Genomic DNA, 60,948 nt, shown 5'->3' on the forward strand with positions numbered 1-60,948 from the left:
GAATCAGCGCCTCCACAGAGACAAGCCTGCTCATTAACCTATTTGCCACAGTGAGAAATCCTAACCCAATTTTTAAAATGGGCAAATGAGGAGTTCCCATTGTGGTTCAGCTTAAGAACCCAACATACTGTCTGTGAGGATGTGGGTTCGATCCCTGGCCTCACTAAGTGGGTCAAGGATCCAGTGTTGCTGCAAGCTGCAGCATGGGTCGCAGATGCAGCTCAGATCCAGCATTGCTGTGACTGTGGTGAAGACCGGCATCTGCAGCTCTGATTCCATCCCCAGCCCAGTAACTTCCATATGCTGCAGGTGTATCCATTTAAAAAAAAAAAATTATAAAATGGGCAAACGAGCTGGAGTCCCTGTCATGGCCCAGCAGTAACGAACCTGACTAGTATCCATGAGGACGAGGGTTCAATCCCTGGCCTCGTTCAGTGGGTTAAGGATCTGGCATTGCCGTGAGCTGTGGTGTAGGTCACAGACCCGGCTTGGATCCCACGTTGCTGTGGCTGTGGATGTTGCTGTGGCTGTGGGTAGCCTGCGGCTACAGCTCCGATTCAACCCCTAGCCTGGGAACTTTCATATGTATGGGGTGCAGCCCTAAAAAGACAAAAAGAATAAAATATATTTTGCCATGAGTAATCACATCTTCCAAATACCTAATTTTAAAACTAAAAGTGCAGATTCTACTTAACAGGCATAGGAATGCCTCTTCTCGTGGTTGGATTCCAGGAAATGACAGATGCTTAAGGATAAAACTTAAAAGAATCCAGTCATGTTTTAAAAAAGCTACTGTATTTGTCAACCCTGACTCTAATTCTAAACCATATATAATTTGACAGACATAAACGAGGATTGGCGTACCAGCAGGCAAAGTAACCCGAAAATTTCAATACTGTGTGCGGCGGCATTTCAGGGGCATGTATCTATTAAAATTCACCAGGCTTTAACGTAGTACTTTCCACAGGCATTCAAAAACAAAAGACATTCTGCATTCGTCAAAAAGGTATGTCTCACCCGTCTTTTGTGTCAGTATTTGTTCAATCCCCAGTTGACAGGACTCTGACTCACCACAAAACACTCCCCTCAGCGCCCATTCAGCTCACCAAAGCCAAGGTGCCTGAGGCATCTGGAAGGTCCTGGCTTCTTACAGCGACAGCGCTTACCTCAGCCTTCTCGGTGCTGAGGGCGCGGACCTAGGAGTGAGAGAAATGCGACCACGCCCCATTCTTAGGCCCCGCCCCCAAAGCCCTGTCCAACCAGGACTCCTGGCTGGGACGAACCCCGCCCCCATCCTGGAGAGAAGCTCAGTTCCTACGCCGCCACGACCCGCGCCATCTTGTACCCTTTCTAGTCACGCAGAGGGTTGCCGGTGTGCCAAGGGCGAAAATGGGGCCCAAGAAGGGCCCTAGCACTCTTTCCCCAGCCATCCTTTCCCATTTATTTTGAACATTAAGCATTATATATGCCGGACAGTGTGCTCAGTGCTTTAGTTGCATAATCACTGGGAATCCCCTCAACAATCATGGAACCTGAAAGGTGAGTCAATAGGTCCTTTGGATGCATTAACAAATAATAATGTGAAATAAGAGACTAAAAGCCTGTGGAGTAAGCTGAGTAGGCAGGACGCCTAATTGAGTGATAGAAGTGGACAAAGCTTGGAGAATATTAAAATTAATTCTACCTTCATAAATCTGGAGTCTCACTGCAACGGAGGTACTTTTTTCTGGAAAATAGGGGGCGGAAAAGTTTCAAATGATACTGCTGCGTATGAGATACCTCATTTTTTTATAATTAATCTTTTAAATTTGGAGGTCAGTGTCAGTGCACATGCAATTGTGAGAAATAATGCAGATAGATCCCATGGATCCTTGACCCAGTTTCCCTAATGGTGACATCTTGCAAAACTGTAGTATAGAGTCACAACTTGGGTATTGACATTAATACTGTCGAGATACAGAATCGATACATCATCACAAGAGTCCCTTATATCCCTTTTATTCCCACACCCCCTTCTCCATGCAGCCTCTCCTTAACCTCAGGATTCCACTGCTTTTTCCTCCATCTCCATGGTTTCAAAAATGTTGTCTAAATACACCTTTTGGTCCTTTTGAGATGGGCTTTTTTCACTCAATAATTTTCTGAAGATTTATTGAGATGTTGGGTATATAAATAGTCTGTTTCTTTTTATGGCTAGCCTACTGTTCCATAGAATGGATGTTCTACTGTTAAAACATTCACCCACTGAAAGACATCTGGGGTTCTGGTTTTTAGCTATCATGAATAAAGCTGCTGTAAACATCCATGTACAGGTTTTCTGTGTAAGCATAAGTCTTCACGTCTCTTGGAAAAAAGAGCAGATGTGCAATTGCTGGGGCATGTTTAGTTTACCAGTAAGAAATTGCCAAAATATTTCTGAGAGTGGCTGTATTACATTCTAATAGTAACCTATGAATGACCCAGGTCCTCTCCAATATTACCACAATATGGTGTTGTCACTGTTTTTTAATTTTGCCATTCTGATAAATGTATAGCGGAATTTCATTGTGCTTTGCATCCCTGATGCCTAGTAATTTTGACATTCTGATAAATGTATAGCGGAATTTCATTGTGCTTTGCATCCCTGATGCCTAGTAATTTTGAACACTTTGCATGTGCTTATTTTTTCTCTATAAATTTCTCTTTGGTGAAATAACCCTTCTTGCCTTTTGCCAGTTTTTAAATTGGATTGTTTGGTTTTTATTGTCGATTTTTGAGAGTTCTTTTATTTTATACTCAAATGATGTGTTTGTATGATATTAAGTCTTTGAAATCTACTGAGATTCTATGACTTAAAACATTGTCAGATTTTTTAAATTATAAACATCAGTGCTTTAGAAAAAACTGTATTTGTCCGTTCTTCAGTGTAATGTTTTATGTGTCAAGGGAGTTCTTTACATATTCTGGACAATACTGCTTTGTTGAATGAGTGGTTTGCAAATATTTTCTCTCAAACTTTGTTATTTCCTCCTCCTAACAAGATCATTCACAGAGCAGAATATTTTAATTTTGATTAAGTTCAGTTTATCAATTTTTCTTTTAAGGATTGTGCTTTCGATGTGTCAGTTCTAAGCTTCTACCTAGCCTCTGATGTTGAAGATTTTCTTCCAAAAATTTTATAACTTTACATTTATGTCTGTGATTGTTTTTGATTAGTTTTTGTATAATATGTGAAATTTAGGTCATAGTTGTTTTTTTTGTTTGTTTTTTGTCTATGTATGTCCAATTGCTCCAGTATCATTTCTGGAAAATGATATCTTTCATCTATTAATTTCTTTTATCCCCTTGTCAAAAATCAGTTGGGAATATTTGTATAAGTCTATTTCTGGCTTCTCTATTATTTTCTTTTGATCTGTGTATCTATTCTTTTGTCGATACTGAATACTCTTAATTACTATACCTATAAGTTGTGAAACGAGGTGACTGATTCCTATTTTCTTCTTTAAAAAAAGTTTTAGCTCTTCCAATATCTTTGCTTTTCCATATAATTGTTATAATTTCATCCACTGTAAAAATCTTGCTGGGATTTTGAATTACATTAATCCTGTAAATCAACTTAGGCAGTTGATATGTTTGCTAGGTTGACCCTTTCAATTCATGAACACAGTATGCCATTTCATTTGTTTATGCCACTTTGATCTCTTTCACAGTGTTATATGGTTTTCAGCATATAAGTCCCGTGTATGTTTTATTACTAATACACCTAAGAATTTTTCTTCTTTTCAGCTTTTGTGAATGCTCTTGTATTTTTAATTTTGCCCCTATGTTCATTTCTGGTGTTAAAATTAAATACAGAATGGAAACCAGACTTGAAAGTTCTCTTGAGTAGACAAAACCTGTTAAACCACATAAGTAAAGTTTAAATTAGTTTATCCTGCAGTGTAGCAAAACTCATCTTGGGTTATTTCTTGTAAATGCTTCTGAAAATCATAAATAAAACAGTTTTCCAAAATTGGAATAAGATAAACACTTTTAATCAATCACCTATCATTAGGGAAAACCCCAATACTACAACCAGTCTTTATAAAGAATAAATAGCTTCTGCATTTTCACTACATAAGCACTTCTATAACAGTGTAACTCTGAGCTTCATTCCACTGTGGGTCTGAATACTTCCAGCTCACAGACTGTTCTATGTGCAGAATAAACTGATTACCTTTTCCTAATTACCATTCTATTGATAGTGGTTTTATTTTTGTTATTTCTGAATTTTTTACAGTAGTATGTTGAGATGAAATTGATTTTTGTAGCTTTGTTTCATATCCTGCAGCTTGCTGAAATCATTTATTCTGGAGTTTTGTTGTTTTCTGGGGTCTTTTTTTTTTTCTTCATAGATTCCTTAGGATTTTCTCTGTGGACAGTCAAGTTGCCTGTGAATAAAGTACTTTTATTCTTCCTTTCATTCATCTGAGAATGTTTTTATTTCCCATCTATTCATTCTGAAGTGATATTTTCACTGAATCTAGGATTTTTTTTCCCATGCCTGTGTCATGCCAATGTTCCCAGGCCTGGAATTGAACCCAAGCCATAGCAATAACAACACCAAATCCCTAACCACTAGGCCACCAGGGAACTCCCCAGATCTAGGATTCTGAGTTGACATTTCTCATCTTGTAGTACTTAAGAAATGGTGAGCCAAAAGAAAAGAAAGAAAGAAAGAAAGAAGGAAATGGTGAGCCACTGTCTTCTGGCGCCCATGATTTTTGATGCAAAATTTACTACCACTCAGATTGTCTTTCCACCAGAATAAATGGTGTATCATTTCTCCACTGTTTTCCATACTGTTTTCTCTGTCATTAGTTCTCAGATATCTGACTATGGTATGTCTTGGTGTGCATTTCTTTGGGCTTGTTCAGCTTGAAATTCACTCAGTTTCCTGAATCTATAGGTTTGTGTCTTTTGTAAAATTAGAGAACTTTTCAACCATTATTCTTTCCAAGTACTTTTTCACCCTTTCTTTCTCTTCTCCTTCCAGAACTCTGATGAAGTTAATATTAACAGGTTCCTGAGGCTCTGTTCATTTTTGTTCAAGTCTGCTGTCTTTCTGTTTGGATGGGGTAATTTCTGGGGGTATAGCTCATTGGTAGAGCATTCAACTGCAGACAGGTAATTTCTGTTGCTCTCCAAGTTCACTGATATTTCCCTGTGTCTCCTTTATGCTAATCTTAAACCTATCCACTAATTTCTTTTCATTTTTCATTATTTTATTTTTCAGTTCTAAAATTGCATTTGATTCTTCACTGTATCTTTCTTTGTTGCGACTTTCTAATTTTTTTTTCATTGATTTAAAGCATTTTCTTAATTACTCATTTGATCGTTTATATGATTGGCTGCTCCAAAATCCTTGGTCAGATAATTTAACACCTCTGGGAGTTCCCATTTTGGCACAGCAGAAATGAATCTAACTAGCATCCATGAGAATGCAGGTTCAATCCCTGGCCTCGCTCAGGTGGGTCGGAGATCTGGCATTGTCGTGAGCTGTGGTGTAGGTCACAGAAGTGGCTTGGATCTGGTGTTGCTGTGGCTGTGGCATAGGCTGGCAGTTGTAGCTCTGATTTGACCCCTAGCCTGGGAACTTCCACATGCTGCAGGTGTGTCCCTAAAAAGCAAAAAAAAAAAAAAAAAAAAAAAATTTCAACATCTCTGTTACACCAGGGTTGGCATCTATTGATTGTCTTTGTTCAATTCATTTGATCTTCCTGGTTCTTGGTGTGATGAGTAATTGTCTGTTGAAACCTGGACATTTCAAATATTATTATGAGAATTTGGATCTTATTTAAACATTGTGTCATAGCTGGATTTTTTGACCCCCACTCAAGGAAGAGAAGGTCTTACCTCATTGCTGCCAGATGAGTGTGGAATCTAGGTCTCTCACTTGCCCTTCATTAACCCTGAGGGCTAAGCTTCTCCTTATGGCTGGCAGGGGTGAAAGAGGAGGGTGAAGATCCAGCTCTTCACTAGGGCTTCAGTGATACTTCCATGGGAGGGAGGGATGTGAGTACCTCATTGGTACACCCCATGTGACCTCACTGTCACCAAGAGTAGGGCGAGTGGCCCTGATAATACTGGGTAGTGGTGAAAGCCTCCTCTGACATCACCCCAGCAGGGGAGATGGAGACCACCTCTTTACTGCTGGGGGTTGTGAGTGGAAGTCCAGGCTTTCTCCAAACTCTCCTAACCCTGGAGATTGGAGGGCTTCCTCATCATCTGGCGGGAATGAAAGTCCTGACTCCCTACTTAGCCTTCTCTGACATCAGCACTCTGCCCTGCCCCACCAGAAGGGGGTTGAGATACCTTATTGCTGCCTGGAGAGAGTGGAAAATGAGGTTATTCACTTGATCTTTGCAAGTTGGGTGGGCGACATGTTTAAACTAATTATCTCTGTTTCCTGCTTTGTGCCTGGATCAACTGCCCTTGTCCCTGGGGCATAGATGAGAAGCAAACCAGTCATCTGGCTTCTTTAAAATGAAACCATTCTCTATGAGAACAGTGAGGGGAAGTAGGAATGGAAAAAACAGGAATTGCAATGCCGATTGAGGCCTCTTTTAATCCTTATTAATGATGGAACTGAATAACATGCTCTGGCAAACCTGCAAAGGATGGCAGCATTGAACATAGGCTTTGGAGTCAGACAGCCCTGGGTGCAAATTCCAGCTCTTCCACTAATTAGCTGTGTAAGCCTGGTTAAGTTATCCAACTTCTTCGAACCTCATCTATAAAATGAGAATTGTTAGGAGTTCCCGTCGTGGTGCAGTGGTTAACAAATCCGACTAGGAACCATGAGGTTGCGGATTCGGTCCCTGCCTTTGCTTAGTGGGTTAAGGATCTGGCATTGCCATGGGCTATGGTGTAGGTCACAGACATGGCTCGGATCCTGCGTTGCTGTGGCTCTGGCGTAGGCCAGTGGCTACAGCTCCGATTTGACCCCTAGCCTGGCAACCTCCATATGCCGCAGGAGCGGCCCAAGAAATAGCAAAAAAAGACCAAAAAAAAAAAGAATTGTTAATGTAACACATTTTGATTTATTACTATGAAAAAATAATTGCTGTTATTTTTATTGTTACTTAGGACTTCATCACTACACTTTGGTATTGTTTATTATACAGCTATAGATAACTGATACAAAGATCTTATCTTCCCATTTTACAGACTGAGGAAAGTGAGGTTTGCTTGAAACCATGGAGCCAACATTCAATCTCTTTCTACTATATTATACAGGGTAAGGCCTGTTCTGACATCCCCAGCCTCATGAAGTGGGGCCAGTTATTGGTAAGATGGGGATGGGGGAGTCCAGGCTCCATTTCTGCAACTCTCGTCTACTTACTTATGACACTCAGTTTTCACATCAATAAAATGAGGTCATAGCACCTCCCAGGAGGGTTACTATGAGAATGTTTTCAGGTAGGGGATTCTGCTTTCTTCCTTTGAGGCTTTGGAGAGGCCTTCCTCCCTTGGGGAGTCAGAGGCTGAGACATTTCCCTGTCTCTTGGGGGGTGCACTGGAGACAGTGCACCTGGAGGCCATCAGGCACATAGATACATAACCAGGACCCTTCTCCTAGAGGCTGGAGGGCTACAGGAGGCTCAGGGAGGTGGTAGGTTCCAGGCCCGGAGGAGACTACATACACAGTGGGACCAGATGCCAAGGCTCCAGGTCCATGGTTGGAGCTGGAACAGTCCTGGGGAGAAAAATTGATGGGCCTTTGGATGTTGCCTAGTTGCAGAGAGCAGAGGGTGGTTGGGCGGGTGCCATGTGGGCGTGGCCCAGAAGATCTAAACGCAGCCCTGCTACTGCTATTGCTCCTTGGGACTAAGCATCTGCAGGGGAGCCTTCTGCCAACTAAAGGTGGGCTTGGGGCAGTGGGGTGAGGTTAGGGCTGTCCTCTTTTGGAGCTCTGAGAGCTTCTAAAGAGCCAGAAGCTCAGAAGATGTGGGCATTATAGCCCCTTACCATTTCAGGGTTGGGGGAGGCAGGCAAAACTCCCTAAAACCACAGAACTGTATGTCCCTAGATTATCCACTCTCTTCCTTTTATTTAATAAACATATCTGTGGCAGGAGTCAAGACCCTTCTTCCCACACTGTGCGCTTTGAGCAAGTGACTTCACCTCTCTGAGCCTCAGTTTCCTCATCTGTAAAATGGGGATGACAGTAATACTGCTTTCATAGCTTTTTCAAGATTTAATGAGAAAACAAGGTGCTCAGCAAGGGAGATTGTTACTGTTGATGCTCTCCTTCCCCATCCCATTTCCTCAGCCCAGAGAGGCCCTGCCTGCTCTACCCAGAGGCCCAGTCCTGCTGGTTATATGGGGTTTTGCAGGAAGACTGGCTAAGGCCAGAGCTGGAACCAGCAAGATATAGGTTCTTTGACCTTGGATAAGATACTGGCCCTCTCTGGGCCTCAGTTTCCCCCTTGTGGAAGACAGGATCTATAAAAACTGGGAGACAGCAGTGCCTGGTGCATTTATGGAGTGCCTGTATGTATTCAACACTAAGTTGAATCAGCTCAAATCATAATTCAAGGCCGAAGACAAAGAATCAAGAGAGCAACAAGAGTGAAGTGACTAATCATGCTTAAAGGCTCCTCACTAAGTTTAATGGCTGATTTTCATTAAAAAGCATGGAGACCAGAAGGTAGTGGGATGGCATAGTAAAAGTGCTGAAAGATAATAACTGTCAACCAAGAATTTTCTCACAGAGATGCCCTTCAGTAGTGGAGACATTAAGACATTCCCAGATAAATAAAATCTGAAATAATCCATTGCTATCACCACCCTTCAAGAAATACGGAGTCATTTAGGCTGAAATAAAAAGGCAACAGGGCAATTTAAATCTACAAGAAGAAATAGTTAACATATGTGAATGTAAAAGAAGGTATAAATATATATATAACATATATAAACAATATACTATTTTCTTTTATCTGGTTAAAAAGGATACTACATGGATATTGTAAATCTATGAGCACATAATGTATAACATATATAATTTGTATAGTAATAATAGCATACAGGATCTGTCTGTACCTGGGACAGATCCACACATGAGCAAAGTCCCTGTAAGTCACGGAAATTAATTTGGTATTCATCCAAATTGGGTTATAAATTAAAATATTATAGTGCCAAGGGAAACCACTAAGATAACCCAGAATCTATAGTAAAAGAAACAACATAGTAATTCAGTTGGTGCACTAGAAAATAACTGACATAAAAGCAGTAATAGAGGACTATTAGAACAAAAAGCTATAACTCAAGTAGAAAACAATGGCAAAATGACAGGTTTCAGTACTGTCTGATTAGAGATTAAATGTATTACATACTTGAGTTAATAGGCAGGTATTGGGAGAATGGATAAAAAGATATGATCTAGGTATATGCTATCTATAAAGACCACACTTTAAATTTAAGACATAAAAAGGTTAAAAGTAAAAGGAAGGGAAAACATCTATAAAGTAAATATAACCAAAAGAGAATGCCTGGCATCGTTAATATAAGACAAACTTTATTAACATTTTTTTTCTAGATATAAATAAAGACATTATAGAGTGACAGAGTCCATTCTCCAAAGAGTTAACAGTTATATTGCTCTTAAAAAAGATAGCTGAAAAATGCATGAAGCAGATTAATTTCAGCATAATTGAAAGAGAATTATATAGTCCTTCATAATAGTCCTTCCAGTAGTGGAGAGAATTTTTTATTTTATTTTATTTTATTATTTATTTATTTATTTTGTCTTTTTGTCTTTTTTTGTTGTTGTTGTTGTTGCTATTTCTTGGGCTGCTCCCGCGGCATATGGAGGTTCCCAGGCTAGGGGTTGAATCGGAGCTGTAGCCACCGGCCTACGCCAGAGCCACAGCAACGCGAGATCCGAGCCACGTCTGCAACCTACACCACAGCTCACGGCAACGCCGGATCGTTAACCCACTGAGCAAGGGCAGGGACCGAACCCTCAACCTCATGGTTCCTAGTCGGATTCGTTAACCACTGCGCCATGACGGGAACTCCGAATTTTTTATTTTTTAAGTTGTTCACATCAGCACTGTGGACTTGACAGAGTAGCGGCTATAACCCATGTTTTATGGTGCAGGGCACTGAAATTTAGGAATTTAAGTTGCCAAGAGTCACAACACTGATGAGTGATGGATCTGAGGCAAGGGACAGAGGTGGTTCCCTGGGGATAGAGGTTCCTGAACTCCTGGACATGGATCATGCCCTGGACACCCCAACCCAAGAGCTCTGCTCACTCCCTTTCCCACGTTCTTCCACTCCGATGTGCTGTGGGGAGACAGCTGGTACCCAGAGGAGGTGCCTGGCCCAAGAGAATGGCTCAGATCTCAACCCAATTCCTGGCTCTACGTTTCAGTCTCTGACCCCAAATATATTGCTTTTCCCCCAAAGAAGACCCCCTGATGGACTAGGGTGATGCAAACATGTGTCCTACTCCCCCTCCCTTGCCCCTCAGCACTTGATTCTATCAGCTGCTTTTCAGTGAGACTTCCTGGGGGTCAGGTGACCACCCTGGATGACCGGTAGTTTGCTTGAGTCCCTAACTGGCTCAGAACCCAGGACATTCCAAACCAACTGCCCACATGACAGGTGTACAGAGAATCAGCAGCATCTTCAACTGACCAAACCTGGACGATGAGCCGTTGATATTCATCAGCTGGGAAAGGGGTCAGCTGGGCCCGTGCTTTGGTGGCTTAACAAATGAAGTCCACAGGCTCCAGTGCCTCCCTGACTGAAACCTGACCAGTCCCTGGAGCAGCCTGGACAAGAACCTGGCTGAGAGCAGGCATCTTCCCTGTCCAGTCCTTCCTCAACCGTGTCTGGTCTCTGCTGCACAAACTACAGCCATTACTCTCAAATCGACTCACTGGTGTTCTCTCATCAGTTAGCACTTCAGTGGAGTGGTTAGTGGGGGTGATTCATGTGCCCCTATCCTGTTGCTGGGCCAGATGTTGACTCTCATGTGTCTGAACCCCTGCTGGGGACAGCCAGCAGGGTTTCTTGATTGCAGATGACTTTCTTGTGCATCTTGTGTTTGATTCCCTTTTCTTCTTTTTTACCTGAGCCATGATCCTGGAAACCACAATAAAAATTGAGAGGCCAGCTGACTAGTTGCTGGGAGAAGACCAGGGGGACTATCAGTTTGTTCCCAGGTGCTGCTTCTGCTGTCTCTATTGGCCAGGTGCCTGGGAGGGGGGTCAGCCGAATCCAGGCTGGGCTTGGGAAGGGGGAATGTGCAATGCGGCATGCACTTCTGGTGCTCAGAATGTCCGGCAGGCTGTGTGTGAGGGCAGGACTTGACTCAGAGGAGATACTGTAGAAAGGGAGCAGAGCACCGTGACGGAGAGCATGGGAGCTGGTGCCTGATGGTCTGGGTTCAGATCCCACTTGGAAGCACAGGAACCTGGGAACATTACTTAACCCGGGGTCCTCAGTTCCCTGTTCTGTGACGTGAAAATTCTATTAGGTTCTACCTATTGCTATCATGAGGCTATAAGTGAATACGGATAAAGTCTGAAGAAAAGTGATCAGTACTTTGTAAGTGCTACATAAGTATTCAGATATTAATAGTTTGAAAGTATAAGTGAGAAATATGGCAGTGGTTCCTCCAGAGAGGAATGGGTACGAGTCAGGGAAGATGGATAGTAACTTTTCAGCCTTTACACGAGTCAGATGGTTTAGAGCTCATGGAGAATATTAACTCCTGTGAACTGCACATCAGCACTGTGGTGTGGACAGAGAAGGGTTTGGGAATGCCAGGGCACTGAAATTTAGAGGGGATAAGTGACTTGCCATAACACTGATGAGTGATGAATCTGAGACAGAAATGTCCTTGGCCACCTGGGCACAAAGTTCCCTGAACACCTTAGACCTCTAGATCATGCACTGAACTACTCATCCAAGAGCTCCCCTTACTCCCTTTCCCACATTTCCTGAGGCTGCTCCGAGATTGCTGCAGAGAGACAGCTGGTACCCAGAGGAGGTGCCCGAACCAAGACAAGGTTATATGCCAGACCTAGCCACCTGCCACTACATTTAAATCTGTGACCCCAAATGACACCTTTTCTTCCAGGCAAAGACCCTCTGAATGCTCAGGGATGTTCAGTCTGTTTATCTCTTCGCTCACCATCTTCATCCTATGAGCATTTCCGTGGTGTTTCAGCGAACGCTCTGAATGGCCAGTGGTCTGCATGACTCCATAACTGACTTCGAAGCCAGGATGTTCCAAACCATCCGTCCGTAAAACATATTGGCAAAGAATCAGCTTCACCTTATCTGACATCCTTGATGGGCAGTTGATATTCATCAGGGATAGGGGTCTCCTGGGCCAGTGCCTTGGTGGCTTAACAAATGAGTCCATTGGCTGAATGGCCTCCTTAACTAACACCTGACTGGTCACATGAGCAGCCTGGATGAGAGTCCTCAGTTCCCTGTTCTGAGATGTGGAAATGTTCATAGGGCCCCTTGTTAGTATTAGCAGTAGATGGAGGCTAATGTAAAAAAATCAGATAGACGCTGAAGCAAAAGGAGGGGTATTTCCTAAGTGCTACCTGAGTGTTCAAATACTAAAGTTCTGGAAGAAGAAGCAAGAAATGTGGTAGTGCTGTCCCCCGGGTGTGGGGTTGGGGGGGGAATGGGGCATGGGAGCTGGATGGCCCCAGGGCAGGGCCGGGGGGAAGGTTACAATGTTATGCTTTACAGCTTGTGAAGAATATCTGTTATCATCTCCTGTGAGCCCCAGGTCAGGCCCTTGGGAAGCTCAGGGCAGGTGCTGTGACCCATATTTGATGGTTCGTGGCACTGAAATGTTGAGATTTTAAATGCCTTTCCCAGAGTCACAAAGCTGATGACAGATGGATGTGGGACAGGAATGTCTTTGGTTCCCTGAGGACAGAGTTCCCTGAACCCCCTGCATCCCCTAGATGGTGCCCTGGACTCTTGGACTCCCTCCCTCGCCCGAGTCCTCCTGCCCCACAGTCGCTTCAAGGACAGGAGGTGTCTGAGCCGACAGACAGGAGGGCGCATGCCTGACCCAGCTGCTCCCCATCCGTGCTGATCCCTGACCCCAAAGGTGTCACGTTTCCCTGAAAGAAAGTCCTTGAAGGACCAAGGGTTCCACCTGTGTCCCTCCTCCCTTCACCCTTCAGCTGCCTCCTGGTGGTGTGACCAGTGCCTTGTCTCCACGTGGCTCAGAGCCCTGGCCTCTCCAGGCTAACCGGTTGCCCACATGGCATCTCTCTAACGAGTTAGCTTGGCCCTCAGGGACCAGGCCTGGATGCACAGTCAGTGCTGATTCATGAGGAGAGTGGCGTGCTGGGCTGTGCTTTGGTGGCTTAATGGGTGAAGCTGGCGTGCCCCCTGCCTCCTGACTGCGGAAGTGAGCAACTGGCTGGGGAGGGGCTGCGGCTTCCCTGCTGCTCCTCCTTCATCACACGCCTGCCTCCATCCCTAGACCCTGCAGTGGCAGAGGACAGAGGCCCGTGTCCTCCTAGAGGGACCCCTCCAGAGCCACAGCCTGGAGACCCCCCACCCCAGGACTCTCCCCGAGGATGAGCCAGGCCCTCCAAATGTTCATTCCACTAACCCGATGGCATTGTCCCTCCTCTCCACTCACCCGGGCGGAACCCTAACCCCCAGTGATCCTGTCCACATCAGCCATCGGCGATGGGAATCCTGCCGTGAAATCCCAGTGTCCTTCCTTGCTCAAGCCTCTCGATTTAGACTGCTAATACTGGGTTTGGGGTTTTGATGTCAGCATTCAGGAGAGTTTGGCCTGTGTTTCCCCTTTCCTGTAAGGTCTGTTGCTAGGATGACGCCAGTATTCTCCTGGTCCAATGAAAGCAGGGTGGCTGTGTCCCCTCTGTCTGTTCTCTGGGAGAGTGGTTAGGAGGCGGCATCATTTCTGTCTTAGATGTTTGGCAGAGGTCACAGGAACCCACCTGGGCTTGAGCTTTGCTTTGTTGAAAAATGGATGTTTTACATTTCTTTCCAATTGAAGCTTACTTGGCGTATTGTACAGGGCGCACACAGATCTTAAGTGTCGCTTGAGGTCTTTTTGTAAATGTGAGCACATCTGGTATCAACACCCAGTTCAATATCCAGGACGTTCCCAGCACCCTGGCAGCCTCCTGCAGAAGAAGAGGAGAAGAATCGCTAGTTTATCATGTTATGAGAATGAACCCAGTTACTCCATGTATGTGCCGAGCCCAGTGATTTCCACACAGTTAGCTTGAAATTAGCGTGACAGCACTCTTGGGGAGTAGTGGAGGGAGCTGGGGGGCTCAGAGAATCCAGTCCCTTTGGGGTTTGTGGTCTGGAGGTCTGGGGTCAGGGTAAGGAAGCTGAGAGGGGCTTCTCAGAAGCATCTGGGCTTTTACAGAAGGAAAAAGCCCTGCTGCCCAGAGGGGAGCACCCGTGCTCATTCACTCAGCCCTCTCTGCTTTGGGTTTTTCCTTAACCAAACACAGAAAGGTGTCTTGAAAACAGAACTAGTAGGAGATGAATTTTGCTTGATGTGAAAGCTTCCAGTGTTAAATATGAAACACATGTCTGAAACTAATACCAAGTCTGTATGGTTCAGATGGAGAATAACCAGCAGGAAATAGCTGACCCGGAGGAGGAGCAGGGAGCTGCCCTCCTTCCCTGGCCTTGGGTCTTCATTTGAGCTTCCACACACTGGACAAGCTGCATCCCCTCTGAGTCTCAGGCTGAGGGCTCCAGGCCAAGGTCTTCACGGGTGTCAGACCAGAACCTGCCACACATACACAGGAGCCGGAGTCAGTGGGGAGGTGGGCTCCCTGTGGTTGGCATGCAAGGTCCAGGGGGCTGTTCAGACCTTGGAAGTGACCTCGTGCCCTGACGTCCCCAAGGCACTGGGGCCTGCTGGCTGCTCTTTGCCAAGGGTGTGGTCTGTGAGCAGAGGGTGTCTATAACCATCCTTCAGGGGTGATTTAACCTAGGCATTTGTCCAGGCAGTGTTCCAAGTGGGACTGGTCCCCTGAAGTGTGGAAGCGATGCAGAGCAAAGGTCTGGGACTCCAAGATGAAAAGTCCAAGTCGCTGCCATTTCCCATCTGGGGTCTGTTCGGAGCAGGAGGTCTGATGACACAGGTGAGAGTGGTGACCCTGTCCCTCCTGCCCACAGGAACACAACCCATGCGACCTGCACAATGGAAATGTTCAGAGACCGGCAATGTTCTGTTTCCTCCTGGTAATCCCTTTTCTTTCTTTTACACCCCAGCCATACGTGCCTGTGCATTTTAATTTGAAATAATGCTAATGCTGTGGTAGAATCATACATTTTACAACTTTTTACTCTATCCTACCATGAAAAGTTTCCAGAATACACTGCTTTTCAGAGTGTTATCAAACCAAATACGTTTGTTATTTAATGATAATATTGGAACAATAAGGTCATAAATAATTTGGAATCCTGGCTCTTTAACTCATCCTTAAATTAGCATTGCTTTGAACTGCCTTCAGTTTTTATGGGTGTTGGATTTAATTTTTGTACATCCATAAAAAATCTATAGAGCCTCAGGTTTAGAAATGGTGCCACGAGGTGACCCAGGCCCTCCATGGGGCTCCACAGAGGCTGAGGGGTCCCCAGGGGTTGGGCAGGTATCAGCCAAGTGTGGATCCTGCAGTGTCCCCTCTTTGATCCCAGGGCTGTCATGTGTCTCCAGGGATGCAGCAGCGCTGAGCCAGGTGAGCTGTCCTGCTTGCATGAGAAGGAGCCCTAGCGCCTCTGTCCTCCTCACCCCTTTCCCAGGAGGCCTGAACTGGGGGTACCAGGCCACCCCTGATATCTCACCACACCTAGCGATTAACGGGGGATGCTGCCTGTTGACCTTAGTGGGTTGGGAGGGTAGGGCTGGGTCCTGCAGAGGGAGATGTTGAACCACTCTGGTGGCGCTCTTTCACAGAACACGATGTAAACATCACCTCCATGTGTCATGCAGGTGGTAGCCAGACAGGTGCCTCTGGCTGCTGCCCCCTGCCCCAAATGTAAGAGCCTGGTAACCTCAGGGTTCTCTGGAATGGGGACCATTCCCTGGAGGGATGCACTCCGGGCCTCCTTCAGTTGCCTGTGTGGATAATTGTCACTTCCTGTCTCTTTTTTAGCTCACGTGCAATGGTAGCCACCTCTGTGCTTTTCTCTGGTGTTTGGCTTTCCTGAAGCATCAACCCCTCCCACCCCCCCAAAAAAGTGAGGCATGCCTGGGTGCACACATGCACTTATTTGCCTTCTGCTCTTCCTCCTGCCCTCTCCATGTTCACATTTCCTCTTCTTGTTCTTCCTCATTTCCTTTTACTTCATCCCTTCTCTTGAATCCAGGACGAGAGCATTTCTTGACCACTGGAGGGAAAAGAACTATCGTGTGTCTTCAGAACCACTCAGGGCAGGATGACACCCACTGGTGGTGTTGGGGGTGATGGGAGGGCAGGGCAGGGCCAGACATCCTAGAGCCCCTACAAGCAGGGTGGGCCCAGCCCTTCTGACTCCCAGCCCTTTCTCCTGCCCGGGGGCCACTCAGGATTGCTCCACACAATTCAGTGGAGCAGACAGGGATGGGGGTGGGCTGGGGTCTGGAACCAGGATGAGGCTAAGAAAGTAGGGGAGGAGGGCTGGAGAGAAGTTGTACAGATTTTCTAGAAGATCCTAGATCTCAAGTGCTTGGATGAGACCAGGTCCCTCAGGATAAGAATCAAAAAAGAAGGAAGGAGGGAATGGGGAAGAGCTACAAAGAAGAGCTTCTGAATAAGAAAAAGAGAATTTTTAAAAGACAGAGGAATAAATCATATTAGAGCATTACATCAAGTAATGCTCTGCATGGATAATTACAGAAATGGGGGTGGGGTGGCCTTGGGAAAGGAAGGGGGGAGGATCAGGGTCAAGGTGAGAACTCAGGGTCCTGATGCTCCTGGCAGGATAAAGCCTGACCTTTGGATCGTTCCTGTCTCCATCTCTATAGTCCTCCCCTAGAGCCTCCTGTCACTACTGCAAGGAGGGGATGGGTCTCTGATCACCTGCATGGTTTCCTAGCCCTCAAACTCTATAACTGTGGCTAGGAATAAATGGTTGTGTCATCCTGTGCCTCCAAGAAGGCAGTCACTGTCTCCACAGTCACTGTGCGTAAGTTCCCTTCTGTCCCTTCCGGTCCCTTCATGGCTGACTTCCCTATCTCTTGAATAACATTCCCTATCTCCTTGTCACCCTGCATCCATCACTGTTCTCCAGCATGGGCATGTGGAAGGAATAATCGTGGGTATTTCACCACCCACTCCTACCCTGAGGACCCTGCCATGACTCTCTGGCTATGCTGAGTTCCATGGGAGAGAGTGACTATCCTGTGCCTGGGGTGTCCTTAGGTCTTTGGGAGACATTTGAAACTCACAGCGACCCCATGCACGTTCAAAAGATGAACACAAGCTTAGAGGTGAAGAAACTTGTCCAAATTCCCTTAGTCTGCCAATGATGCAACAGGGGTCCTCCAGCAGGTGTTGGTCACACAAGTACGCAGTATTTGCCAGGTTTTCCCAGAGCTTTGGGAGGACTGGGGGAGGGGAGGGGAGGTGGGCCAGCCTGGGGCAAGGTCACAGGGTAGGCAGGGGGCATGGCTGGGGCATGGGAGAGCCAGGACAGGGCAGTCTGGCTGGAGCAGTGGGGTCTGAGAAGAGCAGTAACCCTCTAGTGCTGCTACCTGGAGGCTCCGTCCTGGGGCCAGTTAACCCCAAGAGACCCGTCAGTGGGGCTGTGAGGGCAAGTGTGTGGTCCCAGCCTGACAGCCCTTTGCAGAGTCCTCATGACTTCCTGCTGACGTGGAGGGGCTCGAGGGGCATCTGGACAGGGGCCTTATTCCTGGTCCCAGGATTTGGGATGTGGGTGAGGAGTGGGGATGAGACACGGGCTCCAGGAGGGATCCGGGAGCTCGCTCAGGGAGTGGGGAGGATGCCATCTCCAACTCCCCCACCCCTGGGAACACCTTTAAACCAGGAGTGGACAGAGGACAGGACAGGAAGGTGCCGCCACAAGACCTGAAAGCGGGAGAGCGTCTGCGTCTCATGCACCTCCTGGCTCACACAGGAAGGACTGTGTCTCCAGGTTCAGGTGTTCCTGAGGGAGCTGGGTCCCACCAGATGGCCTCCAGTCACAGCTCCACCTCAAACCCAACCCAGTGACGCTGCGCTTCGTTCCCAAGGGATGCCAAGCAAACGCGCGCAGAGGCTTTACTCTGGCAGTGGCAAAGGCAGGAGAGAGCCATTGTTACGGGAAAGAGCATCTTCAATCGCAAAGCACAGCACTGGAAGCCCAGAGGCTTAGTATCTCCCACTGTTAGGTCATTAATAGCTGAAAAGAGCAAAACAAGCCCTCACACGTATTTCCTTCTTCTTTCTTATTTCATATCCCTCTTCCTCGATCTCCAGAATTGCTCTGGGGACCCCTCTCCCCTTGGACTCTACCTGAGGAGTCTCCATCCTCACTGCCCGAGGCTTAGATTCCCTCCACAAGCCATTCTTTAGAGGCACAAACATGAGCAATCAAGTTATTAGAGAGCGTGGCTCAGCCTCTCCTCCTCCTCCAGCTGGGGCCCCACCGGTTCACACAGCAACACCCACCCCCGCCCCCTGCTGCCGCCCCCGGCTCTTCCCTCTGGGTTCTCAGACCTTCCCTGGGCTCCTGGAGCCAGAGCCCTTCACCAAGTCAGTGATCACAGTGGCAAACCGGCAAATGAGAAAATGAGAGAGGGGATCCCCCTTCAACTTCTGGCTTCCCTGCTCCCGCCAGGCCCTTCTAGCCCTAGCCTCCACTCTTACTGGCCTGCAAGTCCCAACTGTGCAGCACCTGCTTTGGGTTGAATGCCCTTAAGGAACCGAGCCCATGGCAGGCACAGAGCAGCTGCCCAAGAGAATGTTCTGTGAGGATGGAAATGTTCTCTGTTAAATGGGGCCTTGAAATGGGGCCAGTGCGATGGGGGACTGAATGTTTCCTTTGGTTTGGTTTAATTAACTTAAACATGAGCAGGCACTTCGGAGGCGTGGCTGCCACCAGACAGTGCAGTCCTAGAGGGGAGGAGATGCGTAAGACGTAGTGTCCCCTCCCCTGGCTGTCCCTTGCAAGAGTAGTTTGCTGGTCTGATCTGACCATTCATCTGTAGGTTCTTCCCGCTTGTGCACACGTGCCAGGCACTACAGGAGGCCCTGCGGCCTCAGACAGTAAGGTCAACACCCAGGTCCCAGCGGGATCCCCAGCGGGGGACGGGGGGGGGGCACCTGTCAGCGCAGCTGAGGAGTATGGGCTGGCACACCTGTCAATCAGAGTAGCAGGGTCGGGGATGGAGGTGGGGGGGAGAGAGTGCTTCAGGAGCCCACCCTTCTCTCCCCTGATCTGGATTAGAGCCTGGGCAGGGGCCTAGCTGGGTGCGGGCCCAGTGGGGGTGGATAGGCTGAGGAGGGAAACTTCCCACCCTTGAACTAGAGCCCAGCCCAGGGGGTGTACCTGAGACAGGTCGTCCAGGGCTGAGCACTGGGGTGAGAAGGAATGAGGAAGACACAGCTGTGCTCTCACAGTGATCACCTTGTCCAGAGTTCCTGTGCCCAGAGTGGGAGGACACAGCGGTTGGGCCTGAGAATTCCAAGACCATTTCAGAGAAGCTCTCAGATTGATGCCTCTCAGTCAGAGAGATGAGTAACAAAGACTACTTCACCTCTGGCATCAGCCCCTAACTCTTTGCTGAGCTCCCCCTGCCTTGATGTCTGTGCCCTTCAACACCTCCTCTGCAGCTAGAATGTTCTATGGCTACCTGGCCACATGGTATGATACGTCTTCAGTTTAAATGCTTCTCTGGGCATGACAATTCTTCGTTAATACTGTCTAGACAAGGAGTAGCTCTCAGGCAACCTCTGGAAGTTGATGAAAAGTAAAAACTGATCCCTGTCCTGGCATAAGAAAGAAGAGGTAGTCATTTCTGGCCAGACCCTGTGATTCGTTCCTGCTGACCCTTGTCAGATCAGACTCCTATTCTCTGCCTCTCAACAACTGCCATGATGAAAAGTACTTAGTCCGACCCAGGTGATAGAGAAGACAAAGGGATAGGAGAAGACATGGAGGAAGATGCCCAAGCCATTCTCACCTCAGCATTGGGCTTGCAACCTCCCTCTTTCCCACTTGGAAGGAGCACAGAGGTAGAGATAGCTGCGGCTGGACACAGGTGACAATGCTGTACTGATTCGCTCCATCTCAAGACTTTGGAATCCATCACCCCTTTTCCTTCCCATGGCCTGGGTACTCTTTGTGTCTTCCTTCTGCCTTTTTCATAACTTTTCCCTCTTAAGGTCCTCTCCAAGGCTTTGGACCCTGATGTCTGCTTGGCACCCACTGGGCAGTTCTCTCTGGATAACTAGAGCCCTTGCTCTTGGTATCTCTCATAACATTTAATTATACTTGGCCAGGGTCATACCCCCCAGCCCAAGCACACTTGGGAATCTTAGACCTAGAGATGGATTTTTCGGACTGTCTTGTTAAGAGGAGTTTGCTTCTGGTGGGGGAAAGGGTGATCTTTGTAATCAAGCAGTCTCCTCTTACTTTGTGGGGAAAAATAGCAACATCCCTGCAGGGCAATCAAATTCTCTCAAAGCACCATGCATTTCACACAGGAGCCATGAAACAAAAGAATCCTGAAGTCATACTTTGCCCCATTTTATATTTGTATTGACTTGTTACTTGCAAAGTCTTTAGAAGAAGCCCAGACCCTATTTCCTCTGGCATGTTCAACAAGAGTTTGAGTGGTGATGTTCGTGTCCCATTTTTGCATTCTCCTTTCCCCACTCTGCAACGTACAACCTCCCTCTTTATCTTCCTAGGAAGGAGTCCAGTGCCCACCCTGACACCCAGTCCCTGAAGAAGATCTCTTGTTCCTTGTGTCATTGTGTATAATGTGGCTTACCCAGCACACAGAAACCAGGGCTGGCCTAGGGATGATTCTGATTTTCCACATGAAAATGGTGTTTCCTATTCTTGGCAACGTTTTTAGATGCAAAATATGAGACCTTCGTAGGTGACAGTTGGAATGAATATCCCCCATCTATTCCTGGAGACTCCTCTTTTCTCAGATTCTTTCAGAACTGGGTGCAACATATGGGTTCCCGTGGGGCTCCTGCAAAAGGAAGGAACCCTGCCCCAGCATCCTAGTTGAGATGGGGGAGGATTAATTCTGCAGCATCCTATAATTTAAAAAAAAATTTGGAAGTGTGAAGAGAGGAAGAAAGCATCCTTTGAGAAAGCACCCTTTTAATGCTAAAGTATCTGAGGGAGCAAGGGTTGGGGTTACTATAGTCTCAGGCCATGTAAGTGTCCCCCACACGAGGAAAATTAGGAACAAGGAGTAGAGTCATAATTGATGATACCAGACTCAAAAGTTTAGAATCTGTCCCCAGAAGCAGAGGCATGAGACAAGGTCCATAGGATTTGGAATGGAAGGGTTAATCTATAGGTCTTGGTTCCCTATTTGCTGTTTGTACAACTTGGCAGAATTCTCCTGCATTCTCAAGCCTCCCTTTTCTTGTAAGTTAAATACAGTTTGTAGATTCTTTTCTTGTATGTGATCAACCGAAATGCCATAAGGGGAATGTAAAGGCCAAATCAGAGTGGAAATAGATTATTAAACGGAGTGCTTATTGTCCCAGTAATGGGAATTGTGAAAGACAGTTTTGTCTATTTAGAACTCTGAATATTTTCCTGGATGGCAAAAGTATTTTTTCCTGATTTATTGAGGTGTGCTTAGCATATAGTGTACTGCGCATACTGAAGGTTTACAATTTGAGAAATTTTGACAGACATCCTATAGAATAATAAAGATGGTGTCTGGTCTCTGTCCCTGGTTCCTGGCACAAAGCTTCAAAAATCCTTGCAATTTCCTGTGTGCTAAGATAGCCTTTGTCATGTCAAAGAGGTGGCTCTTTTTGGGCCCCTGGATGGCTTCAGGATGGGAGCTGAAAAACTAACTGCAGGATTTAGATGGTTGTAACTTTGAGCCAGACTGACTTCCAGGGATGGTAGAGGGGGCTGGAATTTGACTTCAGTCATTCAGCCAACGATTTGATTAATCATACCTACATAATGAAAGGCCAGTAATAACTCTGGACACCCGTACTCAGTGGAAAGTAATGCACTAGGCGGGTGGCATGTTAGGACTCCACAGGGAGAGGGCTCTATATCCAGAACCCTTCTAGACCTCACCTGTATGTATCTTTTATGAGGTGTAAGGATAATGCTTCCCTTAGTTCTATGAATCATTTCCAGGGAATTATTGATCCCCAGGGGTTGTGGGAACCACTGTATATGTATGTGTATATATATATCCCTAGGCCACCCACATTTCTGATGGACCACCATCCATTAGAGATGTGGGTGGCCTAGGGATCCCCAAATTGTATTTGGTGTCTGATTAAGGACAGTCTTGTGGGGAACTTTGTCCTACCTTGTGGGCTCTGATGCTAACTCTGGGTGGTGAGCATCAGAAACATATTATTGTATGCCCAGATCAGGTGAGGAACAGGGCACTTGGTGTTAGAAATGTGGGATCCAGTAGAAGGACCCTGGCTCACTGAGATGGGTGGTTTGGGAAGAGAAAGGATGAAAGGGTGCGAAGTAAGGATCCTTTGAATCCTGGGTGGCCACAAGGTCATTTATGGTATGGAATAGCAGCTGTGCTGCAGTCATTTACTCAAAAGTAAACAATAGAGTTTAGAGATGACGGGTCCAGCTCCTAGGGTTTTGTCTCACTGAATGCCTAGCAATTGTAAAATAATAAGAAAAAAGTGAAGTATGCAGTCCCTTGGTTACTGTTACCTGTTAAAGACTGAATTGAAAGAAAGCTCTAGTTCAGATCTTGATGTTGACCAAGCTCAGATTTGGGGCAACAGAGAGTCCCTCTGAGACCTCTGTTCCTCAAAAAGGTAGTCTAGGTCAGGAGGATGGCAAAACCAAGAAATTACTGAAACCAAGAGGTATAATGTGAAAGAATTATCTCATTTTGTGGATTGGTATCATTAGCTTCTGAGAAACCTGTACTGAAATGGATGTGAGAGGACTAACATGGGGGCCCTGTCTTTGGTTTTGAAGACTGCAGGGTGAAAGAGAGTGTTTGGTCTGCTAGAGGATGCATATCTCACTATGCAGTGACTATAGATGGCTCTGCATGATTCAGACACACCAAAGATTATTCCCAACAGTATAGCTAGCCTTGTGGGCTGGACAAAAGGCCCTGTAAAGTCTGTTTACCCTGAGAAGAAAGACTGAATCCCCTTATAAATGCCAAGTAGTACAAGCAGCTGAAATGCTTTCCACGCCAGCCATGCTGGACTGACTTTATGACAATCATGATTTTAATCCATAGAGCATGCCCCTTAATCCAGGGCATGGTAGGTGCTGTGGTTAAAGGGCCATTTGCTTGGGTTACACCATGTAACTTACCTGCTGCCAAATCAAACAGTGACCCAAAATGACTTAGTAGCTTTTTCTGTCTCAGTTTCCCCTTATGGGTCTTATAGATGATGATAAGAAATAGATTAATTAACCAGAAGAAGGGAGGGGGTGGGGAAGGCAGAAGGGAGAGTCAAGGGGCTCATCCCAGCAGAAAAGAAATCTTTGCATGGTTTTTGAGGCATAGGATTAATAAAGCAGACATTCATGGCGGTGAAACAAGTCTTAATGGAGCATATCAAAGATGAGTAGACCAGTGGAACACTGGTCCCCAAACTTGCCTGTCCACTCTATCTAACCTAATTTAGAGCAGTTTTAAAAGCCAAAAGGCAAAGATTACAATGAGAAATCCAACCTGGAATCACTTGGGGTGATAGTCAAGCAGACTTATGTAAACAAAGACTGACTAAGGAGCCAGTGTATCTTGGCGTAACCCTCTGCTGGGGGACCAAAGCCTTATGCATGTAACTGGGCGGAATGACGGGGAGGGAGGAAGGAAGTTCCTTGGGCTCCTTGATAAAAGAACCTCATGAGCCTAATAGCACCTAAATCTGTGGATGAGACAGGCCTTCATGGAGCTTACAGTTAAACAGAAAATCATAGAAATGTATGAGCTAATAGGATTAAAGTGGAGAATTTGAATGAAAATTGGAATTATGTATAGGCTCTGTGTGGAGTGGCCATGTCTGTTTTATCTGAGTGTATTATGGGGATGGATATTGTATCTCAGTGGGAAAATGTATTCCCTGCCTGGCATTCTAAAACAGAAGGCACATAAATCCACCCTTCAAGCAATACTAATTGCTAAATGGGAAGCAATAAAAATGCCAGAGCTTAGAGTATAAAATGGAAGCTGAACTGTTGGTATAGACAAATTCTCTGTAAATAGCCCTGTGTAGAGTATAGACTGGAGTACATGGCAAAACCCTGTGATGCCCTCCCAGCGACCACTGCTGGGATGATGGATTAGAATTTCCATTTGAGGAGCAATTACTATCTTGCTATCAGACATTAATTGATTCTGCTCCACAAAGGATGTAATACAATCTTGAAACCTGACATACCCATAAAATCTTGCATGAGAGCAGAGAGACAATCTAATAGGGAGGAGGACAGTGCCCAGATGAGTTCCATAATAACATGGAAATGACTTGCACAGGAGTGTGCTATGAGGGGAATGCAAAGAAAGCATATTCCTGAGCAAGTACACTCATTTCCCCTAGGATTGGCTTTGGATATGAGGAGCTGCTGATTCAATTGCCACTTGGGACTGTGCCCTATAAACAGCTCTTGACTGACCAACAAAGAGCAGTTTAGCTTTTGGGTGACAATTCCAAGATGAACAGTTTTCTGTTTGGAAGACCATTTCTCTGATCAAAGAAGGTAAAATAGATTAGTTCCATGGGCTATACTTGCATGCTGCTTGTCCCTATGTTTGGGTTTTTACTGATGCATGGGTAGTGACCAGTAGCCTGGCCGCATGTTCAGGCTGAAAGGCAGTGGAAAACTGGTCTATTAAAAAGATACCCAAATGGGGCATGGCCCTATGGAAATCACTGTGGAAATTTGAAGACTGAATTAAAGTAAGATATGTCCATGCCCATCAGAAAAAACATTCTCCAGATTCATAAGATGACTGGAATCGATGAGTAGATATACCAGCTTGTAGGCCCCCTTGGTCCAGGGACTACAGTAACACAAAAATGGGCTAAATGTTCATGCATCCCTTTTGCACCCTCTGAGACACTAGAACAGAAGAAATGTTCTGTTGACAGGAGAGAGAATGCTGATGGCCATGGAGCAGATACCCCAGGAGGGAAGGCTGGCAAGTGGATTACATTGGACTAATGCTGGAGCCCCGGGGGGCTATACCTGGGTCCTGACAAGAATAGACAGACTCTGGACTGGAATGTATGGAACAGGTGGTACATGCAAATGCTCAGACTACAACAAAGGAACCAGAAGGAAGATCATGAACCACTTTAAATCATACCAGTTGCATTTTCTTGGACCAAGGAACACAATGCTCGTCCTCAGAGTGATGATCTGATAGAGGATTGGAGTCTGTTTGGTGAACAGATAGCTATGCTGGGATGGTGAGGTACCCTGACTCCACAGGGAGAAGGCATGGAAGCTCTGTTTCCAGGACCCTCCCAGACCTCGTCCTGTGTGTGTCCTTTATAATAAAACTGTAATAGTAAGTATAGCACTTTCCTGACTTCTCTGCATCATTTATAATGAATTATCAAACCTAAGGGTGTCATGGGAACCCCTGAATTTAGAGCCAATATTTTGGAAGTTTGAATAGCCTGGAGACCCAAAAATATGACTGGTGTCTGAAGAAAGGGAAGTCTTGTGGAGGACTTTGTCCTTAACTTATGAAATCTGATGGTAGCTCTGGGTGGTTAGTGTCAGTATGGCGTTGCAGTACACCCAGCACATATACTCAGGAAGCAGTGGTAAATGGGATATTTTACTGAGAATATTGACACTTGGCAGTTCAGCTGTGTAAAGGGAATATAACTCTCAGGGAAAGACATAACACACATGCTCACAGCCATGCCACAGACACTCACATATGCACACCCCACTCTCCCAGGAAACAACCTGTACTACATTCTAAAGGGAATACGATGGCTTGTAGAAACATGGCCATAGTTCTTTACCTAGAAAATTGACCTATATTCTCCTGTCCAATTAGATATCCAAGGACTTGAACTTATATAATTGTGAGAATCATAAAGATCTTTTAAATATTTAAAAAACTAAATGTAGAACTAAAGACATGGAAAGAAATCGTTAATGATCAGAAATGTCTGGATGGATTATTAAAGGAAACTGGAACTATTAGAAGTGAAACATACATAAATTAAAAACTCATTTAATGAGCCATAGCAGAGATGGGTGAAAAAAGGAACCTAGAAACAGACATTAGGTCTGATGTATTTTCCCAGCTTAATATACAAAGAAATGGAATGTTCAAATAAAGAGGTTAAGTAATATTAAAGAGAATGAGTAGGTCTGATCATCTTCGGGTTTTTTTAATTTACTGTTTATCAGACTGAAACCCAATTAGCCTGTCTTCAAATTCACTGATTCTTTCTTCCCATAGGCCAGTCCTATTGTGGGTTCGTGTCTCCCTCTCCAAAATTATATATTAACTAACGCCCAGTACTTATGACAGTGTCCTTATTTGGAAATAATATCTTTGCAAATATAATCAAGTTAAGATGTGGTCATACTAGATTATGGTGGACCCTCTGCTATGGCTGTTGTTCTTGTAGGAACAGGGAAGTTTGGATAAATAGACATAGGAGAGAACACCATGTGATAATGAAGGCAGAAATTGGAGTAATGCAGCTACAAGACAAGAAAAACCAGGGCATTCCAGAAAATACCAAAAGCTAGAAATAAGCTAGGAAGAATAATTTCTAGATCTTTCATAGGGAACATAACCTGGCTTGACTCTAGACTTTCAGCCTCCAGAAGACTAAAGAGTAAATTTCTGTTGTTTTAAGCCATGTAGTTTGTAGTAATTTGTTACAGCCACCCACAAAACTAATATAAATTCTTCTAGTGAAATTTTCAGTTGTTACTCTACTTTTCAACTCCAGATCATTCCATTTGATTCTCTTTTATAATTTTATCCTTTTTTTTTTTTTTTTTTTTTGCTTTTTAGGGCCCTACCCACGGCATATGGAAGTTCCCAGGCTAGGGGTCAAATTGGAGCTACAGCTGCTGGCCTACATCACAGCCACAGCCACGCAGGATCCGAGCCGCATCTTCGGCCTACACCAAAGCTCATGGCAATGCTGGATCCTTAACCCACTGATCAAGGCCAGGGATCGAATCTGCAACCTTATGGTTCCTAGTCAGATTCATTTCCACTGCACCACAACGGGAACTCCTAAGTTTTTTTTCCATTGCTATTCTCGACTTGGAGGAATATAATTCTCATACTATTGTGTAGTTTTTTAAGTATGAATTCATTAAATCTTTGAACATACTTAAACCGTATTCCAAGACTTCTCATTGTGGCACAGAAGAAATGAAACTTTGAATGAGTAATTCTAAACATCCTTAACTGGATTGAGTTTTGTTAGCAGCCTCAACTTTTAAAAGACCTTTTAGTTATTCAAGTACCCAATATTGTCACCAGGAACCCGGTCCACATCTTCTCAGGGATCCATTACATCTCGATGCTCTGGGCAGTGAGTAAGGACCTGGAAGCCCACAGGTTTTTCTCTCTTTCCTGTGGACCTTGAGTGCAATGCAGGCACCAAGTTGCTGTCCCACACTGAGCAGCAGTCATCAGTCTTTTCTCCAGGCTGGAGCCCAGAGATAGAGAGGCCAGGCTGCCTGATTCGTAGCCCACAAATCTGAGATCCCTGAGAGTCAGTTCATGTTCCCTTGATTCAGGAGTTTGAGGACATGGCCTGAGTGTTGTTGCAGCCAAGCTACTCCCTGGCTGCCAACATTGTTGCTATTTCTAGTGCAGGTGATGGTGGCCATCTATTCTGGACCCTTGGATAGTAAGGGCGACTGAGTCAGCAAGGCCTGGATCACAGACCCTAGAGGGGGAGAGAGAAGTAAAACGGTGGGCCAAGTGGGTGAGGGTATAGAGCAGAACCGAGGGCCCCTGCAAATCTTCCACCCAGAGCAGGTCAGCCCTTACCTGTGCTGAGGAGGATGATTTGAAGAGCGCAGGTCATGGGGCAGGTGCTCAAGAGCTGTGTCCCCCAAAATACTCCAGCAGAGGGCTCCCTAAGTTTCTCTTATTCTCTTCTGAGGCACCCATGGGGGGAAGAATTCCTACATTCAAATATATCTCTCTTCCCCAACACCCTTAGCCCTGGGCAATGTCTCTATGGAAGGATGATGGCCCTTCCAAAGACATCCATGCTCTAATCCTTGGAAATTACCCCAATGTTGTCTTATATGGGGAAGGGGAGTTAAGGTTACAGATGGAACTAGGTTGCTAGTCAGTTTACATTAAAATAGGGGGAATACCCTGGATTATCCAGGTGGTCCCAGTGTCTTCACAAGCGTCATTAAAAGTAGAAGTGGGGGAGTTCCCGTCGTGGCGCAGTGGTTAAGGAATCTGACTAGGAACCATGAGGTTGCGGGTTCGGTCCCTGCCCTTGCTCAGTGGGTTAACGATCCGGCATTGCCGTGAGCTGTGGTGTAGGTTGCAGACGCGGCTCGGATCCCGCGTTGCTGTGGCTCTGGCGTAGGCCGGTGGCTACAGCTCCGATTCAACCCCTGGCCTGGGAACCTCCATATGCCGCGGGAGTGGCCCAAGAAATAGCAACAACAACAGCAAAAAAGACAAAAGACAAAAAAAAAATTGGAAGTAGGAAGCAGAAGAGTCCTGTCAGTGGGTTATGAGAATGCCTCCATTGGCCATTGCTGGCTTTGAGGATGCAAGGGGCCAGGAAGCAAAGAGTGCAAATAGCCTCTAGAAACTGGAACAAAGCAAGAAAACAGACTCCTAGAGCTTCCAGAAGGAAATGCAGCCCTGCTGACACATTTATTGTAGCCCAGTGAGGCCCATGTCAGACCTCTTAATTCACAGAGTCAGGAATTTCATTCATTTTTTTTTTTTTCTTTTTTGGCCACCCTGCAGTATATGGAGTTCCTGGGCTTAAGCCACAGCTGCAGCAATGCCAGATCCCCACTGTGCCAGGCCAGGGATCAAACCCTGTGTCCCACTGCTCCCGAGACACCACTGCTCTTGTTGTGCCACAGAGGGAGCTCCTATTCTTCTTAGATTATACATTGTATTGTTACTTAGGCCAAATTCATTCCGAAAAGACTTTTAATTAGTACTCCCCCCGCCCCCTGACACACACACACAACCTACTCAGTAACATGACACTTGGGTACTATGATAACACTTGAGAAATTTTACCTATAAGCCTTTGGAACAATAAAGTTTTCCCCTAGAGATATTGTGATACCCAGTTTCCTTCATCTAACTTATGAAAGGACTAGTAGGCTTAATAACATCAGATAGTGTCCTGCTCACAATATACCTACTTAGCTTAGGAAAGCAAGTTTTTTCTAATCATTAGATTAAGAAGCCTAAGACCAGCATATATTTTAAGTAACGAGACAATGATTTTGACAAACATATTTTAAGTTAATAAGTCTGGAAAGAACAGTGTTATGAAGAAATGATATTTATACTGCATTTATATAGGAAACATTCAGAAAGTTCTCATTACTTTGAGTTTGTTCCTTCCAAATGATTTCTGTAGATCTCTAGAAATGTACAATCATAAATTATCATAAATCAAAGTCTAGCCTTAGAGAATGTGTTATCGTTAATTATGGAGACCATCTCCAATGTTACATTTATCATTTATTTCCAATAAATAGACATCATCTGGATTACAATATATTTTAGTGACTTGTTTTAATTTTATGTCTTATGAGTTGGGTTCAAATTGCAAACCTAAATTGATTAACCTATAATCAAAGCAGTTATATTGTTTTAAATATATCCTTTCTGATATATTTGAAGCCAGTCTATTCCCCCTAACTGCTTCAGGTCACAACCAACCAACCACTGTATTTAGGAGTATAAGAAAACAAAGTTTCACATACTGTTCCTTAAAGTCTATTTAAAGACAATTATAAGCAGAGAGGAAAAAATGTGTCTGATTTCAAGAAAAATATGATAGCTTCATTTAAACAACTCATTCAAGACTCTTCTGATTATGGTATAGCTAACACAATGTCAGAGAACATATACAAGATACTGAATTAAACAGAAATGATAATAAATCCCTTGATTTCCCTTCTTTATGGGAAAAGAGACAAATGTTCCTAAGGTTCCGAGTTTCAAATCACAAGGTTCTCCTTAATACAGCTTTAAAAACACATTCGGATTCCCACATTGGTACAAACGATTTCACATATAGGTTATTTCTTTTATATGAAATATTAAACACAAATTCCCTTTTAATTTTGCCACTTTTATTTCTTTTCTCTCCTTCAGAAAAGTGTTTCAAAATAAAGTAGGTATGGTTTTCTAAATAGAATTTTCTTGTTCATAGGTATATTCTCCAAGTAACTAATGGCCAACTTTTACAATTGGTATAGATATAAGCATTGTTTGGAGCATAGATTATTCAGGCACATTTCATGATAAATTCCTTGCAACACATTTGAAAGGTAAATTGTCAAAATCCTTATTCTCATTTCTCTTGCCTGGAAAAGGGAAGACCTCTGTTAAATTAATGGTAGACAGCTTAACATCACTCTGAATCTTGTCCATGGTCCAATCAAGAGTGATCAGAATTTAAAACTGTGCATCTAATATTTCAGATATACAGCTTCAAGATGAGAATTTTACAAATTTTGGTATTCAACATCCCATTATGCTTTCTTCTCTAGGTTAAAGGTAAAAGAGATGTTTTGACAGGGATTCATGTGGTTCTTGGTGAAGACTCTGGCCCACCAGGTAAGCCAGCTTATGGGCATAATGACAAGGAGCAGGAACTCTGATGACACCCTTTAGGAAAGAAGGAAAAAAAATTTTTTTTTACCTTTATGTCTACTTTCCATAAATTTGAAGTTTTCATGGATATCCAGAGTTTCCTGGTGGCCTAACAGTTAAGGATTCAGCGTTGTCACTGCTGTGGCTCAGGTTCAATCCCTGGCCCAGACTCTTCTGCATGCCATGGGCATGGCCAATAAAAAATGTCATAGATAAACAAGGTTCATTTTTGTAGATTCAATTTTGAACAATTTTATAGATCTAAAGGAAAACCAGTATCAAGATACTTACTATAGCCGTGGTGGAAAACCGTATGGAGGTTCCTTAAAACACTAAAAATAGTTACCATAGGATACAGCAATCCTACTCCTGGGCATATATCCAGAAGAGATGAAAGCACTAATTCAAAAAGATACAGGCACCCATTGGGCTTCCAGTGTGGCTCACAGCAAAAAGATACGTGCACCCAAATGTTCATAGCAGCACTATTTACAATACCCAAGACCTGAAAGGAACTAAATGTCCGTCAACAGATGAATGCACAAAGATATGGCATGTGTGTACATAACAGACTATTTTGCAGCCATAAAGAATGAAATAAGGGAGTTCTCTTGTACACAGTAGGCTCAGGATCTGGCATTATCACTACAGGGGCTTGGGTTACTATTGTGATATGGGTTCAATCCCTGGTCCTGGAACTTTCACATGCCGCAGGCTTAGTCAAAAAAAAAAAAAGAAAGAAAGCCATTTGCAGCAATATGGATGGACCTATATAGATTATCATACAAACTGAAGCAAGTCAGAAAGACAAATATGTGATATTACTTATATATGGAATCTAAAAATATAGTACAAATGAACTTATTTACAAAGCAGAAATAGACTCACAGACATAGAAAACAAATCTGTAGTTACCAAAGGGTAAAGGGCAGGAGGGAGAGGTAAATTAGGAGTGTGGAATTAACAGATGCATACTACCAAATTCAAGAGGGAAAAAATACTTACCGAAAAATTGTAATACATGTGGCATAGTTTGTAAGTTAGACTCTGTACTGCATCTGGGCTCAAGTAAAGCGTGTCATGGATGACATTATAATGAGTGGGAGAGACAGTACCTTCTTTCACAAACTGGCTTACAATAAAAAAATCATACCTGGAATTATAGAACATGTTGGTATCAAGCTTATTTTAGAAGAAAAATAATGTTGCACACTTAGTTTCTGAAGTAACATTAACTTACAGAATTCATCCTACAGAGTTTCCTTTATACTTAGAAGCCTGGCTAACTGTTGAGCAATGATTTCGCTAATGCCAATCTACAAAGGACAGTGAAATCACATATACAATAATGCTCATGGGATTTAACTCAAAAGCATATGCACTGATGCCTAGAAGCAGAAAATATTAAATTAGCACATTGGACACAGTCATTGGTAATTTGATTCAGAGATGCAGGGATGAATACTTCCCATCTTTTCCTGAGAATCACCTAAATATATTCAGACTCCCTAAAAAATATAACTGGTCAGGTTAACCAATTTATTGCAAATATTGAATGTTGATATCACTTTATGTTATGCTTTATGTTTATCACTTTTCATTTGCTTTGTTTTCTTCAATCCTTTCCTGCCTTCTACTAGAAGAATCAATTATTTCTGCCTTTCTTCAAATTTAGTTCATTTCTACCTATTAAAATAGGTAGAAATATCTTATTTCTCACTATGGTTTTTTTTTGGGGGGGTGGTCTTTTTAGGGCCACACCTGTGACATATGGAAGTTCCCAGGCTAGGGGTCGAATCAGAGCTGCAGCTGCCAGCCTACACCACAGCCACAGCAACGTGGGATCCGAGCTGCATCTGCGACCTACACCACAGCTCAGGACAATACCAGGTGTTTAACCCACTGAGCAAGGCCAGGGATCGAACCCTCATCCTCATGGATGCTAGTTGGGTTTGTTACTGCTGAGCCTCAACAGGAACTCCCTCTGGCTGTGGTTTTTGCATAACTTTATCATTTGCATAATTCACTTGACAAGTCTAAAGTTAACCAGAAGTTCTAGCCCTCTTCCTAACAATGGACTAATCTTAGAATGATAAATATGGAGTTCCTGTTGTGGCTCAGTGGTAACAAACCCAACTAGTATCCATGAGGATGAGGGTTCGATCCCTGGCCTCACTCAGTGGGTTTAAAGGATCCAGCTGTGAGCTGTGATCTAGGTGGAAGACATAGCTTGGATCTGGCATTTATGTGGCTATGGTGTGGGCCAGTAGCTGCAGCTCTGATTCGACCACTAGCTTGGGAACTTCGCTAGCGCAGCCCTTAAAAAAAAAAAAAAAAAAAAAAAAGAAAGAAAGAAAGAAAAATATATTTGTCTATTTTTAAAATTCTGAGAAACAAAATGATTGAAGACAGAAAAAGCTATCATTTTTAACCTTCTTTAGGTCAGCTTTTTCTCTTCCAAATCACACAAACCTTAAAAAGTTCTATTATTCTATAAAAAGGAATTTTTAAAGAAAAGTTGGCTTACCACTCTGTCCTGGTCACCTCTAAATCAATAACTGTTCCTGGAGGTGGATTAAGTGTTCCATTTTCAGGTTTTTTAAGAAAAAATCTGGTGTTTATTCGTTTCTTCACCACGATGAAAGTTAGTCTGACACTTAAAAGATTATGATCAGTGTCACTGTTTGCTCTGCATTATCTCAGAAGCATTCTGAGTGTTGAAAATAACCCACACATAGGAGCCATTAAAAGGAATCTACAGGTGGCAACTCTCTACACACCCCAACTTTACTGTCTTAGCTCCACAAGCCTGATTTATGCAGTAAAGGAGGAGGTTTCTATTCATATCATTCCATTCAGATCCTAGGGAAAAGGTCCTTTCCTCCCAAGGTCAGAATTACTGGTACTGTCTGTGCTGGGCACCAGGCTTCAATGACAAACAGATGAGGCCAAAGAAGGGAACTGAGACATACATGACTCCAGGATAAAGGAGCTGGATAAGTACAAACCATTGACAGGCTATGTTCATGGGTTTAGGAATATCTGGGATTAACAAATCTTCCTCTAGCCTGGCTTGGAGGGAGAGCAGAAAAAGAGAAAGATTCATGGGGTTCCAGATGATGAGCTACTGCAAGGCTCCAACTCTTTCTCCTCTGACTTGGGCCTGGAACACCCTTTGTATAAGGGTAGAAGGGTCTGTTTTCTCCCCACTCATCTACTGAAGCCCTCTGTATCTAGTTCTCCAATTCACACATCACAATTATTGCAGATATTCCCCCTACCTCAGAAACTAAAATGTAAAGCTTACAGAATTTGCACTTTACAGTTCATATACCTACTTTTGTCCTCTGCAAACATCTTCTAAGTAGGACTCCATCTGTTTTAGTTCTTCGTCAATCAATGCTTGAAGCTGTCCATCTCCCACTCCATCTCGATACACAATAATAGAATATGGCAGAGATGAATGTTGTTCATACCAGAATTTCAGGGCATCTGAAGGGAAGTCAGAAACACATGTAAACTCTAACCTTGGAACAAAGGGGCCACTATTTTTGACAACTTCTAGGTTCATCTGTCAACATGGTAGCTTTCTGGACACTACTTAAGTCCTCAGTCTAGTCCATACAAGAGTATGTTTTAAGCCAGATTATTCTTTGTTGTGGTCAGGGGCAGGGGGTGTTGCTGTCCCATGCATGGTGAGACATTTAACAGCATCCCTAAACCTCTGTCCATTCGACCAGATGCAGAAAGCACTCCTATCCCTGTTGTGACAACCAAAAGTGTCTTCACTCATTGCCAAATATACCCCCCTGGGGGGGAGGGGAGAGGGACAGACACTGCTATCTCCATGGATATTGACTCAAGCCCTGCAACCTCCACCAGACACTGACTGTGCAAGCAGGTCGTCAGCCCCTTCACAAGCTCCTGCCCTGACTGCTGGACAATACACTGAGAGAACCACCTGTTTGGAGAAAAATGAGCCATTAGTTTGGAAAACAAGATTGATTCAGAAAATGATGACATTAATCTATGACCCCCCCACCCCCCAAAAAATACACTTATCAGTAGCTGAGGGTCCAATTAAAGATCTATTGTTTCATCCCCCTGCAGAGATCCTAGTATTACTCTCGTCTGATACCTTAGGCATTTTGTAACACAGAATGGAAATATTAACTACAGATTCTACATGCTTTGAATACATGTGACTCAATATTGTTTCAGTACCTGGGGTATGCCACAAGGTGCAAACCTGATGTTTCTCTGGAGACTCCTGCTTCCAGGTCATCAATGTCTTAAACAATGGTTTATCCAAGTCAGTCTGCTTGGATGGAGAAGTTTGCTTCAAAAAAGTAATAGCTATTGTGACCACTGTTCAGCCTACCAAGTAAAATCACCGGTTTGTCTAGAGGTTCTATCCCCTGGCTGCATTTTTGTTTACTTCAGAGTGTGAGGATGATCTGACATGGTCTGATGTATGTTTGTCTCTTTCTCTGAATTTGTACTTCAGTGGATGGGATCAGACATTTTGGCTCTACATTTTCACCACCGCATTCTTAGTATTTACACATAGCAAGTGCTCAAAAATATCTATTGAATGACTGCAAGCTTAACTGTTTCCCTATTATCACAACATTTTCTACTAAAAAAAAAGCAGAGTAAATCCATGTTACTGCATTAAGATAGAGTATGACTGGAAAACAAAGATGGATCATCCTTAAAGGATAGTCTGGAATTATACCCTCATGGGCCACAAACACCACTGAACATGGTGATGATTTGTGACTGTCCCACATACCACAGTGAACAAGGGAAGAGTATGTAAACCCATCTGTACATGGGTTTTATGTTCTACCCAAGTACAGAAGATAAAAGGCCCCTGGAGAAAAGGAGAATGATGGGATATAGAAGCATATCTCCTTATTTGAGTACACATTAAATACAGATATATCAAGACAAGATCTTATACCCATGGGCCACTGCTTATGTTCCCATATGTGTCTTCACCCTAGGTGCTTCCTGGTGTGTCCCTATGGAGAGATTCACTAATCAAAGCCTATGGTTGGCAGAATTCTACCTGTACTCATCCCGAGAACATGTAGACATTGTGCCCCTATGTGGTACAGCTGACTTTAGGAAAAGGTGAATCTCCAGACGGACTGTATATAACCTCATGAACTTCTTTAAAATCAAAGTTTTCATTGGCTGATGGCAGAAGAGGAAGACTGAGAGATTCAAAACAGAACAAGGACTCAGTGTGAACTGGCAGGTTAAAAGATGGAGGGGAGACAGCTAGAAGGCTGAAAGGAATGTGGGCAAAACTCTAGGAGCCAAAACTAGCCTGTGGATGACAGCCAGAAAGGAAGTGGGCTCCTTTGTTTTACAATCACAAGAAAGTCAACACTGCCGCATAGATGTTGCTGGGAAGAGGATCCTAAATCTCCAGGTGAGAATGTGGTTTGGGCAACACTTTAATCTCAGCCTTCCTTATAAGGCCCTGAGAGCCATATAGTGCCCAACATCTGACCTACAGAACTGTCCATGGGCACGTGGGTGTTGTCTTAAGCTGCCACATTTGAAGTCCTTGTTTGGCAGCAACAGAGAATGATCAGAGGCTTCCATGCAAAATGTCCTGGGAGCTTAACTTTGCCAGAAGTTCAGGAGAGCACATCACTAAGAACAACCTGTATGTGGACCTCGGCCAACAATTGTGGGTTAGGTCCACCTCTCCTATTAGGCCTCTAGGTGCTCCCCACTGAGTCTGCCAAAGCTTACTCACTGCGTCAAGTCTGAATCAATGCTTGCCACAAATCCTGCAACTGACTTCTGTCGATGTACAATATCGTGGAAACAATCAATACCAACGAACATTGCGTTCTGCAACTTAAATTTTAAACAGTTAGGGAACAGTTAGAATGGAGCAAAAAGCAAATTTTCAATTAAATAGGACCTTAACATTCTACTAAAGACAAATGAAAGCAAGAGAAGGCAACAAAATTCCCACGTACTCCTATATCCACTGTCCAGAGGGCACCTCCCAGCTTGCAGTTCATCTGCTGGGCAATCTTTGTAGCAATGGTCAACAGCGTCCTGGGTTTCCCTAAGGTCCTTCTCAACACGCACTGGCTTGGAATTGGGCAATAGATACAGAGGTGTCTTTTTATGCCATCATAAATTTCTTTATTGTCAGTGGGCAGCAGGAAAAGGACCTTGAAAAAAGCAAATGTGAAATTCCCCAAGATGCAAGAACACAATGATGTGAGAAATGAATGCCATGTCAAGAAAGCTATATAGGTGGAATACTGATAAAGTAGACTGTATTTATTAAGTGTCTCTCTGAATCCATGAGGGTGAAGGGTGTAAAAATCACACCGCATTAATGATTGTAAGTGTGAATGTAAGAAAGAGACAGGCTGCAGTTGACAGGTGTTTGGCAGTATGCATCAATCCCTTCAACTTGCAAAACTCTCTATGGTCTCAGTTATTCCATTTCCAGGAGTTGATCATGAAGTCGATATGGATGGGTAAAAATATAGACTGAACTATCCCATCATCAGGACAGTCACCATCAATGGGATGATCACTCTGTATGGGGCACTTGCCAAACATTTTACTTGATTCTGTTAATTCTCAACAACCTACTAAGAAATAATATTATCTCCATTTCACACACATACCCCCAACTGAGCAAACAAACTTGGGGACTGTTATGGAAACTGTCTGATGTAATAAGGAGAAGAGAAGTTTCCAAACACTCACCAGGACCTCCAGTAGGACACTGGGCAGTTAGGAAGAGAGATTACCACTTGGCTTGTTTCTGACTAATGGGAAAAAAAAATCAATATATTCTTTTTAACATAATGATGCCTATAGGAAGTCTTTGGCAGACATTCTTAATATCAGATCAGGACAATTCTTTTCTCATTGTAGATTAAGCGAGTTTTCCTTTTCTTCACATGAAAGGGTATGGGATTTATTAAATGCATGACCTGCTTGGATTAAGAAATATTCACACTATAATTCATCACACTGACCAGTTAGTTTTTAGAAAAATATAAACCTATTTCAAATTCTCAAATTTACTGGCTCACCCTAGCTCATGGTGTCCTCCTAATATTTCTTTAACCTCCAGCAAATCTATAATAATGAGCTCTACTTGTTCCTAATGTCTTTGAGCCTTACTCTTTTCCTTATTCTTGACAGTACCAAATTTTAACATTTCCAAAGCTTTAGATTTGCAGGTTATTCTCTATTTAGTTTCTCATTTTATTGTCAATTTATTTCTACTTTATTTTGGTTGACTTGGTTCTCGGTGCATTAAAATCCAGACTTCATTCCCAGTGTATTCATTAAGGACTATAGGTCTTCTTATTTCTAGTTTGCTGTATTACCCACGTTTTGATGCCTAGTACTTCTGCAACCCCCTGGTTCTAGGAGTTAAAATTTTTTCCATTATTCTCTCCAATATTGTTGTTACTTAAAAAATAATGGTTTCTTCAAATGTGTGTAGTTTAATGACTTTTTGTTGTAATGTACTATGATTAATGTGTGTGGTCAGTAGGATCCTGATCCTTCATTATTGCCTAGACAAAGACAAACTTATAGATGCACTTTTAAAAAGCACCTAAACTTTTGGGTCCATATTTTATAAACACATATACACTACATGTGTCTCTCTAAATATATATATGTAAATATATAAAAATATGTATATATTTAAGTTAGTAGGTCATCCGTTTAGGTATAAGGTTAAAGTCTTCTAGACTCTATTGTTTTAATCTGCTGATCTGAGTTTCCTGAGAATGGTCAGCAAATATCACCTCCTAAAATTTCAGCTTCTGAAATAGCATGGACCTGTGTCTTCTTAAGAGCTATTCAAGCTGATGAAGATATAGAAACATGCCTGTTTAAGGCTCATCCAGTTTAACAAGGCAATAAAGCATTATAAGGTTAAGAGAAGAGCAAAGTAGAGAACCAGAGACATGATCCCAGCAACCAGGCCGCATTCTCCTGAGGTATCTGCTCATTCCAGTAAACACAGTTGAGGGTCAGGAGGCTCAGAAAAGACTGATAGCCTCTTCTCAAAGAGGGAGGACAGAAATTAAAGACCAGGTCCTGCCAAGGAAAGGGTACATGAGCTAAATCTTCAGCCTATGACTCTAAACAGAGTAGATTTAGAACACTATGCATTGAGAGCCATGAAGTTATGGGCATGTTCCAGCTGATGGTGGGTATGCACCTTGGTACAACTAAGGTACAGCTAAATCTGATTAGCAGCATCTAATGACATAGAACATTCTACTTCCAGGTACATCCTCAACAGAAATAAATACATAAGTGCACAAAAAATACGTACAAAAGTAGTCCTGACAGTGCTATAAAGTAATAGCAAAACTACAGACATCCTGAATGTTTGACAATAGGATGCATTAAGTTAAAAACAATGGGGTACCATACACAGCAAGAGAACAAAAAAACTACAGCCACGGCCAACAAAGATAAACCTCAGTGCTGAGCCAAAGAAAAACAGACACAAGACTACAAGTGTATGGCTCTTGAACTTTACCTAAAGAACAGGCAACATTAAGCCATGCTAATAAGAAGGCAGGGAAGTAGTTTCATTTGTAGGATAATGAGTACAATGGGACAAAGTGAGCATCCAATGAGATTAAAAGATTATGACCCATTAAATTAGAATCCATGAGTCCATGTTTACCTAAGTAAGAATGAAGAGCTCTCCTTATAATAAAATACCAACTAATATATATAGAAGGAATGTTGAAAGCATTGATATCACCATTTGATGAGCATATTAACAATGGTTTCAGGCAAGAATACTCAATGGATGTCAAAATTAGTAGTGAAACTTCAATGAGAAACAGGATATTTGCATAATTTTAAAGCATCTTCCCATAATAAATTTAATCAATTACAAAGGGATAAAACAGTAACTTTACAATGGTGAAAACTACCAGACCTCGACTTAATCTAATGATCAAAGTAAATTGATCAGTTAAATCAACATCACGGACTTCCTGTTATGATAGACTTAGTAAACCATGGAATACTTCTGTAATATTCTGCAAGGATGCATGACCTGGGGGTTCTCTTATGGTGCAGCAGGTTGAATTCAGTGTTGTCCCTGAAGTGGCTTGGGTCACTGCTGTGGTATAGGTTCGATCCCTAGCCTGGGAACTTTCATATGCTGCGGGGTGCAGTCCCCCTCTCACCTCACCCTCTCCCAAAAAGAAGTTGGTTCAGTAATTCAGATACAACATAGTGACAGCTTGATCTAAGACATCCAATGGGAGAAAGGCAAAATCTCAAGAGAAATACCAGACAAAAGAAAGAACACTTACTGGAAGAGAATAGATCATAGACTTTGCAGGTTACAGCTGGAGAAAGAAATGATAAATGTGTGACTACCAAAATTCATATTACTTTATATTTGTATGGTATCTTTCAGTTTGATACTTAAGAGTCCCCAAGCCTGAAAGAATGAACATAACATGGTGATATTAAGTAGTAGATAAAATCCCAAAGTCTGTATTCAGCTACATTATAGGGATAAATTTGTATTTTTTTGGCTGGTTTAGGAAACCAATGGCAACATCCAAATTCTAATAAACAGAAAAATGCAGCTCGTTCACCAAGGGTGGTGCACACATCAAATAGACACTTACCATCTGTGGTTTTGGTGAAGCATGTTTTTCTAAGGTGCTTATAAAAGATTCGACTGTATTATCTGCTTCAAGCCTAGAAAATAAGTCGTCTATATTTCAAAAGTAGTGAAGAGTGAAACGTAATATTTTATACAGCCCATGAAACATAAAACAAGATAGTGTCAAGATAAGCATTCAGTTGAAAGTTTTTATTTTTTAATTTAATTTTATTTTTTGTACTTTTTAGAGCCGCACCTGTAGCGTATAGAGGTTCCCAGGCTAGGGAGTCAAATCGTAGCTGCAGCTGCTGGCCTACACCATGGCCATGACAACTCAGGGTCCAAGCCATGTCTTCGACCTATGCCACACCTTGTAGCAATGCCAGATCCTTAACCTACTAAGTGAGACCAGGGATGGAACCTTTGTCCTCATGATTATTAGCCAGGTTCAATATCACTGAGCCACAATAGGAACTCCTCAGTTGAAAGTTTTTTAAGACCAAAACAAGATCAATTTTTGGAAACAAGACTAGAAACTATTTATTACTATCCCCTGTCCATTCACAACGAGTTGCTACCCTCATGTCTTCAAGATATAGCCCAATAACCACAAATTCACAGATCACAATAGCCTATTTTAATACATGCAGGCTAGAGCAGACTACTTTTTTGCTTACATACTTGCAGAGTTTGGATAACGTGGTAGATTCCTACAGTTTAAGAAGTTTTTCCCCGGGAGTTCCTGCTGTTGTACAGTGGGGTAGCAATCCTGCTTGTCTTTGTGGAGGCACTGGTTTGATCCCTAGCCTAGCACAGTGGGTTAAGGATGCAGTGTTGCTGCAGCTGTGGCATAGGCCACAGCCGAGGCTCAGATTCGATCCCTGACCTGGGAACTTCCATATGCCCCGGGTGCAGCCCAAAAAATTTTTTTCCACTTTCGAATTGCCAGCAACCCATTTTAAAATCATAAATAACTTCTGCTCTACTTACAATTTTGCATTTCTGAGAGTTATGCCCATTTTCGGTGTGACTTGCTGTAGATTCTGGTGTAAGGTAAGGGCTGATCCATAATCTCCCTTAGTATAGATTATTAGCCAATGATCCAGTGAAATCGCTCTAAGTAAGGGTACATCCCTTGTAATTTTTGACCAATCTGCGTTATGGTTGTCAAACTGAAAGATAATTCCAAGACATGGTATAAAAAATTTTTCCTTTCCTTTTTTTTTTTTTAAGGGCTGTACCCACAGCATATGGAGGTTCCCAGGCTAGGGATCAAATCGGAGCTGCAGCTGCTGGCCTACAGCACAGCTACAGTAACACGGGATCTGAGCCACCTCCGCCACCTACACCATAGCTCACAGTAAAACTGGATCCTTAACCCATTGAACGAGGCTAGGGATTGAACCCACATCCTCATGAATACTAGTTGGATTTGTTACTGCTGGGCCACAGTGAGAACTCCTAAAATTTCATTTTTAAAAAAACAAAGAGTTCTTTTGTGGTGCAGCAGGTTAAGGATCTGGCATTGTTACTGCTGTGGCGCAGGTTTGTTCCCTGGCCTGGGAACCTCCACATGCTGCAGGCGTGACCAAAGAAAAATTAAGAAATGAACAAACCACTTGGCTTTCTACTGTCATTATGATGCTTATTCAAAATGCTAAAGGATAAGAACAGGTGACATAAAGAGTTCCTATCGTGGTGCAGTGGAAACGAATCCGACTAGGAACTATGAGGTTGCGGGTTCGATCCCTGGCCTCGCTCAGTAGATTAAGGATCTGATATTTGCCATGAGCTGTGGTGTATGTCACAGATGTGGCTTAGATATGGTGTTGCTGTGGCTGTGGTGTAGGCCAGAGGCTACAGCTCCGATTAGACCCCTAGCCTGGGAACCTCCATATGCCGTAGGTGCGGCCCTAAAAAAAGCAAAAAGACACACACACACAAAAAAAAGCACAGTTAACATAAGACTGCATGTGACAGATATTCAAAGTGCATGGATCTATGAAATCATAAACAATGGAGATGATAAGAGTATGGGTAGAATTAAACATTGAATTAAAAAAGCAATCCAGGGAAATCTATGTACATTGTAGCCTTTGGCATCTGGTCTAACATGTTAGTTTTCCTTACGATATAGGATAGTAACACTGGAATTCTACCATGGGTTGTTTGGGGTTATTTCAATTTCAGGTACTAGACTCTTAAGGATATATTTGGAAGGTCATTTTGCCATGAGACAGGGTACACAATACTAATAAAGGTATAATGTAGAGTTTACTATATTCCAAGCACATTACATGCATTCTTATTGAACATTAGCTTGTCTTCTCACAGAGAAAGGACAAGTAGTCTGAAAAGATCATAGTTATTGACATGTTTGAGTTAGTTCCTCTTTGGGTTATTACTAACTTGACCAAACTCTGACATGACAAGTTGAATGCTATCTTACCATTCGTCTTCCTTGGTGAATTCTCACTTCTCGCAAAGTTCTTCCAGAGAGGGCCAAGAACTTGGTCTTAAGTTCCAAATTCCAGTCTTGAAGCTCTTTTTGCACAGTCTTATTTCTGAAAGAAAAAAAAAAATACTTCCACATGATCAAACATAAGAAAATAACTTAAGGCAATTATCCATTTGTGGAACACAAGTCAATATTCCTCTCATCTAAAGTTCCTTATTGCTGGTCATTTGTGTTGAGATGCTACAGATAAACTTCCCTAAAACTCTGAAACAATCTTGTCTTTGTTCCTTACCTTTATCCAGGCACTTGGAATCTATTTCATTCTCACCCCCTCTAGAACTCCTCTACCATTACAATGACAGGAAAAAATAGAGTTGCACTTCCCCCCAAAAAAATTAGCATTTTCTTCCAAGTTGTTACTTTTTTTTTTGTCTTTTTGCTATTTCTTGGGCCGCTCCCACGGCATATGGAGGTTCCCAGGCTAGGAGTCGAATGGGAGCTGCAGCCACCGGCCTACGCCAGAGCCACAGCAACGGGGGATCCGAGCCGCGTCTGCAACCTACAGACCTACACCACAGCTCACGGCAACGCCAGATCGTTAACCCATTGAGCAAGGGCAGGGATCGAACCCGCAACCTCATGGTTCCTAGTCGGATTCGTTAACCACTGCGCCACGACGGGAACTCCCAAGTTGTTACTTTTTAATTAAAGAATCTGGGATGCCAAATGATCTGATCAGGTCTACACACACACACACACACACACACCTGAAAATAGCACTTACCTTCTTAAATCATCTATGAGTTGTAGCAACTTATACTGCCTTTCTTTTGGATTCATCCTCATGTGGTTGGACAAGTCTCTCATCATTCCATAGTCTTTACGCATATCATCCGTTAAGCCTTTAAAAAAATAATCCATGAGTTCCCATTGTGGCTCAGTGGGTTAACAACCAAACTAGTTTACTACATGAGGGTGTGGGTTCAATCCCCGGCCTTGCTCAGTGGGTTAAGGATCCAGCATTGCTGTGAGCTGTGGTGAGGGTCGCAGACACAGCTCAGATCCCACTTCACTGTGGCTGTGGTATAGGCTGGCCACTACAGATCCAATTTGACCCCTAGCCTGGGAACTTCCGTATACCACAGGTGTGGCCCTAAAAAGAAAATTAAAAATTAAAAAAAAAATCCAGAAGATAATAGCAAAACAAGCAAGAATAGATTTCTATTAGAGAAGACTTATCTGTTGTACCTGGAAGAAGAAAATCACAACACAGCTCTGGGGATGTGTGGAGTCTTGTGAAAAGCTTGTAAAGTAATACCAGTGACTTTAAAGAAGGGCTGTCTTCTGTGAAGATGGCATAAATCCTCAGTACCTGTGAGGTGGCATAGCTCAGGAACCAGCATTATAGGTTGATGGAGTGTGTCCTGTAGGCTCTTCTTCCGTTTGCCCTTGGTGATCAAAAGTGGCTGATTGAAGGTAGTGACCACCGTACCATACCGCTGTTTAATAGAAGAACAAACAGTGGCCCGACTATTAGCAAAACCTTAGTAACATCACATAAATAGGTACAAAAGTGCATTTTTTGGATCGCAAATGGAGGCCCAGGGGTGTAGGCATATTGTTTCCCTGAGCTTAAGAAGGCACTAAGAATACTCTTAATATTCTCTTAATTTGATGTTCCAGGGATCACTTATAAACATAGATGGCCAAGGAGAGTAGAATGTCCACAAAACATTGTAATGGAATCATTGTGCTACCCTTTTTGTTATAAATGTAGATAGGTGCAAGACTTGGAGTATGTATTTCTCACAGTAATGCCTTGAAAGTTTCTAAAACATATGGAGAAGTTTCAAGAGGATTCCCATACAGGGGGACAAAAAAACCTGGCCACTTTTTAGGCGATTCTAGATCTACTCCCAACATTCTTCCTACTTTATTTCCCCTAAACTCTTAGTCCCTGCTTCCAGTAGGAAAAGGCATCGTCTAAGATGCCATGTACAGAAGTTCCTATCCCTAAGACAGCAAATTCTTTAACAAGGTTCCTTTACTCCCCAACACAAAGTGGAAAATCTTCATAGATCTTCCAAAGCTGTTTATTAGTAAGATCCTCATCAATAACAAATCAACCACAAGAATTCTGGTATCATGTGTCATTTAAGCATCTGAGAACTTGAGAAGGAGTTCCCATCTTGGCACGGAGACTTCAAATCCAGGTTTCATGGCTCTTTTCTTCTGGAGGTGGGCTACTACCTTTTTTTTTTTTTTTTTTTTCCTGTGAGTACTTCTTTATTAGCAAAGAAAGTAACTGTATTCAGACTAGAGACTGCAGAAGGGAACTAACTTGATCCTGCGATTCTAGAACAAACTGCATGATAAGGGATTCTTAAGTTTTCACAGAGTGGCGGGGCGGTGGGGGGGAAGGAGAGAAAATCATTTAAACAGTGTTTCCCAAATTTAGCTACTTTCACAAATATATGCTTGGGAAAAGGGGTTACAAGTTTTCTACAGTGACATTTAAATCTAAACCAAATTAATACACTTGTTCAGGATGCCCCCGACAACCATCTTACATAGCAGAGGGTTATCACATGACCGAAGCACCTGCTCTTGTACCTCTGACCCCTGTAGCACCAACTAAAGACCAGCTATGCTTCACTTTTCATGTGACATCTCTTACATTGGCTGCTCACACCCTTCACACCATTGTTCAACATTTCCTGTGAGACCTGTGACTTGTCAAGGTTCAGGACACTGGGACACAGCAGTGATTCTCAAAGTAGGGTGGTGTGATGTGTGGATAGTGGCCAGGGAGACACATGAAGTGTTAAAAGGCACATTCCAACTACTTATTGACTTTTAACGCTATAGAATTTTGTATTATAAACTCAACAAAATAGCTTTGGGGCAGTAGCAGAAACCCAAGTGGAGACTCACCCAAGGGGGCCTGGGATAAACTTGACTGAGAAACACTGGTGTAGAGGCAGAGAAGTAGCAGCACACAGAGAACACTTAAGAACATGTGCTAGGAGTTCCTGCTGTGGTTCAGCAGAAACAAACCTGACTAGTATCCATGAGGATGCTGGTTTGATCCCTGACCTCACTCAGTGGGTTAAGGATCCAGCCTTGCTATGGTTGTGGTGCAGGTGTGGCTGCAGTTCCAATTCTATCCCTAGCCTGGGAATTTCCATATGCCACAGGTACAGCCCTTTTAAAAAAAAAAAAAAAAAAAAGGCCAAATGTGTGTAAGGAACATCTTTGAGGTCAATGAATCCCAAGCCATAACTTGTCATGTCTTTTGGACCCAAAGGGCCAATCCACAAGAAACCCAAGAGCATCCATCAAACTTCTCAGAATTGTTTGGGGCAAGTTGATCCACTGTTAATATGGAGTCAGAAGAAAAATCTGGTTTTGCCCCCCAAAACTCACCCTACCCCAGTTATTTGGGTTAACATGTTTCAGAATTTTAAGTAAACAGTTGCTACAACTGGGCAAAAGTAGCCCCGGGTCCATCTACCAAGCGCTGTCATTGTCTGCAGTGCCATCCAGCTATCAAGGGGGCTATCAGCTTGGGGTCTGCTCTGTAATTATTTCTGAGTTCCAGTTTACTTCAGGCAAGTGAACAGCTCCCCCTTCTCATGCATGGTTACTAGCTCGGTGCATCCACCTATACTCTCTTTACTGATAAAGAACTGAGGTACCGTTTTGGCTCCTCTGAGGTGTTGCAGATAATCTTGAATCTCATTGGTATCACTGGTGGTGGTGATATCAACAAATTCCAGAAGCCCTTCTTTGAAGGGCAATTGGCTGAGGAGCTCCTGTGTCCTTCTGCAATAGGGGCAGGTGGGTTTGATGAAGACCACAACCTTCGCAGGCTGCATTTTGCTGTTCACAAATGCTTGAGCCATGCTGACAGGCAGCTGCCTCCTGGGAGGAAACCTCAATTGCAGGTACCACTTGGGGGTAAAACCTAGACTACTACTTTTAATTCTCATGCTATTGTTGCAGATTTTTTTCCCTTAAAGCTCTCCATAATTATTTGAAAGGCAGCTAGGATTCACCCCTGTTCCCCTGTCCTAGAGCCTTCCTAAGGAGGGAGCTTGTGCAGGTATATACATGCATGTGGAATCAGAGCATCATTTTAAGTTTTATCCATGACTCCTACCACCCAGTTTTATCAAAGCCTTTGGACATGCTCTTCCTCCTGTAGAGAACTCTCATCTGCCAAAGCTAGAAAACCAGCCTTACCAATTACCCAGAGTTTATTTTTTGTGAGCACTCAAAGATAGAGAGACCCATGAATTATGAGATCTGGCAACATAACAGACATCATTTCAGATGGTAGTTGGTCATTTTTTTCTTCTTTTTGAACCAAATTCTATAGGGCTGAAACATATATAAATAAGTTCTAATATCTGAAGTCTTGCCATATTTTCTGTCTAACAAAATCCATCTATATGTTTAAAACTACCATAACCACTTCAAAGACTGATAGATAGGGCCATATTGGAGCGAGGGCCATATTGGAGCAATTCAAATACATGGCTAATAGATACATGGATAAAGCCGTAATACCCCAAAAGGAGAATATGTACAAATACATATGTATATGTATCTAAATAAAAGAAACATTTAACTATGTAATATGAAAAAATTATTTTAAGACATATATATGTCTTACATATACATATATATAGATAAATTTTTTTAATGACCATACCTGTAGTATATGGAAGTTCCCAGGCTAGGGGTCCAATTAGAGATTCAAATGAGGCCTAAGCCACAACCATAGCAACACCAGATCGAAGCCACACTTGCAACCTATGACACAGCTTGTGGTAACACCAGATCCTTAACCCACTGAGGCCAGGGATTGAACCCGTGTCTTCAGAGAGAAAACACTGGGTCCTTAACCCACCAAGTCACAATGGGAACTCTATAAGACTTAAATATATTTAAAGAAATAAAATCTCATACCTCCCTGTAGTAGTCTACAAAGGAGATTTCACTCCCATCCGATTTTATAAATTTAGACCTGGGAGACATCTTCCAAGCGATATCATCTACCCTGTAGGTCTTGTTGTTATACCTGTGGAATAATTGCAATATATGGTATTGTTCCTGACTTTCTTATTGCACTGAACTATGTAAGAAAGTTTATTTCTTTCTTTAGCTTTTTTTTAGGGCTGCACCCTCAGCATATGGAAGTTCCCAGGCTAGGGGTTGAATCAGAGCTGTAGCTACTGGCCTACACCACAGCCATGGCAACGCAGGATCTGAGCCATGTCTGGGGGTCTAATTGGAGCTACTGCTGCCAGCCTATGCCATTAGCCACAGCCACGGCAGATCCAAGCCGCGTCTGGGACCTACGCCACAGCTCGAAGCAATGCCAGATCCTTAACCCATTGAGCAAGGCCAGGGATCGAACCCAAAACCTCATGGTTCCTAGTTGGATTCACTTCCACTGCACCACAACTGAACTCCAAGTCCAAATTATTTCTTTTGGCATTATTTGTGGTTTTGGTGTCTCACCTAATAAGATTTTTTCCTACCTCAAAGTCAAGAAGATTTATTCTTCTAAGAACCTTATATTTTTACTTCTTACATTTAGGTTTATTTTGAGTTAGTTAAATTTGAGTTAATTTTGTGTATCCTATGAGGAAGGGGCAAGGGAATATCTAGCTATACCAGCAATATTTGTTCAAGACTCTTCTTTCCGATTGAATTGTCTTGATAACCTTATTGAAGCCAGCTAACTCTAAGTGTGAAGGTTAATTTATGGATTCCCTATTCTGCTTCACTGATTAATATGTCTGTCCTTCTGCCAGCATAACGCAATCTTAATTATTGTGGCTTTATAATGTTTGAAATTAGGAGGCAAGATTTCCAAATTTGCTCTTCTTAATATTGGATTTAAGGTTACTTAACCAAAATATTCTCATCAATTTAAAACTCCTGGTGTACAAGGCGATTAAAAATAAAAACTTCAAGTGGAAAATTGCTAGTAGATTATAGTAAGCACCAATTAAAAAAAAAATAGACAGGGAATTCCCATCATGGCTCAGCAGAAGCAAATCTGACTCGCATCCATGAGGACACAGGTTCAATCCCTGGCCTGGCTCAGTGAGTTAAGGATCCAGCATTGCTGTGAGCTGTGGTATAGGCCAGCAGCTACAGCCCCAATTCAACCCCTAGCCTGGGAACCTCCATATGCTATGGGTGTGGCCCTAAAATGACCCCCCCCCCAAAAAAAAGCTAGACACACAGAGAAAAAAAAAATTAGAAGAGGCATACTTTTATGTGCAAGTGAGGGTTCAGAGCCAATGACTCAATTAGCATTAGGAACTGCAGGAACAACAAAGTTTACAATTGACAGATATTCCTCTCACATTCTACATAAAAGATGAGAAAAAGTATCCAATGATTCTTGCTATTTTTTTTTCATGCTATTTCTACTTCTGAATATCAACATGTAATATTATTTTTTAAAAAAAACCCTAGGAACATCTCTAATGGAAAAAAGTCAAAGTGATTGGGTAGGTTTTTAAAAAGCAGACTTACTTTGTAAGAACAGATGACCCAACTAATTTTTTTAAAATTTTCTCCTTGACATCTTTTCCCTCAGCTTTTTCATGAATGCGTGATATTAAATCATAAGCAGTTTCCATTCGGAGCACTTTGTGGATCACATCAGCGCAGAGGGTAAGACCAGTTTCATATGGAAGAACAGAAGTAACATAGCCACACCAGATTTCCAACCTATAAATTAAGTTAGATGTGTGTGTATCAAGATCCCAGCTCTGGGCATAAAGCCAAGTGTTACATGACCTAACCTGTCTAAAACTGACATGTAAGAGTCAGTTTTAATTCTTATTTTTAATAATCACTGGTCTTTTGAAGGACCTTCAAAAAGATATACAAGATATGCTAGTTATGAGTAATATATCACCTTTGTTAAAACATTTTTATTATCACCTACAGGCTTAAACTATTATATGAGAATATATATGATGTATATGTATGTAAATTATATACACATATAAGTAACACATACAGAAATAGACACAATTGTTAAGACAGAAAATATTTTCAGAGAGATTACCCAAATTTGGGATGATTATTTTGATTTCCTAAGGTGTATACAATAACAGATCATCTTAAAGTTTACTTTTTTTTCTTTTTTTTTTTTTTTTGGCCATTTCTTGGGCCGCACCCTTGGCACATGGAGGTTCCCAGGCTAGGGGTTGAATCGGAGCTGTTGCCACCGGCCTACACCACAGCTACAGCAATGCGGGATCCATATCTGCAACCTACACCACAGCTCATGGCAACGTTGGATCCTTAACCCACTGAGCAAGGCCAGGGATTGAACCCACAACCTCCTGGTTCCTAGTCGGATTCATTAACCGCTGAGCCATGATGGGAACTCCAAAGTTTATGCTTATTATGCTAGGATTTTTAGAGTCAATTTTTAAAGTTTTAAGTTTACATTTTAAGTTGTAACTTTGAATTACAACTTATTTGTTCATAGCCACTGCATAGTATTTAAAAGATCATCACTTGTAAACCATACATCACTTCGAATAGGCAACTTTCTCATAAGTGTCTATGATTATTTCTACAGAAAAGCGAAAGTTTCCACTTCATACATACCTATGCTGGTTGAACACAGTCTTCATATATTTATTGTAATAGTTGCGACCAACTTGATTCAAACCAATCTTCTCCAATATTCTAGAAATTGGAAGCATACGTTTTGTTCAAAGTGCAGTGAATATTAGTAAGCATTTGTAACACACATAAGGATGCATTAGAACGAAAAAAATCTGTCAGTAATATTGTTTATACTAACAATTAACACAAAATGCCTGATTCAAGTTATATTATTGAGGTTCATTTAACCTCAAGTTTTGTCTCTTTCATAATATAAAACAGTATAACATGGAAAGGCCATCAGTAATGTCCTTTATTCCTAGAGATGAAACAGAATATCTTTTGTAGGCTCTATGTGTTCCAGTTTTTAATTTCGGCTTTCTTTTTTTTTTTTTTTCCCAATCACACTGAGACTAGAACAGAAAACAGGTATATTTGCTCTAGGAAGAAATAAACATGGTACCAGACATGGGAAGTAGGGGTGGGCAGGGAGTGAAATATCGAGGAAAGCCATAGAATTTGCACATGTCTAGGTGAGGCTCAAGTGTCATTTCATCTCAAAGATCCTTCATCCTTTCAGTACATAAGAATTGTTAAGAACATAAAATCTGAGAAGCATATGGCTATATTCAGCATCATTAACAGAGTAAAATGAAACAGAATCTCAAGAAAACATTACTAACGTACTTTCTAAAGAGAATGTTGTAATAGCGTAGGCAATCTGGGGAAGTGGTCTGGAGTTCCCTGGAGAGCTCGAAAGTTATCTTCACAGGCTTGTCATTCACCTTGCTGACCGCCTCCTTTTTCTGAGATTAAAAACAAAGTTCTTGGAGTTCCTGTCGTGGCTCAGTGGTTAACGAACTCGACTAGTAATCCATGAGGACACAGATTCAATCACTGGCCTTGCTTAGTGGGTTAAAGATCTGGCATTGCCGTGAGCTATAGTGTAGGTCAAAGATTGGGGTCAGATGCTGAGTTGCTGTGGCTGTGGTGCAGGCCAGCAGCTGTAGATCCAATTAGACCCCTAGCCTGGGAACCTCCATATGCCGCATGTGTGGCCCTAAAAAGACAAAACAAAAAACCAAAAAAACCAGAAAGTTCTTTTAAAAAAAAAAAAGTTCAGGTCAATGCGCCAGCTGTGTCCATGGAGAGAGGCTGAGGTGGCTGAGCTCCGGCCTGAGGTACCGGGTCGCCGGGCCGGCAAAGATGTCGGCTTCGTTAGTCCGGGCCACTGTCCGGGCTGTGAGCAAGAGGAAGCTGCAGCCCACCCGGGCCGCCCTCACCCTGACACCTTCAGCAGTAAACAAGATAAAACAACTTCTTAAAGATAAGCCTGAACACGTAGGTGTGAAAGTTGGTGTCCGAACCAGGGGTTGTAATGGCCTTTCCTACACTCTAGAATATACAAAGACAAAAGGAGACTCTGATACAAAGAAGTTGTTCAAGATGGAGTCAGAGTGTTCATCGAGAAGAAAGCACAGCTAACACTTTTAGAAACAGAAATGGACTATGTTGAAGACAAATTATCCAGCAAGTTTGTGTTCAATAACCCAAACATCAAAGGGACATGTGGCTGTGGAGAAAGCTTTAACATCTGACTCCTCAGGACTGCTCGGGCCCTGGGCCCCAGGAGAGCTGCAGACGCTCTGGGGCTTATCGGAGAAATCATGTGACTGTCACGTGCTTAAGGTTTGTAACGTATGACTGCCTTACAAGGAAAATAAAGTGATGCATTTTGAAAAAAAAAAAAAAAAGTTCATCCAAGGAAACTAAGCTCCTTTGTGTCACAAATCAATAGGTCACTTAGTGTCCAGCATAGCACAGTGGAAGGAGCAGTATTTCCCACAAAAAAAAAAAAAAAAAAAGTGCATGCAGGTAGAAAACATGATTTACAAGATAAAAAGTGAAGAGTCAATTTAATATATAAGTCAAAACATTTTTTACTTAAACTCCTATGAATTATTTGGTAGAAGCTTACAGAAGAAAATAGTTAAGTCCTCTCAATGATTTTTTTTCCTGATAAAGTTTGAGGGAACAAGAAATTAATAAATAAATTACTCAAAACTTATCAGCATTTGAAACATATTGTACTATTAAAAAGGTAAGAGGAATTGCTGTTTTTGGCTCAGCCGAAACGAATCCAACTAGTATCCATGAGGATGCAGGTTCTATCCCTGGCCTCACTCAATGGGTTGGGGGTCTGGCGTTGCTCTGACCTGTGTGTAGATTGCAAATGAGGCTCGGACCCCACATTGCTGTGGCTGTGGCATAGACTAGCAGCTGTAGCTCTGATTCGACCCCTAGCCTGAGAACTTCCACATGCCGTGGTATGCCCCTAAAAAGCAAATAAATATTTTAAAAGGTCAAAAGATGTATTTTTTTTTTTTTACTTTTTTTTTTCTTTCGTATTTTTAGGGCCACACTCACAGCATATGAAGGTTCCCAGGCTAGGGGATTGGAGCTGTAGCCGCCGACCTACTCCAGAGCCACAGGCATGTGGGATCTGAGCCCCGTCTTTGACCTAAACCACAGCTCACAGCAACGCCAGATCCTTAACCCACTGAGCAAGGCCAGGGATCAAACCCTTATCTTCATGGATGCTTGTTGGGTTCGTCAACTGCTGAGCCACAACAGGAACCTCTTTTTTTACCTTTACATTAAATTCAATTTAAGCACTGAAATGAGACACTAGAGTATCAGTGATAATCAGACATGGCATGTGATTTTGTTATAAGTCATATGGGTAAGGGGCATGCAGGATATCTCCACAGTCTGTTTCACAGGAACAGTGTGAGTTTGGCTATAACAGATTGAAAATGGGAGAGTGAAAATGGGAGAGAAAGAACAATGTCAGCAAAATGTAGAGTAATAGTACTTAACCATTTCCCCCAGCGGGTGAGGTAATAATAAATAATTTCCATCATATATGTGACACTTTCCCAACAACTTTTCAAGTTCAGAGAGTAAAGCTTCACGTTTTCTTCCATCTTCTATGCCTGGTGTATAGATGACGTTGTACTTGTATAAATTCCTCTGGGAACAAGACCTCAGCTGGACATGGTTCGAAAATAGCTCTACTGGCCTACCTTGTATGCCTGAAAAATGGAGCCACTTGTCAATAATGAAACAGAGTAGCTGATCAGACCCCAAACAATTTGGACACCACAATATTGAGCGCCAAAAGTAGATCAAACAAGGAGATTGACAGCCAACAACATAAGCAGTTATATACACATGGCATCCAGAATCCCTAACATCAATTAAGCTGAATCCTATGCAAGCCCACATTTGGGAATTTCAAGGATTGAGGTATTTAACAATAATTAAAATATCAAAGGAAACCTCTGCAGCACAAGGCTTCAAAAAGCAGGGGTTGTGGGGGCACTGTACATAATAACATTTCGTCTTGGTTGTTGTTTTTGTGTATAGTTTGAGTTTATTAAAATCTCAGCACCAAAGAACTGGGTCATTCTATCTTAGTGATTATAAAACGAAGAGCGGAAAATGAAGAGTATATCCAAGACTCTAAACCTTCATTTCTGCACAAGTGAATGTTACTACAAAAATGTGAGAAGCTAAGAGAGTACCTCCACTTACTGTGGTGGTATAAAGCATCAGATAACTCAAGTACAAACTTATTAAAAACTGTGACCTGAACAACTCCATAAAACTATATTGTTGGGAGTTCTCATTGTGGCGCCGTGGAAACAAATCCAGTTAGTATCCATGAGAATGTGATCCCTGGCCTCACTCAGTGGGTCAGAGATCCAGCCTTGCCATGAACTATGGTGTCGGTTGCAGATGAGGCTCAGATCCTGCATTGCTATGACTGTGGTATAGGCTGGCAGCTGCAACTCTGATTCAACCCCTAGGCCTGGGAACTTCCATATGCCACAGGTTCAGCCTTAAACAAAAAACAAAACCTGTTGTTAATGGCCAGCATACCTTTCGTTGACTCTCTAACATGGCCCAATTTCTGCCGAGTATTCACCACAAAGTCTCGAAAATTTCTACCAACATCTGTCCTCTCTCTCAGCCAGGATTCCTGCAATCTGGATTCCTGCAATCTAGATGCCAGCTGAAGTTCCTCTACATATAAACAAGCATGAAAATCATTAATTTACACAAGTCCCCAGTCTACATCAGTGGTTACCTTAGCACCTCATTTCTCCCTGCTCTCATATTTGCCTTGTTTCATCTGGTTTTTGGTTCAGAGTACAAGATTTTTCAACTGGAATGTTGTTCAACATTAAAAAAGGAAATCCTGGAGTTCCTGCTTGGGAGCACTGGGATACAGGTTCAATCCCAGGCCCAGCGCAGTGGGTTAAGGATCCTGCATTGCTGCAGCTGCAGTTTGGGTCTCGACTGCAGCTCAGATTTAACCCCTGGCCCAGGAACTCCATATGCCTCGTGGTGGCCAAAAAAAGAAAAAAAGAAAAAGAAATCCTGCAATATGCAACAACATGAGTGAACCTCGAAGAAAACATTGTTGTGTGCATACCTGGGTTGGAAAAGAATTTCTAGACTTCCTGCTGATCTGGGAGAGGCGTGTCTTGTTTTTATAGCCCAAGGACAAAGGAGAGAGAGAAATCTTATGATATACCTGATGACCTGCTGATTGGCTGGGTAAAGAGGGGCCTTATGTATGATCCACTTGGTGGTTCATTGGGGGCACATAATGCCCCTATAGAAGCGGAGTGAAAATAGGCCAAATACCTTTCTTAGTAGGGGGCAGGAAGGAACAGGCAGGGTTGCTCAAGGTGGGGGGAGGGGGACCTAGGAAGTTTTTAACAATTACTGCTGGGGCAATAATTATTATTGCTGGGACAATAAGGGTCTTGTAATTCTTGTCCCAGCCAGGGGCTTTTTCAGTTTTGTCTCAGAGAGAGTTTGAGGTCCCATAGACATTATGCTAAGTGAAATAAGCCAGTCACAAAAGGACAAACACTGCATAATTCCGCTTATACAACAGTCAAACTCAGGATTGGAGAGTAGAATGGTGCTTTTTGGGGAATGGGGGAGGGGAAATAGGGAGTTGATAATCAACAGATACAAAATTTCAGTTATGCAAGATAAGTTCGTTCTAGAGATCTACCGTACAACATAATGCCTATAGTTAATACTATGTTGTAAAAATACAATAAGGGTGTAGAATGCTGTTGTTCTTACCACAATAAAAATTTTAAAAGTGTTTTTAAAAGGTGGCTGGAGAATCAGATCTAAGGTTTCATTGCATTAACCAAATCCAAATGACAACATCTGAGCCTGTGGGCTCACCTGTATAATAACCTTTCACCTGGGAGGATAATACAATTTAGGTAAATGTTTGAGGAACTGCTCAATCTCTCCGTTTAACGATTCAGGAACCCAGGAAACTCTTGTTCCAGGAACTCCTGGTTAACTTAGAGTGTCATACCAATGCATTGTCTAAATTTGAAAAGCAATTACAGAGTTCCCATTTTGCCTCAGCAGGTTAAGAATCCAACTAGCATCCATGATGTTGCAGGTTCAATCCCTGACCTCATTCAGTGGGTTAAGAATCCGACGCTGATGCAAGCTGCAGTATAAATTGCAGATATGGCTCAGATCTGGCATTGCTGTGGCTGTGGCGCAGGCTGACAGCTGCAGCTCGGATTAGACCCCTAGCCTGTGAACTTCCAGGTGGCACAGGTGCGGCCCTAAAAAAGATTAAAAAAGAAAAGGAAAAGAAAAGCTATTACATTCAATTGGCTAATGAATAATGACCTCCATTTCTTCTTCCATAAGCCTTAAAACTATAAGTGGAATAAAGGATTGATAGCCAGATAATTCACTGTAGGAGACAGTTGTGAGCTATACGTTCTTCCCATCCTACCAAACCTCACAGAATACTGAGGCTGTCTAGAATTTTATCTCTATCATGCACACTCCCGTACTAAGCATCCTCTGCCCCTTACCATATCTTTCTTCTTCCCACCTTTTACCTGAAGGCTGAGACGTTCCTTCTGCTCCTATTGGTGGGCCAGCCTCAACCACTTGGCGTGGGCCAGCTCCAGCCACTTGGCTAACCCCTGACAGCAACTGGAGTCTAGGCTGGATTTGACCAGGTTTTCGAGCCTGCATTTTTTGGAGATAAAAATAAAGAGAAATGTTGTCTGTTTGTTTAATCATCATCCAAAAATTGTCATATAGCCTGCCATGTGCCATGATGCATGTACTGGGGCGTGAAACAAAGGAACTTCCCTTGAAAAGCTAACATTCCAGTGGCAGAAAATAGATTGATGACTAACTTATATAGCATGAATATGATCACTGCTAGGGAAGTGAAAAAAAGTAGACCAAAAGCCAAGTATGGAAAATTGGGAGTTATTGGGTAGGTGAGGTATGATGGGACTTGTTGCATTAATTCATGGGGGACAAAGCAAGGTTTCATTAAGAAGCTGACGTTGAAACAAAGACTCAGGGGCAGTGAGTTAACAAGGTTACACAAGCCTCAGGTGGAGGACAGAGCAAAGCTCCTAAGGAAGAAATGCTCAAGGAAGAGCAAGATGAAGAAGGGAGGGAGAAGCAGGAGGACTTGGAGAGGTAGTGGGAGGGAGGCCATCTTAAGGTGCTTGCCTCTAACTCTGAGAAAACAGGAGCCCTTATGGGGTGATGGTTGAATATAAATCCAACTTATCCAATTCTGTGTTGGGAACAGACTAAGGATGAGATCAGAGCAAAAGCAAGACGACCAGTTAGGAGGCCACTTGTGAGGTCCAGCCAGGGATGCTGGTGGTTTAGCCCAGTGGGTAGTATTAGAGGGGGTGAGAAATGATCAGAGACTTTTTTTTTTTAATTCAAGGACAACGATATTTCCTGGTTTATGTGAAGGGTTTGGAGGCAAGAGAGGATGAATCCAAAGACTTGAGCTAAACAACTGGAAGAAAGGCATTTCATCAAATGAAGTAATTAGGAGTTGTCTGGGAGGGCAAATCAGAAACACACAACATCCATGGGGATGGATGATCATTAATGCAAGAGAGGGGTCTGCCTGGAGATACAGACAGGAACCTGTGCACATAGCAGATTGCACTTAAAAACCACAATACTGAGAGTTTCCTGGTGGTTAAGGATCCCACATTGTCTCTGCTGTGGCAGGGGTTGGATCCCTGGTGCAGGACCTTCCACATGCCATAGATGTGGCAAAAACAAAAACAACCCAAGGCATTCTCACTGTGGTACAGCATGATGTACAGCTTTCTGTAGTACAAGGACACAGGTTCAATCCCCGGCCCAACACAGTGGGTTAAAGGATCCGGTGTTGCCACAGGGCTCAGATGTTATGCCTGGCCCGGGAAATCCATGTGCCACAGAGCAACCAAAAGAAAACAAACAAAACCCCACCATACTGATAAGATGACCAAAGGTGTGAGTACATGTACCAAAGAGAAGAGGCCCAAGGACTACAAAGGGCTAGTTCCTAGGCATATTGATAGGGCAGAAGGAGAATCAAGCCAAGGGAAGCTAGAGTGGTAGCCAGTGAAGTTGGTGGAAAACCAATGGTGTGCAGTGACCTGACCACCACATGGAGGGAATGTGATCAAGGAGAAAAGAGGCTCAACTGTTCCAAGTACCGGTGATGGTCCTCCCAAGACCAAGGAGGACGAGGACCGACCTGGGGGTTTGACAAAGTGGAGGATACTGGGGAAGCCCAATGAGAGCTGGTTCAGTGGAGCGATGGGGAAGGCACCATACTGGAGTAAAGGGACAAAGGGGAAACAAGGACAGGAGTTCACAGTAGAAACAAGACTTCTTTGATGAGAAGCAAAGAGAAAGGAAGTAACTATGAGGAAAGCAGGATCCAAGAGAAGATTCTTATTGGATGGGCATCAACTCGGTTGGTTGTAGGGAGATGAGCATGATCTAGGACTCAGGAGACAGGAGAATTGCAGGGGAGATGCTGGGAGCTAGGGAACTGGTTGAGGGGCCCAGGAGGTATTTCCCTTTAGTTAGGAGCAGAGCCAGTGCCCTAGGGTCTCAGGTGAGGGGCCAAGGCCAGGATGTGGAGATTTAGTAAGACAATGTTGAAGTTCTGCTTTGATGCTCTATTTGCTCAGTGACATAGGAGTTGATGTTAAAGGATGGACGAGAGTTAGGATAGAAGAGGAGCAGGAGGAGGGGTTGAGGCTTGAGCAAGAGGAGGAAAGAGAACCAACAGTCCTGAGGAGAAGGAATGAGACCTGATGGGGGTCATGTGACTGCTGGGCCAGCACCAGGACCCAACCCAGTTTGTAAAAGCAAGACCCTCAGCATGCAAAGTGGATGCAGGTGAAGGAAAGACAGAAGTGATAGACACACAGCAGGGATAGCAAGTTTTAAACAAGACTGGAAATTCTACCCAACTCAGTTTGTACAAGCCTTGAATGAAATTGCCCATTTTTGTTTTTTTGTTTTCTTGGCTGCACCCATGGCATGTGAAAGTTCCTGGGCCAGGGATCAAACCCACGCCACAGTAGTGGCAACACCAGATCCTCAACCCACTGAGCCACACTAGAACTCCAAAATTGCCCATTTTGAAGTCACTCCCCAAAGAGGAGTCACTGGCTGAGGCCTAGGGATGTAAATACCTTTCTATCCCCTCGGGGTTGAAAGAAAATCTGCTTTGCTTCTTTGAAGACACACATGAAAGAGAGGCAGTGGAGAGGATATCCAGGTAGACAAAGCCTACATACACTGTTCTTACAAGACATACTAGTTCTCTTTTAGCAGGATAGAACTCTAAACCTGAACCATACTGGCTCAGCAACCAATTCTCTCCTTTCTGAATAAGCAGCATGTTTTTCATAAAGAGAACATTAGGAAGCTCACTGCTGCGCTGCGTCTCACTATATCAGCAAAGTTCGGTGGTGGGGCGGGTCCTGGTACTTCAGGCGCTTGGAGCCCAATAGGTGCTTGGGTTACTTCAGATGCTCTGGCTACTTCAGATGGCTGGGGCTCTGCAGGTTCGGGAGCTGATCGACTGCGTGCTCTGCCTCGGGCTCGACTCCTGGCCCTGCCGGTCATGGCTGTCCTGATGACCCTGAAGGGGAGAGGCTCTTAAAGAACATGGTTATGTTAGGCATCTCTGCATGGTTGCTTGGGAATTTTTTAACTATGACTTCAAATAATCATCAGGCTACTAACTACACATGTTTTCTGATTACATCAACAAGAGGAACTACCCCTAGATTGTCAGAAGTGTCCTGTAGTAAAAGGCAGAGGACCTGGGAAGATATTCGTGGGAATTCAAGAAAATTACTGACTATGATTCTCTTCCCTGCACAGATTCACAAGACCCTATGGTCAGAGTGCTTGGGGGTGCAATCAGGTGTGTAACTGGGTTCTTCTCACTTGCTAGGCATCCTCCCCCACAGTGAAGAGCTCAGGTGTCTGTCCCCTAGGCTTTCTCTCTCTCTCTCACTCACACACACACACACACACACACACACACACACACACACACACACACTCACACACCACTGAGATACCACCACAGCCACCCAACTCTGGTCTTTGTCCTCCAGCCTCAACCCACACAGTTTACTTACCTTCCTTCCTCCTCTGGAATTAAGATCTGTGCCCTCAGGTCCCTCACGTCCAGCCCTACCACATTTGAGCACTCATTTCCTCAGGGTTGGAAGTACAGTACTCCTTTCCAAAAGGGTTAGTCCTTCCTGGGACACAGCCCTGTGCCCCAAAACAGTCAACAAGCCGGGGCGGGATGGAGGGAAGACTAGTCTGACTGCTTCACAGGATGCACCAACCCCTGAACAGGGCAGGGGCTGGGTTCCTGCCAGGCAAGGTCCCCGCCCACCCCAATTTCAATTTCAATTTCAACGCTGCTGGCCCTGCCTCTTCCGGCACCGCCTCCATCCTGGCCCCAAAGCAGCCAACCCTGATCTGCACCTGGCAGAATTAAGAATTAAGAGATGTTCTGAGTGAATGTCAGTGGGATGGGAGTGGAGGCGGCTCTGCCTGCCCTTGGCCCCACCTGATCCTGCCCATCAACTATCTGCAGATTAAACTGCCAGGTGACTTTGCCAAATGATGTGCACTTGGAAATCTAGAAACTTCTGTCCTTAGCACTTAATACTTGAGCTAAATCTGCTATAAATTGTAGCTGCTGTGACTGCCTTTGGATTCAAACCTGGG

The 60,948-nt window shown here is 43.3% G+C and overlaps 3 protein-coding genes across 3 annotated transcripts; 1 reads left to right on the forward strand and 2 right to left on the reverse strand.

Moving 5' to 3' along the window:
• Nucleotides 1-29,925: 29,925 nt before the first annotated feature.
• PIWIL3 (piwi like RNA-mediated gene silencing 3) lies at nucleotides 29,926-60,587 on the reverse strand. The gene is made up of 21 exons (XM_047761875.1): nucleotides 60,345-60,587; nucleotides 59,626-59,852; nucleotides 56,760-56,892; nucleotides 54,742-54,885; nucleotides 53,677-53,891; nucleotides 51,484-51,602; nucleotides 50,797-50,877; nucleotides 49,705-49,902; nucleotides 48,121-48,232; nucleotides 44,519-44,645; nucleotides 43,931-44,048; nucleotides 43,138-43,252; nucleotides 41,679-41,860; nucleotides 40,711-40,783; nucleotides 37,036-37,236; nucleotides 36,807-36,910; nucleotides 34,921-34,991; nucleotides 34,369-34,522; nucleotides 33,558-33,686; nucleotides 32,036-32,183; nucleotides 29,926-31,045 (listed from the first exon to the last, which is right to left on the reverse strand). The coding sequence occupies exons 2-21, from the start codon at nucleotides 59,818-59,820 to the stop codon at nucleotides 30,929-30,931; spliced, it is 2,736 nt and encodes a 911-aa protein (XP_047617831.1). The 5' UTR covers nucleotides 59,821-59,852; nucleotides 60,345-60,587; the 3' UTR covers nucleotides 29,926-30,928.
• Nucleotides 46,749-47,051, reverse strand: LOC125116557 (glutaredoxin-1-like). Its single transcript, XM_047761874.1, has one exon. The coding sequence runs from the start codon at nucleotides 47,049-47,051 to the stop codon at nucleotides 46,749-46,751; it is 303 nt and encodes a 100-aa protein (XP_047617830.1).
• LOC125116556 (iron-sulfur cluster assembly 1 homolog, mitochondrial-like) lies at nucleotides 51,966-52,550 on the forward strand. The gene is given in 2 exon segments (XM_047761873.1): nucleotides 51,966-52,224; nucleotides 52,227-52,550. Coding segments are annotated over 2 exon segments (390 nt in total). The 5' UTR covers nucleotides 51,966-52,002; the 3' UTR covers nucleotides 52,395-52,550.
• Nucleotides 60,588-60,948: the final 361 nt, after the last annotated feature.

Source organism: Phacochoerus africanus, chromosome 15 (assembly GCF_016906955.1).
Source record: "Phacochoerus africanus isolate WHEZ1 chromosome 15, ROS_Pafr_v1, whole genome shotgun sequence".
In the NCBI taxonomy this organism is placed as follows: Eukaryota; Metazoa; Chordata; class Mammalia; order Artiodactyla; family Suidae; genus Phacochoerus; species Phacochoerus africanus.

Excerpts from the sequence above, each read along its gene's own strand:
- PIWIL3 (XM_047761875.1), bottom strand. The coding sequence starts at position 59,820 with ATGACCGGCAGGGCCAGGAGTCGAGCCCGAGGCAGAGCACGCAGTCGA. Across the intron at positions 53,892-54,741 it reads TGTTAGAGAGTCAACGAAAG|GCATACAAGGTAGGCCAGTA; the intron begins GTATGCTGGCCA and ends TCCATTTTTCAG. Across the intron at positions 44,646-48,120 it reads TTGTAGACTACTACAGGGAG|CGGTATGGTACGGTGGTCAC; the intron begins GTATGAGATTTT and ends TCTATTAAACAG.
- LOC125116557 (XM_047761874.1), bottom strand. The coding sequence starts at position 47,051 with ATGGCTCAAGCATTTGTGAACAGCAAAATGCAGCCTGCGAAGGTTGTG.